Source organism: Sinohyriopsis cumingii, chromosome 2 (genome assembly GCF_028554795.1).
Source record: "Sinohyriopsis cumingii isolate HCF-2022 chromosome 2, ASM2855479v2, whole genome shotgun sequence".
NCBI lineage: Eukaryota > Metazoa > Mollusca > Bivalvia > Unionida > Unionidae > Sinohyriopsis > Sinohyriopsis cumingii.
In genome coordinates, this window is record NC_142962.1 from 144,344,995 (window position 1) to 144,405,942 (window position 60,948).

Sequence of the window (60,948 nt, forward strand, 5' to 3'; positions counted from 1 at the left end):
GTAAAAGAGACAATAGCATTTCAAATACAGTATCAAGCACACTGGAAAAGAATCTTCCTGGTCACTTCAGCCTTTGTGTGGATATACACAATGGGAACTCTTGTCACGCATCGTAATAACTTACTACCGTGTACATTCCAATACAGGTGAAATATGGGCATATTTGGGTCAAAAGTCTTATTTCATACATGTTCAATCGACCAAACGACAAGTTTTAATGACAAAATGAAAAGAAAATAGACATATAGCGCCTGTTTTCAGTCTTGAGGCGAAAGCGGTTTCTTGGTAAAATAAAACATTAAGTCACCCTGAGGATACGTTCCATACATTTCCGATATTAGTTGTTCTTTTTCTAATGTGGTTATGTCACCGGTGTCATAATTTATATAAGTTTTACTTCAAATCTACAAGGTTATTTATTACCCCAAAAAGTTATATCAGCTGCTGCAGGTATTTCAACAATATTACTAGAGTCAACTTAATCCTTCTTTTCTACTTAATTTTCAAATAATTGATTGTCTCTGTTTGTTCACTGCAACATTTCTTCTTGTGTTTACACATCGTGGTTATCAGCCATTTAAGCGAATCACCTAATTTCCGTAACTTTTTGCTGTGCGTAAGATAATATCCAATGTCATGCCATCACTATCTTTTTACTGTACTTCCGATATTACTCATTGTCATGCCATTCTTAACTTTTTGCTGTACTCAGGGATATTACTTATTGTCGTGCCATTCCTAACGTATTGCTGTACTTAGGATACTGCTCATTGTCATGCCATCACTATCCATTTGCTATATTCCGACACTACTCATTGTCATGCCATCATTAACTTTTTGCTGTACTCAGGGATACTACTCATTGTCATGCCATCCTTAACTTTTTGCTGTACTCAGGGATATTACTCATTGTCATGCCATTCTTAACTTTTTGCTGTACTCAGGGATATTACTTATTGTCGTGCCATTCCTAACGTATTGTTGTACTTAGGATACTGCTCATTGTCATGCCATCACTATCCATTTGCTATATTCCGACACTACTCATTGTCATGCCATCATTAACTTTTTGCTGTACTCAGGCATACTACTCATTGTCATGCCATCCTTAACTTTTTGCTGTACTCAGGGATATTACTCATTGTCATGCCATTCTTAACTTTTTGCTGTACTCAGGGATATTACTTATTGTCGTGCCATTCCTAACGTATTGTTGTACTTAGGATACTGCTCATTGTCATGCCATCACTATCCATTTGCTATATTCCGACACTACTCATTGTCATGCCATCATTAACTTTTTGCTGTACTCAGGGATACTACTCATTGTCATGCCATCCTTAACTTTTTGCTGTACTCAGGGATATTACTCATTGTCATGCCATTCTTAACTTTTTGCTGTACTCAGGGATATTACTTATTGTCGTGCCATTCCTAACGTATTGCTGTACTTAGGATACTGCTCATTGTCATGCCATCACTATCCATTTGCTATATTCCGACACTACTCATTGTCATGCCATCATTAACTTTTTGCTGTACTCAGGGATACTACTCATTGTCATGCCATCCTTAACTTTTTGCTGTACTCAGGGATATTACTCATTGTCATGCCATTCTTAACTTTTTGCTGTACTCAGGGATATTACTTATTGTCGTGCCATTCCTAACGTATTGTTGTACTTAGGATACTGCTCATTGTCATGCCATCACTATCCATTTGCTATATTCCGACACTACACATTGTCATGCCATCATTAACTTTTTGCTGTACTCAGGGATTCTACTCATTGTCATGCCATTCTTAACTTTTTGCTGTACTCAGGGATACTGCTCATTGTCATGCCATCCTTAAATTTTTGCTGTACTCAGGGATACTGCTCATTGTCATGCCATCCTTGAATTTTTGCTTTTTGCTGTACTCATGGATACTACTTAGTCATGCCATTCTCAGTTGGTAATAGAAAGATGCTCTCACGTCCTGCTGTGTAGTCTCTAGAGGTTATTTTTATTCCATTTGTTAATAACGGATATATTTCATCATGTGGAAAAACAACATATTTCAACGAGAGTCGAAAGTCACGTGTTAAAACATGTTGTTATTTGGTACCTCAAGATGAAATATATCTGGTAGTAACGTAGGAATGAAAATTTTCTATTTATTATATACTAAACTTGATTCTGAATCAAAGTTTAGAAGATGAAACTCACTGGCAAATCACGCACGCCACTTCCTTTTCTAGAATTCACCTTTCATAGGCTGATCATATACGTACGTGACTTCAGAAAGCGGTAGGATCTCTTTAACCTAATCTGTAGCAGTAAATTACAATTTTGTCATTTTGTATACTAAATGACCCTAAGTAGAAACAAAGCTAGTCCGATTCAGCAATGCATCACCTATGGTTTTTCGTTGTCAAAGAAGTAAAGGGAAATAGCTTTACAGAAACGTGAACGGCGTCTGGTCGTATTTCACGATCAAAGATTAATTTCCCTGTCTGAGATATAAGGCAGTTTCTTTTTATTTTTTCCAGCGCACAAAGTACTTGTTTTTGTTGTTCCAGGTAAGACTTTTTTAGACACACGAAATCAAGCGTTGCATGACATGATGGGAAATTTTATTTTATCACATAATGTAATTTGTTTTCAAATGTGAAAATATAGGGAATATATTTTTCAAGAGTGAAAATAGAGGAATGAACAAAATGTAAAATATATTTCGTCAGTAAGTCCCAATATCTGACATTTAAGTATATACTAAAATCTAATACTGTATGCTGATAGTTGGCCTTTGAGTTTTATTGTAATGTTTTCATATAATTCGTAGCCTTTCTCACCAAATATTATTCATTCCAGTACCTTAAGTTGTATTTCCAACATTGGAAGTATATTTTGTTTTGAACTTGCACATAAGATACAGGGTATATGTGATTTTATCGCCAAGGTCTGTGTCTTTCTTGTTTGCAAGTAAAGTATATTTATCTAACATATTTTCATAGTAAAGGTGTTTTATATTCCGACAAAAATTTACTTATTTTAAAGTAAACAAGACACTACCTACAATTAGATTTCACTAACACTTTAACACGTTTGTTTCCCAGATGCATACTAAAGATGAGGCAACCAGCTGTTTTCCTCATTTCTTCCCAGTTTTATATTTTTGCCGGAATCATATGTAAAAATGTGTTCTAAATCTGCTCATCGCTTCATTAGGTCAGATTGTTAATTGTAGTTAAACAAATATTTTAGGGCTTGCATGTTAAAAAGTGAGTTTGATTTTTAATTCTCAAATACTGTGTCAGTATGAGTATAGTCAGTAAAATGGAACGAAGTGGCTGGACATTAAGTGACTCAGCCGTATGTTATTAAATTTAAAATCCATTTCAGTAATTGGTTCCGATATATGAGACAGTAAATGAAAATCAAAGGGTTTAGTATTTCCTACTAAAATATTTTAGTTAAGCAACTGCCCCAAAACTATAAGAAAGGTTTTTACCATTTCAATATTTGCCATTAATATAAAAAGGAAATTAGTTTAGTGTCTTCTGAACTCTGTTATATACGTGATAGTCAATTTCTACTAACAAATTATTAAAGTACTTATTTATTTATTATAAAATGGTTGTGACTTTCCTTAGGTAAATAAGCTGAATACCTCTTAAATATCTTATTACATTTACATTCGTCTCTTTATAGATTTCTGTCTCTGATCTTTTTTTTTTCGATCATACTGTAATACCATATTAGTTTTCCATTTCCTTCATTAGTCTTTCTCTATTTCAATTTAAATACTTTGAAACCAGTTTTGCCCTCTATGAGTGGAGTTACTATAGTCTGACTCTGCATCCCTGTTTATTTGTACCCCCCTACCGATTTCAAAAATGAGAACGTTTAATGTGATAAAAATTGAATCATTGATTTATAATTTCTAATCTGACTGTGACCAGAATGGCACTAAAGCTGGCATACCCTGCCCATTTTATGTTTAACGGACTTTCCATACTAACACAGCGCAATATTGCGGACACTATAGGCTAGTTTATTTCCATCAGATAACATTATGACGTATTTCATCCTGTTCGGTAACTGCTGAACAATTGCGTAAATTACATAACGTTGATAATTTGGAATTATATCCCTCTGCATATATGAACATAGAAATTAAACCGCTTGTTAAATCCAGATGAAAAGCAAATTTGTAGTTGTCATTATTTTCTTTTGCTTGATTCGACACTGTAAATATCGGAAGCAGACGACTTATGTATATACATCTGTAGTCATGATACACCCCTTTGCTGAAAATGGACTTGTCCAGAAACTGGAAATGGATCCGAGCATGTCCGTCTATTACACTGAAAACTTCCGTTAAGCATGAAACGCGCAGAAGATGACGGTGTTAGGGCCACTCAGAGTCAGTTTAGAAATTATAAATCAGTGAATGAATTGTCTAAGTTCCTTGCACTTTTTATCACATTAAATGTTTCCATTATTTAAATCGGTAGGGGGGTACAAACAAACGGGTTTATATTATCAGACTATAATAGACATCCAATCGAAATGTCTGCGAACATTATCTTAAAACGTGCAATGGATTTTATTTCATCAATGTCCATGTTACAGCCACTTCAAAAATCCACTGATTTTGGTCATTTTGTGTGTATGCGATTAAATATTTCATAAAAAAATGTTTATCCAGGAACAATGCATTACATATCGTCTAGGTGCTAGATCGTTTATGGGTAAAAGTTGAGGAAACACTTTATTGTGATTGCATTGATGTAATTTTTATTATTTTTCATGTTTTTACTTTGCTCAAGATCTCTTAGACGATCTACAACCTTATGCGCTGTATCTGTTGTATTGCTTTCATGGCCCGTAGTTACGATCACCGTCATATATTTTACAATATTTGTTCATTTCTTCAGGGAAGTCATTACAAGGGTTATTGTATAAATTGTAGACACGTTATCACGATATCAGGATATCACGCCTTTACATGTATGGAGTACCTATTTTTCCTCTTCACCCTTTAGGTCTTCAAAAAAATGTTTCTTTTTGTATCTATCATTGTATGTGTCATACAGAGATAATTTTTGTTCGTACAGTATGACTTCTGTACCCCCTCGTTCATGTCGTCCAGTTTATAAATGAATGGTTGACGATGAAATTATTGCCTGCTTATAACATTTTCTCGGTAAAGGTACGGAAGGTTAACCTTTTCAAAGATTGTATTTTGATATTGTTACTGTTGCACCCTTTTTAAAACTGTGGAGCTCCAAATGTATCGAATGTTATTCAGTAACCTCAAAAGATGACCCACGATTTTGTTCTACGTACTTCTTTGTAGAATGTCAAACTATTTTCTGGTTACATTTTTGAAGGAAGTACCGTGGCATCCTAGTAACCAGAGTTGTGTTAAAATCTTCAGATTCTTTTTATATCTGAGTATGAGGAAGACAGTCCTTAACTTTCATGCAATAATGCCTCGGATGCGGGAGGTCGCAGGTTCGAACCCGCACCGAGTCATATCTAAAACTTTTAAAAATTGTACTAACAGCTGCCTCGCTAGGCGCTCAGCATTAAGAGGTTAGTGTTAGGACTGGTCAGCCTGATATCACGATAATGTGATTGGGTGGGACATCATGCTACATGTATGTGGCATGATGCCCCAGTGCTAGACATCACTATAAACTGCCACACTGCAGACATCGTAGCGATATGACTGAAAAATCGTTAAAGCTACGTGAAAAAAAAAACAAAATCACACAGATTCTCTCTCTCTCTCTCTCTCTCTCTCTCTCTCTCTCTCTCTCTCACACACACACACACACACACAAAATCTATAAAATGTATTGTGCATGCCGATCTCCTTTTTTGTGATAACGTTTTTCTCAGGTGTTATGTATATTTAATTTGTATTGTTTGTTTAACCTTGTCCATGATCAAGTTTATTGCGCACCTTGCTAAAAACACTGATCTTGTTTTTATTTTGGTAAGATTAATAATGCATACCAAATATTTTTATAAGAGTGTGGCTTAAATATTAGGATTTTTAACGTTATTTGAGTCAATAACATTATGTTTATCATGTTCTATATTATAATCTTAGTAACGGAATCTTCTAGAATATAAGCTATAATATCTCCAGACAATGCTAATTTTGACCTAGGTCAGGTAGAGGGCATTTTAATCTTGTTTATATAACATTATTCATTCATGCTGTAACATCTGAAGCATACATCAGTCTTATTGTTGTGTCCAGTATTTCATTTTGGTTGGAACTTATTGAATCAAATCATTATTTACTATAAACACAAAGTGCTCATAACTGAAATTCCTGGACCGGGACATTAACTGGGAATTATAGTAAATTCAAACAAGGCCATCTTGGGATATACTATTTTGATACACCGAAAGAGACAGTTGCACACCATCACACGTCATAAAACGTTTTCGACTATTGGTATTTAATTCGCATTACTGTAAGTTCTTTTAAAAATTTTACTTTGATTTCTAGGGAAATAAATTATTTGTTGAATTTTACAAAACTTGTAGGTCTTGGCTCTTGTCTATCGCTGGGTTTAAGACCATAAAGTTGTTATACAAGCCAATTTCCGTCAATTTTCAGGAATCATATACTGTATTTCATGTTGTTTGTTTCATTTACTTGTATGTCGTCAATGTTTGCTTGCCGCTAGTTAGGTAGAAAAGATCGGAATGTTGTACGTATGACTACTATCTCTAAATAAACATGCGGTATCTCACACCGAGGAGGAATGTTTTTGAGCTTGATTCTTTAGTACAAATGGGGACGATATGAGTAATTCTTGTTAGAACGCGACAGAAATATGGTAAGTGATAGGGGTATTTCTCGTAAGAACGCGACAGAAATCTGATAAGTGATAGGGGTATTTCTTGAAAATTTCTTTTTGGATCATAATGAAATAGTTATATCCACATATGTTCTGTTTTCATTGTTACTGTGGGCTTAACTCTGTTTGTTGGCGCACGATATGCTATAAATGTTGATACATGGCACCAGTATAACTGATGGAGCAAAAACCCGTGAAAACCGCAGCAAGAACCAAAGACCCATCATTACTGGCAATCTTTCTGACATACCCACAATAGCCGAGCCAGGGACTCGCACCCATGCGGACAGAGGTGAGATGACAGTGACACGCAATGGCGATCGCTTTAGGCCACTCGGATATCCGGGGCTCCACCATATATTCGTCAGGGAAGTTGATTATGAATGAGTATAAGAAAGACCGCACATCAGATAAGGTCATAATAATACAAAAATGGTGGTTCAGTTATGAATATCACTGTAATTACTTCATCTATTGTTTCTTCAATATCACTTGAAATACAAGGCTGACACAAAATGGGATATAAAAAAATCCTTCTGAAACAAATGCACGTGTACTTTATAGCTTTATGAGCGATTTGTTTACTCGGTCAAAAACAAAACAACATCTGTTTCATGTTAGGATTATAAGGTTGAGGGATATGCAAGAAAACACGGTAGAAGAGATACAAAGGCGCATATTTATTGCCAAATACTAATATTCAGATGGGATGACCATATGTTTTTAACAAGTCTTGATTATGGGTTATCGTTATCTTAATGCTGATATTATTGATATAAAACTATATACTTAGATGATGATTACATTAATCGACGCTATTATTAATCACAAGTCAATTAGAAAGGCTAATTATCTCAGAGTAAAATCATTTATTATCAACAATAAATCAAAACATTTTAGGAACTTGCTACAGGTAACTTACAGTGAGTTGTATTAGTGGTGTGTCTATAAAACCAATTGTACATACTTTCCAGAAGTCGATGAAACTAAAAAAATATACTTGCAATAAACACTAGGTACTTATTCATTATCGCTTACTTTTGTCAGTTACTTAACATTTGAAGATACATCAAACCAAAGTACATAACGAATCAGATCACATACCATGAAACCAAAAGTAGTTAGGCTCTGACACACCTACGCGTAAATCAATCACGTAACTCGTGGAGAAGGGATTATTGATAAACACAAAGGAAAATATTATACAGGAAACACTGAGAATCAATAATCAAAAATACCTGATATTCACATACGTTTGCGACACACCGTGGAAAGTATGATGTAATTTCCTGACAAACATGTGATCCTTGTCATACTCTCCTACTGAAAAATCTGATGTGGTGGTGGTGGTGGTGATGAGAAATAATTTCTTCTAATTGCGAACAAAGCGTTTGATATCATACATATTTACATATTTGTATCTATACATTGACTCAGGAATCTTGACCCCGAATCATTATTATACAAAAAAAAAAAAAATCGCCTTGCAGGTCATGTAATATATATATATATATATATATATATATATATATATATATATATATATATATATATATATATATATATATATATATATATATATATGTGTGTGTGTGTGTGTGTGTGTGTGCATCTCTATGTACATTTAAGGACGCGTACAGGCGTTCTTTCGTCAGTCTTTTTGTATATCGGTGTGTCTATCTGTATTTGTGTATGTGGTGGTAGTGGTGGTGATAAGAAATAATTTCCTCTAATTGCGAACAAAGCGTTTGATATCATACATATTTACATATTTGTATCTATACATTGACTCACGAATCCTGACCCCGAATCATTATTATACAAACAAAAAAAATTGCCTTGCAGGTCATGTAAAATATATATGTGCATCTCTATGTACATTTAAGGACGCGTACAGGCGTTCCTTCGTCAGTCTTTTTGTATATCGGCATGTCTGTCTGTATTTGTGTATGTATACAAAGTTTCAAAAACAGAGGATGAATGATCAAATATTTGAATTTTGATTTTCTAATATATATTTCAAGCATAGAGACCGAGGATAAACTTCTCATACATCCACCACACTGTGTACAATATATTCATTACCACCATCTAAAATCCGATTCTTGTAAGTCAAAATCAATACACAGTCTACAGCGTGTTGAGTACTGTCTCAATGTGTTGGCTATATCTGTATCTTTGAAGTTATGTTAAAATTAATTTGTCAGTGTTGTAACATGTAATATGCCAAAGTATCGTACGAAGTGTCCCTCCTCCGTTTCAAATGCAGAGGATATATTCTGCACAAAATCACACTGGCTAGAAATGTTATCGTTCAGAGTGCCAGGAAAATAATGAATTAGCAGTTGCGAATGGACAGTTCTCGACAGTGTCATTCTGACAAATAAATGTGCATCATTATTGTATAAAGATTTTCTAATATGATGCGGTAAAGCGGTTTTATCTTTGTTATTAAGTAGACGCTTTTTAAACTTAGATTGGTGTAATCGATAAATGTATTACAAATTGCAGGCCTTCAAATTAACATTTAAGCAATATCAATATCAATTTTAACAGCAGAAAAATGTATGATTGTTCGATGCTAATGTATGTTTTTATCTTCCTTGAACAATCTCTGTCTCAAGGGTAGCACGATCAAAAGAGATTGCTTGTTTTTCTTATGACTCAAGGGTTGTCACGCACAACCATTTGAGCGTCTTTAAAGATGACGTTTGCTTACAAATAATATTAATGTCTAATAACACCGATTTAACATGTCTAAAGGTGACTTTGCTGAAGGCAATAACACTGATGTCTATTAACACCGTTTTCGCATGTCTAAAGGTGACTTTGCTGAAGGCAATAACACTGATGTCTATTAACACCGATTTAACATGTCTAAAGATGACTTTGCTGAAGGCAATAACACTGATGTCTATTAACACCGTTTTCGCATGTTTAAAGGTGACTTTGTTGAAGGCAATAACACTAATGTCTTTTAACACCGTTTTGCCATTTTAAAGGTGACTTTGCTGAAGGCAATAACACTGATGTCTGTTAACGCCGTTTTAACATCTTTCGAGGTGACTTTGCTTAATAAAGTTAATACTAATGTGTATTAACATGGTTTGATGAAAAGGTGTACCTTCCTGATTGTGTGAGGAAAATAAAAAAATGGAAGTCATCGGACAGATGGGCATATCATGCTTTTCGGACCCTAAACTACGACGACCTGTACGGCAATGATCGGTGGTATGATAACCATAAAATATAAGTAAGATCAACAAAAATAATAGATCAACTCATACAATGAATGTCATACATGAACAAAATCTTTCACTACTCACTCTAAAATTTAACAAACGGATTCGTTCTAAAGAAATAACTTTTGCAGCTGGTAAAAATGCCTTGCTTTGTGTTTCGTTGCTGATGTACATCAGTGCTAAGGACGTGCTGGCTTCTTAGCTGGTAATGTTGGGTAGATAATATTTGTGTCTCTCATGGCATGTGATAGGCGCATTGACATCCTGATCTATAATAACAAAGGAAAACATGATGAAAATATTTCGTAACATACAATGAATTCTTTAATTATTTAATAATTAACATTTAAATATACTTATTAAATTTGAACTTTTAGACTTATTTCTGTGAGTTTGAAAATTGTAACAATTGTTCGTCATAGATACGTAACTGAAAAAAATATAATATTATGAGTTGAAAATAGCAGGTGATACATATCAGTTAACATCATCTATACATATTCCGTAAATTTATGAAAAGAATATGTACCAGAATCAATTCTTCCGAATTAAACATTTACATCGCGACTTTTTAAAAAAGAAAAACGTTTTAACGTGTCAGTAAACCAATATAGTACGTGTCACTAAACCTATTTAGTACGTGTCACTAAACCTGTTTAGTACGTGCCACTAAACCCATATATTATGTGTCACTAAACATATTTAGTACGTGTCACTAAACCTATGTAGTACGTGTCACTACACCCATATAGTACGTGTCACTAAACCTATTTAGTACGTGTCACTACACCCATATAGTACGTTAAGCTAAACCAACTTAGTACGTGTCACTAAACCCATATTGTACGTGTCTACCTATTTAGTACGTGTCACTAAACCCATATAGTACGTGTCACTAAGCCTATTTAGTACGTGTCACTAAACCCGTACAGAACGTGTCACTAAACCTTTTTAGTACGTGTCACTAAACCCATATAGTATGTTTCACTAAACCTATTTAGTATATGTCACTAAACTTATTTAGCACGTGTCACTAAACCCATATAGTACGTGTAACTAAACCTATTTAGTACGTGTCACTAAACTCAAATAACACGTGTCTCTAAACCCATATAGTACGTGTCACTACACCCATATAGTACGTGTCGCTAAACCTATTTAGTACGTGTCACTAAAACTATATAGTACGAGTCACTAAACCTATTTAGTACGTGTCACTAAACCTATTTAGTATGTGTCACTAAACCCGTACAGGACGTGTCACTAAACCTTTTTAGTACGTGTCACTAAACGCATATAGTACGTGTCACTAAACCTATTTAGTACGTGTCACTAAACCCATATAGTACGTGTCATTAAACCTATTTAGTATATGTCACTAAACTTATTTAGTACGTGTCGCTAAACCTATTTAGTACGTGTGACTAAACTCATATAGTACTTGTCTCTAAACCCATATAGTACGTGTCACTAGACCCATATAGTACGTGTAAATAAACCTACTTAGTACGTGTCACTAAACTCATATAGTACGTGTCTCTAAACCCATATAGTACGTGTCACTAGACCCATATAGTACGTGTCACTACACCCATATAGTACGTGTCACTACACCCATATAGTACGTGTCGCTAAACCCATATAGTACGTGTCACTACACCCATAAAGTACTATAAATAATATCGCAACTACTCATACTTCCATATAAATTTGAATCCATTCCAAGACTAGTTAAATACAATATTAAATTTATAAGGTGTATGGTCTTTTGGCAGATGCATCGAGTGTGCGTGTTATTCAATCATATTTTCTTCCTTTAAATCCAATGATTTTTTAGAGATTACAAATCTCTGTTCCTTAAGACACAAGGGTTCGACTTCTGTGTCTGCATGTACTCCATGTAGCTATATGTAAAGTTTTCAGATCTATTCATCAAGTTATCTAACTTAAGTATTCATATCCGTCGTTTTGAGAAATAATATATCGCCTGGATTTGTGCAACCATGAATCTGATTTGTGCCCGTAAGTGGTATTTGGAATAAATATTTCTTTGTTCCTTTTTGCTTTTTATGTGTTTATTTTAAGCGTAAATGTAAGCAGATACCCCCACCTTCAATATACTGTTTCAAGCAGAGACAATCGGACAAGGATTATGGACAATCTTCCTGTACGAAGTGATTCAATATTTTATTTTGTTATCTGACCAGTTGGTGAGAAAAATTCCTCATTTTTTTATTTTCGTCATACATTCCATAGTTACGTGCCTATGTCCTTAAAAAATAACAGAAAAGAGTGAAAGACAACAAGCTTTGTAAATTTTAACAAATGATTTTATTTCCCTCGAATACAAAGTGAAAATGAGAAAAAACAACTTACGGTATTGCAAATTAAATCCCCAAATAATCCAAGAATTACAGACAGAAGTCTTAGTAATTTAAAGTCCTGAATAAAACTCAGTACAAGTCACGAAAAAAATCTAAAAACGGAAGGCGATGACTTGTCTTTTATAGCTTATATAGTGTTGATATGTTAAACGTCTTTTGCTGGATCACAGTAATATAATTCAGATTTTAATTCAGTATAAATTCTAGTGAATGTCTTTATCCAAAAAATTTATCAGAGCACTTTTGTATTTCCAGAGAAAATAATCACTTGAATTCAGTAATTTGAAGAAGATAAAATTCCGCCCAACTGGTCACAACATAATACAACTTGAAAGTGGTAGATGTTAAAGCTCGAATGACCAAGTCCTCACAATCACAAGATTATATAGTTCTCTACTTGACCTCAGGTCACAATTAGCATTTTCTAAAAGCAAAAACATTACCTAATGGAAAATAGCCTTCTAGAATGATAATGATATTTACAAAACAATAACCTGGATTAAGTATAATTTACTTAGGAAACTCCGAAACTTTGACCCAAATAAACGTATTTACCTCTTATCTTCACAATGATTCTGATAATAAGTCCATACACGGTGAGAATAATTTAGCTATGTATTAGTTGTTTATAATGAATAAAATAAAACATCAATCAGGTCAAGCAGAAATAAACTCAGTTTTGGACAAGGTCAAGTCCAGCATACAATGTTACATTACAATAGCATGTAATGAAATAAATAATAAATAAAACTAACACACAAACAATTAAATTAGATAATAACACCATTAAAGGACACAAAAGATGGTTAAACACAGGATGTGGTTTTGACAATATAAGTGGCCAACGGAAACACACGATGTAATGTTGACAATACAAATGGCCAATGGAAACACGGGATGTGATTTTGAAAATATAAATGGCCAATGGAAACTCACAATGCAACTTGCCTAGATCACTTGCACGCATACAGATCTTTGCATGATCTTTTATGTCCAGTTGAGAAAAGTTCTATCTAATTGTTACGATTCTATGTTCGTACACTAAGTAACAGAAAGAAGCGGAAGAAAAACAAAAGTTACTAATATTTCACAAACAATTTATTTCCACAGAATACAAAGAGAAAATTTAAAAGACACTTACATTGCTGTGAATTAAATCCAAATTAATTCTAAATGTTACATTACAAGTCGAATCCAAAAGTAAAGAATCTTCCTAATGAATTCTTATAAATCTGTTTTAGTCGGGTTTAGTTCAAAACTCAATGATCACTTTGTAATTTCAATGAATAATTTAAACAAATGATTTCGATATATTCACTTGACCTTTGACACAATAAAATTTAATGGGAAAAATCCCAAGTCTTGAACGCAGATTCTAATAAGAATTGCATGAAACATGACAAAAGTCAGGTAAGCCGAAACTCTACGCTCAAAGGTGAAGCACACAACATAAATTAAATATATCTAATACCATTAATTCGAATAATTTTTTTCTCTACGTTGCCTTCTGATGGTGCTTAACGAGACCAGGGCACGAAATAAACCAATCAGATCTATTTTTCACAATCCTTTAATCAGATATCCGCAAAGGTATGGTAGTTTGGAGAATTAAAGAAACGCATTATGTTATCTCACTCAAACAGGGCTCCGAATGTTCTATTAACGATCACATTAATTAGCATTGACTAATTCTTTTTCAATGTAATTTTAAGAAATATTTTTGTAAATCAAGGATTTGTTCCCAGTGTAGCAATGGTCTGGCTAGGAAACATTTAGAAAAGCGGAACGAGTTGGTTTTGGGTATTTAATTCAGATTTTGAAGCAGAAGGTTCAATTGTTTGTTTTGCTTTCATTGAGAAAGCGAGGAGACAAAGTAACAAATATATTATTCTTTTGTCCGTCAGCAGTATCGCATAACTGATCTTACGAAAGAATACATCCGGGTCTCTAGCTATTCACATCCTGCTTTACTTCATGAATCAAGTTTAAAAGGTCAACCAAAGCAGGAATTTGCAATAATAATATGCCCATTTAACAGCTGCATTTGAAGAATAGTCTGCCTTATAACATGTAACCACCGCCCCGGTGGCCTAGTGGTTAGAGCGTCCGCCTCGGATGCGGGAGGTTGAGGGTTCGATCCCCGGCCGAGTCACACCAAAGACTTACAAAAATGGTGTTAACAGCTGCCTCGCGAAGCTTAGCATTAAGAAGTTAGTGTTAGGACTGGTCGGCTTGGTGTCAGGATAATGTGACTGGTTGAGACATCATGCTACATGTCTGCGGCATGATGCCCCAGTGCTAGACATCACTATAAACTGCCACATTGCAGACATCATAGCGATATTACTGAAAAATTGTTAAAGTTACGTTAAAAATCCAAATCACATCACATCACATCACAAAACATGTAATTAGCTATTGATATGTTAACTAGAAAAATATCGTGAATTCATTTTCGTGGTTACTATTTTCCTGGACTTTCACAAAGGACAATTTCGTACCTAATTAAGTTAGATGATTGAGACTGGTGTCCTGTTTTCTTAATTGTTTAATTGATGTTTATTAGGTACACATTACTGAGGCTTGTAGGAGAAAGGTAATCAAAGAAACAGATATTCTACGAAAATAGTTAATAACAGATTTCCGCTACTTGACAGAAAATCAAGAAAACCATTACCTTAGCCCAGAGATCGTTCAGAAGCATCAGTCAAAATAACTGTAAGCTAATGTTCAGTTCTGAGAGAAAATTACACGATATCATACCGAACTTGAGATAAACATGTGTGTTCTTGTGTTCATATAGTGTGCATGACTTACTCGCCCAGCCATCCAAACAGACTCGTTTTGAAAACATTAATTATATACTGACGCAAAACTAAATAATATATAATACTTAAATAGGTAAGGACCAAAATTCAGTTCCTGGTCTTTTGTGTAATATAAAAATGTATAAAAATTAAAGACAAATCTAGTTACATTTTGACTTCGAGCTTATCTTGGAATATTTATTGTTACAAACAAGATCGGCATCGAAACGTTTTACTTACATCATTATCCCGTATTTGAAATTCGTCCACAGGTGGTAAGAAACGCTCTGCAGCAGCGCATTTTCTATGCTTATCTTTTCTCCTCAACAGTTTGTAGAAAAATCCTTTTTTCTTCGTTTCAGGCTTGATCGTTTCCTACAACAGCAATCAATTTAAGATTCAAATTGATATTTTATTAAATATGGAAATATATAACTGACTCAAAAACTATTTATAGATTGTAATTTTCAACTGATAACGGCATCTATCAAAACTGTTTTTCTCGGGTACACATATGTCCCAATGAAAAGAACCAAATCAGCCAACAAAATGCAAACACGCTATAAAATGCATTACGTGAAAACCGAATATGGAAAATAACTGTTTGTGCTCTGAACTGTCTGTGGCACACTTTACAGGAGATGCCGCTTGGATTTTCTTGATCATCAGAGGATATGCACGCTTCTGCAATGTCTCTGCCATTCTCTTCCGTTCGAAATCTGCCAAGAAGGATGAGACTTCATCAGGTAGAGCGATCATGTGTGAGATCCTCCCAAGTATCATCGTCAATGTTGAATTGTTTCAATGATGACGAAAGGGAATCTTTGAAAGTTTCTTCGGACCACCTAGAGATCGGTTTTCCTCTTTCAGTGCGCCGTAAAACATCTTCTGCCCATCATAAATGAGATTTCATCGGCCGAAGTGCTAAAGCAAGTGTGGCATTTACCAGACTATACTCAGATGGGTAGGAATGTAAAAATGTATCAGCAATCAAATTAATCTTAAGGTCTACGAAGCCATTGTGTTGCTGTCCCTGCTGTTAGCGTGCTAGACCTGGACGGTGAACAATCGCCATGCCAAGAAGCTAAACAATTTCACATGGGCTGTTTGAGGAAATTGACGAGGATACGATGGCAGGACAAGGTCACAGACACTGAGGTTCTCAAACAAGCAGACATTACAAACATCCAGGTTATAAACAATATATATAAGTGTCACTTCTGTGAATGGATGTAGTAAACGTAAACATTATGGTATCTTATTTAAGGTAAAGAGGTGAAAGTTTTATGGATAACATTTCGTCTATTATTTTGAAATCTTTTATGAAAATTAACGAATGTAAACATCCGTCTTCATGCTCGTTGATCAGTCATTTCTCGTGTCGAATATGTATGTCCCTCGCCAGTATATAACTTAGCGTATAAATTACACCTGTAAGTTCAATTATTTCGTGATGATTCAGAATATGTTACCATTGCCTGAATTGTCACTCATTCAATTAAAACGTGATGTAAAATTACTATATGCTGTTATAGTTTTAAATTTATATTCTAAAGAAGTCGGAAAGTTTTATTTTGTTGCTATTAAACTAGTTTTCTATTCTTTTACGATTCTCCTTTGTCTACCGTATGCAATCGCTTTGAGTTATTGTTATGTTATTTGTGTTACTGATTACTCCTAACAAACTGCACACACCCAGCTCTGTCTACGAATTATGAACGGCAGATATGGATCTGTGCAGTTTGCAGTTGGACTCGACTTATGAGCGAGTTCCTACGGTATATCCGTGGTTCCCAGTCTTTTCTTGTATGACGACTCCTTCTTAACATCAACAAATTTCGTGTACCCAAACATGCTAATAATTGTGTTTTTATGCTCTATTAATTGAGAAAATACTTAAGGACAAAACATATTTGCGGACTCCTTGGAAAAATACCGCGGCACCCCGATGGTTAGCAGTCCACATGTTAGGAAACACTGGCCGATGTCACTGAAGTAATAATAATATATTCAAATTATTTCATTTGTACAGTTTCACATAAAAGGTATTAATATAACTGATAAAACAAATATCTTACCCCCATATTAATCCGTTGATGATGAGGCCTATTTTCGGCTGTTGCCTTCCTTTCCATCTTTAATGTTGGCTCATTAAACGCTGTGAAAATTAGGAAAAATATTTTCTTCGAAAATACATAAATACCTACCTACATACATACATACATACATACATACATACATACATACGTACATTTTATGCACATCATAACCATGTAAGTTTGTATGACGTTTTGGTACTCCTTTGTTATTCAAGTATTCTAGAACTCACACCATCAGATGAACATTTTGAACACAATTTTCTCGTATGATAAATTTAGAAGCTAAGGCGAACGAGTTAAAATAACTGCAATAGCAAGGTTCTCCCATCACTATACATTTCTTTATTTCAGTTACATATGACATGACGCATTTTATTTGTTAAAATGGGCAGGACATAGGGTATGGATGAAAAATAGGCGGCCTGTGCCTACATGCAACACAATAGATATCCTTTGTTACTCTAGGAAAATAAAAAAATAAAAAAAACTATTTTAATAAATCAGAGTTCTGTTATGAGATGAACCTATAAAGTAGATCATTCAATTTGAAATGTTTACTTTTTAGCGGGACAAGATAAAAATATTAGCAACATTGTGAAAATGAAAGTGTATACGTCAGGCATAACAACACAATGGAATCTCTACATTTTAAATGTTTCATCCTATAGAATAAAACGCATAATACTGTGAGATTTGAGTGAAAGTAAATTTTTATAAGATTTTAAGACAGTAAACTTTGATACATCAAAATCTCAATCGCTTAGATACTGGGCTTCTTTCGAATAAGGCGCCCAGCACCGGTGTAAACATTCAGTTGTCTGCCGTATCGGTAAATCTCGACATTCCATAAACTCCAATATAAACATTTGGTTTGCAGAGAATCAAATTTTCGAAGTTCTATTATATGAGACAATTAAACTCATTATCCAAAATTTTGCAAGTGACCTCTGTATATTGAATTCCTTTTTGCATATAATTTGACTTACCCACTGGATGGGCACTAAATACAAAATCTTCCGATGCAACAGAATCAGTCTGCAGTTCGATATGTGGCTCTGTATTTTCTTCAAGCCTACACATGATCTCTTCCGAATCGTCTACCTTATCTTTGACGTTTTCCTCAGTGTGTTCTCCTCTATTAGCCGCTTCAAATGAGAAGACGAATAAATTGAGACCCGATACTACATCCTGAGGCAGTCAAAAACTTTACAAAATATTTGTTATGGCATTTTTGAGTAGATGCTGTCATAAGATTTGTTTAAATCATCTTTTCATATCATTTATGACAGAGGTAGTGTCAATTCTAAATATCATGGACAAAGCATTCGGTCATCAAGGACAAAGTATTGGGTCAAATGTGTTTCAAGTCTTGAAAAAATATGATGCATGTTACCAAATTCACACTTAGTACGCTGATGATAGGAAATGCATAATACTGAATCAGAGCTACCTTTCAAATTTTAAAGCTGATTTATGGAGTCTTAATGATGGCTCTGATCGACCAGATGATCGTTCCACCAAGAATGAAAGTGAACCAATGATTTTAAAATATGCACATTCTACTTGTTTACCCTGGTCATCACATTTTGTAGGTAATATATGAGAGTTATAAAATGCAGTTACATTTTTAATGGTAATGACCCCTCTGGCGTGACCACAGTCAACTTCACGAACTGTTATGTGGAGAAAAACGAAACACCAGCCAACATCCCTTTCTACTCGCTACTAATGAATACCGCCACCCGCCAAAAGCAAAACCCGCCAAACAAACAAACATACAAACAAACGAAAAACGCTTCAAAGAACCCACCAGCCAACAAACTGTACCGGCTCCAGTAAGTGGTATATTTCTTGTTATTACTTGAAACTAACACATCACAAAACATGCAAAGAAGTAAACAAAACCATGGCCTACTTCTTTACTAATGTCTCAAAAGCAAACAACGAATTAGGCCGCTGCATAAAAGGCACAATGTCCAGTACGAGCGAATGGAAACATCCCAACCCAAAACGAAACTAGTATTTCATTTATTGGATGTAGTAAGATATCGGGAGTAATGATGTTTTATGTCGTTGTAAGTGAAGTCATTCATTTGTGTTGTTTGTTTTATTTGGTTTCTTGTTTTAAACCATAAGTAAGGGAAATGATTTCTATGGGTTTGTATGCAGTAATAAACGTATGCTTTTTGTCTTCTGGTTGTCTTTTTCTTTGATTTCATTTTGCGCAGCAGTAATGGAAATTTTTCAATGGTTTTTGTGTTGTTTATTTTAACACAGCAGGATGGATGAGAATTTTTCAACTTTAGTTTTGTTTTGATGCAGTAAGTAAGGAAGTCATCTATCGCCTTTTGTGTTTATAGTGGCTTGTGGTCTTTGTGTTTATAGTGGCTTGTGATTTTTGTGTTTATAGTGGGCTTGTGTTTTTTGTGTTTATAGTGGCTTGTGTCTTTTTTGTTTATAGTGGGCTTGGCTTGTGTTTTTGTATTTAAAGTGGGCTTGTGTTTTTTTTGTGTTCATAGTGGGCTAGTGTTTTTTGTGTTTAAAGTGGCTTGTGTTTTTTGTGTGTTTATAGTGGCTTGTGTTTTTTGTGTTTATAGTGGGCTTGTGTTTTTTATGTTTATAGTGGGCTTGTGTTTATAGTGGCTTGTGGGTTTTTTGTGTGTTTATAGTGACTTGTGGTTTTATGCAGGAGTAAAGAGTATCAAGGGAAGCCATATATTGCTTTTTTCTAGTCAAACAGTAGTTAGTTAAGATGACCGTGGCGGCGCAAAATGATGGGTTTTTTTCGATTTGTAAACTATGCTTTTCACAACTCGTATACATCACCTCTGTCAGTTACTTAACATTTGAAGATACATCAAACCAAACTACATAACGAATCATGTAAATGGAATAAATATAGAAAAACTTGCCAAATTCAATAAAGACCTAAATTATGATATTCTCTTTTTACAAGAAACCCATAATGGTTTTAAAAATGATGTGATATCTTTTTGTGAAAGTCACTTAAATGGAATTCTGTTGAAAAATGACTTTGAGGGGAATGATGTGAAAGGGGGTGTGGCAACAATACTTAAAAATAAACCAGGAATCCAATGGGAGAGAATAGAAGAGGGTAAAGATTTTAAAGGGAGAATACTACATGTTAAAATTGGGAAAATACATTTTGTTAACCTCTATATGCCTTCCAACAAATACCCAAGACAGGAATTTATCAGAAATCTATCAAAATATCTAGAAAGATATACAATGGAAGACGTAATATTAGGAGGGGACTATAACTGGGTAGGGGATAATATAGATAGGGAGGGGGAACTAACAACCAATGATATAAGATTTAAGATAGAAATGGAAAACTTCATAAATAGGCATACATTTAAAGATGTATACCGACAGTTAAATATACTTACGAAACAATATACATATGAATATAAAATAAACAAAGGGAGTAGAATAGATAAATTCTTGTGTACAAACTTTAACGAAGAAACATACAAAGAGGCAGGAATTATTGATTTTAAGATCTCTGATCACAAACTTATATACATAAGAGTAAATTTTAAAGCTAAAAATAACTGGGAAAAAGGGGGCTGGAAATTTAACAATAAGTTATTGGAGTATCCCACTTTTATAAACGAAATTAAAAATGAATTAAAAAGGTTTATTGAAAGAGAAAACATGAATATTATTAGAAAATGGGATAAATTTAAATTAAAAATAAAAAGTATAGCTATTGAAATTTCAAATATCAGAAGTAAAAAACTTAAAATGGAGAAAGAGGAAATTGAACGGCAGTTAAAGAGGGAAAACACAGCAGAAATGAAAAAAAAACTAAATGATAGACTAAAGAAAATAATAGAAGAAAACATCAGGGGTGAAGAAATGAGAGCGGGAAACTTCACACATATGTACAGAAAAGCGGAAGGGCTGCATAAGCGAGAAGACATGGGGGGGGGGGGAGAAAAAATTATGGAGACCTTGAAAATTAATGGGGAAAAAAGCTACTGATAAAAATAAAATATTCAAATACAATGAGGAATACTACACCCAAATATATACATCTCAAAAATTGAAGACTACAAAACTGATGACTATCTAACAAATATTCAGTGCGAGAGGATATCATCAGCCCATAAAGACTTATGTGATGAGTTCATCTCGCAAAAAGAAATAGTGGAAAGTATCCGAAGCCTCACCAAAAGAAAATCCCCAGGTGGAGATGGACTCACCACGGACTTCTATGCGAAATTCTGTGGTGAGTTGTCGCTCATCTTAGAATGGTTGTATAAAAATATTTTACTTAAAAATGATGTCATGACAGAGAGTATGAGGGAAGGGATAATAACGCTACCGTATAAAGGGAAGGGGGATAGGGAAGATCTTAAAAATTGGAGGCCATCTCCCTCCTAAATACGGACTATAAAATACTAAGCACAATTTTAGCGAATAGGATAAAAAAAGGTAATGGGGAAAATAATAAATATAAATCAAACATGTGGTCCCAAAGACAGAGACATACAAAATAATATATTAAGTATAAAAACAATTATTGAACATATAAATGATAGTGGACAAAATGCTGCTATGGTACTTTTGGACCAAGAAAAAGCCTTTGATAGATTAGAACACAACTATATACAAAACGTCTTAGAGAAATTTGGCTTTGGAAACATATTTCAAATATGGACCAAAATCCTGTACAAAAAAATAACTTCAAGAGTGTAGGTGAATGGAGCAAAGACGGGTAAATTTGATATTAAAAGATCGGTGAGGCAAGGCTGCCCACTATCTATGCTATTATGTGTAATAGCGATTGAAATGCTAAGCATGAGCATTAAACTAAATAAATATATTGAAGGTATTAAAATACCGAATATAAAAGAAGAAGTGAAAATGTTACAACACGCCGACGACTGTACAAACTTTATAAAGGATCATAACTCCTTTAAACATCTAATCTAAGAATTTGACAAATTTAGCAAAGCATCGGGATCACAGATTAATCACGACAAAACGGAAATACTCAAAATAGGAAACTGCAAAGGAAACCACCCAGGTTTACCCCACATTTAATCAATAAAAAGGTCAAAGTTTTGGGAGTCAATTTTGGAGAAAATGAAGAGAAGGAAAACTGCAGACAAATAAGAGAAGCAATCGAACAGAATGTGAAAATCTGGGAACTAACGCCACAATGCCTAATGGAGAGAATACAAGTAGCGAAAACATACATGTACGCCCATATTATATATATCTTAAAATCTATAGATATTAGTAACAAAGCATTAAGCACAATAGATAATAATATAATAGACTACATTTGGAATTTTAAACTTCATTATATTAATAAAGAAACACTATATAAAGCTAAAGAAAGGGGAGGGTAGGACTCCCCAGTCCAATACTACTTAAAGCCGGCAATATTTTAAATAGGTTTAAGAGGCTAAGAGTAGAACCAAAGAGTCCATGGGAAGGTATTTACATATACCGTTATGGATTCTCCATAAGAAATAGGGACGATATTTACAAAAATAATAAATTAATAAAACAATTAGAAATTCCAAGAAAATTCAAAAACATAAAAGATTTACTAATAAAATATAGAGATGAAAAAGAACTATGGAATAAAGAAGAAACCTTAATATATAACTGGATAAGGGAGGACGTAACAAAAAATATTAAAAGCACGGCGGAAAAAAATGTATAAGTTAACTGGGACAGAGCATGGGGGCACTGGATAAAACTAGGCTCCCTTAAAATTCAAAGCCTCTGCTTCAAATACATGCACAATGCATGGTTGACAGGAGAGGCTGCAGTGAGACGGCGCATGGTCAGAGTACTGCCAAAATGTCCACTGTGTAAAAGAGGAGCATTTTCTAAATTCCATGAGATAATACAATGTGAAAAAACAAAAATGAATAGGGAAAAGATAATAGCTGAAATAAACAAAACAGATAAATATAAACAACAAAGCATTTTAGATCTTGATAGGAATTTTACTAAAAATATGCTATATAAAATTACTGACTATATCGTTGCAACAATGAGGGCCTGTGGCCAAATAATAGGCATAGGAAAATAAACTAGAGTGAGAGGCATATGTAATGATAGCTACCAACGGTAGTTACCCCAATGGGACATTACTCCTGCCTACTCTTGATAAATAATAGTAGAACGTATACCTCTCCATTTATACTTAAGGTGGCGCTATACAGTTTCGCATTTTGCATAGGGTTAGGATTTTAAAGAAAAAGAATGTCCCCGGCTTTCCTCACTGGTTATACTGGCTATTTAAAAAAGACCTTGTATATCTTAGGTGTAATGCAAAGAACCTTTAATTCCCTTTATTTTGGTGTATGATTGATGGGTGTACTATGGGTTATAGAGTATACAGCTTGGCCTTACTTCAAATGTGCACCTTTCAAAAAAGTGCTAGCTCTACTTGGTCATTTTCACTTCCTGAACTTCAGAGGTCAATTGTACAAAAAAGAGCCGATAACTTTTTTTACATTTTATATATTTGGTAATTCATTCATTGCACTTTCAGAAGCTGGTATTGTCTAGTCTGGCAAAATTCATTTTCCCTATTTTAATAGCTGCTATGTATAGTGTACTTTAGACTAATTCAGACTGATTTTTTAACACAAGGGAGCAGTCATTTTAGTTAGCAGTTTGCTTAAATCATGTAAAATTTCCAAAAGTACAATATCCAAAAGAAATATCATCCACATTACATTAATGTAGCATAGAGGTATGCAAACATTCTCTCCACTGTGCATGTTTTAAATGCGAACTACTTCACCTTACATACGTCACTCTCTCAAAAGTACATATTATCTGGTGAGCGCCACCATAAAGAAGATGTAGGTATTATTTTTTTATGATTTAATTATGTTTATATGGCTGAAACATTTAAGTCGCAAGCATCAAAACAATCCTTATGAATAATTCTCCTGCCTTTTTCCCCACAGAACAGTATTTATGAGTGTCAGAGTCTCTAACAAGTCCAGCCTACCCCCCCCCCCCCATGATAAAAGTGAGCTATTTTAAGAATGCACATTACATTTTGTAAACATAGCAACCAATGTTATGCTGAATGATAGGAACATGAAACTAGCCAGAATTATTTCTGAGATATCAACAATGAATTTTACAATTAGAAAAGGGAGGTAACTCATCAGCTTCATAAAGGTCAAAGGTCAAAGTGTAAACTATTTGCCTATTGTTTAATATGGAAGAAACGAATTCACTTTCTCATCATTTATTTTTTTATTTCATTGCAAATAAATGAAAAGAAACATTTTCACCATATGTTTCTGTCACTTATTGCAACAGTTTTAAATTTAAGTTGACTCTATTCCTATATTCTAAGTCTTCTAATTTCCCCATAATTAAGGTCACTACTCACACAAACATACCTCATGGCAAATTATGTAAGCAAGAGAAAAATGATCATAATTAGCTTATTTTCATGCTTAAATGCAATATGAATGTACCATTTTATTCAGAACATCATACATAATTATATGAAAATAAAAAAAATAATTGCAAACATTGTTTTATTTTCTTTAAGGTGGCGCTATACAGTTTCGCATTTTGCATAGGGTTAGGAATTTAAAGAAAAAGAATGTCCCCGGCTTTCCTCACTGGTTATACTGGCTATTTAAAAAAGACCTTGTATATCTTAGGTATAATGCAAAGAACCTTTAATTCCCTTTATTTTGGTGTATGATTGATGGGTGTACTATGGGTTATAGAGTATACAGCTTGGCCTTACTTCAAATGTGCACCTTTCAAAAAAGTGCTAGCTCTACTTGGTCATTTTCACTTCCTGAACTTCAGAGGTCAATTGTACAAAAAAGAGCCGATAACTTTTTTTACATTTTATATATTTGGTAATTCATTCATTGCACTTTCAGAAGCTGGTATTGTCTAGTCTGGCAAAATTCATTTTCCCTATTTTAATAGCTGCTATGTATAGTGTACTTTAGACTAATTCAGACTGATTTTTTAACACAAGGGAGCAGTCATTTTAGTTAGCAGTGTGCTTAAATCATGTAAAATTTCCAAAAGTACAATATCCAAAAGAAATATCATCCACATTACATTAATGTAGCATAAAGGTATGCAAACATTCTCTCCACTGTGCATGTTTTAAATGCGAACTACTTCACCTTACATACGTCACTCTCTCAAAAGTACATATTATCTGGTGAGCGCCACCTAAGCACATGTTTATTGAATACTAATACCTTTCTTTTATCTTTGAGAATGATAGGAACGAAACACGGACAGAGACCTACACTCACATGGAGCTAGGAAGGAAGGAACAGACATGCGACATGGTCCGGAAAAGTAGACATACAACACAAAAGAAACCAATCTATACTAACACCTATACTGTCACTCAACTGTATAGGAAATAAAAATTTTGGCAACCCTTTTCGGAAACATAATAAATAAATAAAGGTAGCCAAGTTCGAGAAAGTGAAGCAAAAAAATAAAGTAAATATGGAGCTCTCTTGAACACAGCCGACCTCAGCAGAATATAGATTTGCGAAGAACGAAACACACATAGCACACACTAAAACAATACTTGTTTTTTTTTTCCATCAAAATATTATTACACCGTTACTTCGCCCAAAATTCAAAATTCTTATTCTAAAAACTTGGAAATATAAATATGTAAAAAATCAAGAAGATCCATGTTATAAGGATCGCAGGACAACTGGGGAAGAATTCGATATAGACGGCTGTCCCAACACGAACACAACTATAGCACGAACAAACATATAGCACATTCACACATAGCAAACACGGGACGTAGGCGACCTTTAGCCAAGGTCAAATCTAGCATGCAAGGCAGAACAAATAAATGTAGTTAATATTTGGGCGGGTGTTGGAACAAACGTTCACAACACTGTTGATATGCTCTAATGAAAAGACGTGTAGATAAGAAACAACATAGCGTCTTGGAAATACTCTTGATTGGTTTGCAATGTAAATTTATATTTTATATTTTACGTATTAAAATTACGTTTTTATAAATATAAAAAGCATATATCTTTGTTAAACAAAGATACTAGAAGAGGGACTTCAAGTCATGTGATCGAAACCGACTCGGAAGAACAACCCTATAGAATACACTAGGAAATAAATACCCCGTTAAAAATTCGTTTAAAATTTTTGATCGAAATTCTGTTTAAATTAAAAAACAAAGCAACATATCTGGGAGACTCAGTGAAACATAAAAACACTTTTATTCTTTGGCTGGTGGGGGGCATCTGTCTGGTGCCCCACCCCCACCCCCAAAAAAGTATACATCACCTACTAATATTTAAATAAAGGTTTTTGAGGTTGACTTAAAAAATAGAATTTAACTTAATTTATTTATGCTGTAAGTTATAGAACCAACCAAAAACATATTCGTACTCAACCCCAACCCCGAAAAGAATGCACGGTTGATACTTTAGTAAATGCTCATTAAGTTGAGTCAAAATCATCCCTGGACTACCTGACGTTAGGCACGTGTTAATTCGTAAACAAACTTCTATTTGTTTTCCAGAAGTATGAACTCTTGACCCACATCCGGGAATCTGTTTTGTATTTTAGTTAGTCCTATAACTGATGTATGATAATTATTCTATCAGTTGTGCCTTAACACTTGAAAATTCAGGATCTTTTTTGTTGTGTTCAGATTGGGGCTGAATTTTTATTTTCTTCAAATTATTGATTTTCAAGTGATTGTTTTCCCTGGAAATACTAGTGCTCTAAATTAATTCCTGGACTAGGACATTCACCGTAATTTATATAGAATTAAAAAACTGGAATAATATTCTGTGATTCAGCAAGAGACTGTTGACACATCAGTACAATGCTGACTATTGCCTACGTCATCGCCTTCCATCTTGGATTTTCATTGGGATTTAAAACTGTGTTTCAATTAGAATTTTGCATTGATAGTACGTGTGATTTTGAATTCTTGGATTACAGTTTGTATTTAATTCGCAATACTGTAGGTTCTTTTTTCTTATTAGTTTTACTTTGTAGTCTAGGGACATAAATTATTTATTAAATTTTGCAAAACCTGTTGTCTTCACTCTTTTCTGTTACCTATTTTAAGAGCATAGTCTCGTAACAATTTTGAAATTAAAAAATAAGATAATAAAAATAGGTGAAAAACAATACAGGCAGTGAATTAAATATCAAATATGTGTACGAATAAGTAAGGTTTTCGTCTTGACCATGTGGACCTTTTTTGTTGTAGAAACTTCCATCCTAACTATTACAGAGACAATGATCTATTAGTATATGAGAAAGATATGATGGAAATACTAAATAGTTGTTAATTGTTGTTACATATGTATTAGTAAATTGATCCGTTCAATAGCATATTTTCTTTTCAAACACTGCATTATTCAAATGTAAATACAGCTTTTATAGCAAAAAAAGAAAATCTTACCAATATTATCAGCACACCTATCTAGCCCAGCAGTACTAGATTCCAAGCTTTGCACCTGCACCACTTGAACGGGTCCTTAAAATAAGAAAATAAACCTGTTAATGCACACTGTAATCTTAATTAAAAAATTTAAACCTCGTATAATGAAATATACTCAGTATTGTGTCGTATAATTTGCTGTCAGGCCATAATACAGGGATGCGTTGAAACATTTTCAGACTTACTTGGTTTTGGAGGCCTGACGTATCCTACATGTGGCGCTGGTGGAGGAGGACACATTTGTGAACTGTCGAATGATTCTCTTTTTTCAATGTGTGACTTGATTTGAGAGAGTCGCACCTTGTCCCCAAAACCGCTGTCATTAGAGCATCTATGTATATCTACAGAAATAAAGAAATACACATCCTGTTAATGAACATACAATCGCAAATTGTTAGTAAATGTAATCGAAACATTGACTTGAACCTAACTACACCAAACTAAAATTCAGAAACTAGAATTATGCAAAGAAGTTCAATAGTTATGTGAACAACTCCCAGTGTCCCAATGAAAAGTATTAAAGTCAACATCTGTCAATTGATTTGATCTCTTGGTCCTTGACAGATACGATAATGATGTGATCTAACTCTTGCATAACATCATTAAACATTCTCAGACGACAAAATGGTTAACCGATTTGTTACAGTGATATGATTTTAAGAAGATATTGAATCTATTCGAGCACATTGGGAATGGCCATTATTTGGAAACAATGATATTCGTAAGTTACTTTTTAAAATGGTATATACATTAACAATCCCGAGATTTTCTCGAAATCAACTAGTGATGCAGAACAAGTAACTTATGTTCGTGTAGTTTATATAAGCACGTGATAGTTAGCACTGTGCAGAAAAATACCTAAAACGTTGAAGATAATTATGAATGTTTATTCAGTTGTTAATCGACCGAAATTGGATCCGAAAAGTATTTTGTAATGGAATGACGTACTACGCATCACATACACTGGACAACAAATTTTTACAAAAGTCATGTTACTGAAATAAAATTAGTCAATTCTTATCAATTTTTATGTGCTGAACACGAATATGACAGTCAAATTGCAAAATTGGCTCTAGTTTTTTTGTAATCTACAAGAAATTAATGTTTACATAACGAAATGCATTCCAATAGTAAAAGGTCAACTGTAATAGCCTACCTATAAAAAATCAAGTCATTGACTACATCTTAGATTTCTTCGCCTGTCTCTTGTACAGCTGTTCGGGAGCATCTCTGAGGAGTGTCCAGCAGTAGTCAGCCAGCATTGTAGTGGACCATTTTCCCTGGTATCTTTGTTCCATTGTTGCGATATCTTGATGAAAACGTTCGCCGTGTTCATCACTAACAATACCACAGTTGCTAGGAAAGAAATCCAAATGGGAATGAAGGAAAGTGAATCTTTAGAGACATATTGCAGCCAAGTTTCTTATACTTCATCAACATGTCTTCTACTAGTTCCTTATAGTTTTCTGCCCTAACATTTCCGAGGAAGTTTGTAGAAACTAGGCGAAAAGCATTCCATGCTTGTTTCGCGTCACCTTCCAGCAAGTTGTTGAACCGGTCATCTTTGAAAAGCTCTCGAATCTGAGGACCCACAAAAACTCCCTCTTTAATCTTTGCTTCGCTGAGTCGAGGGAATTTTTCTTGCAGGTATCGGAATGCTGGCAAAGTCCGGTCAATGGCTTTTACGAAGTTCTTCATCAAACCTAGTTTGATGTGAAGGGGTGGTAGCAAGATTTTCTGAGCCTCAACCAGAGCTGGGTGTTGGATATTCTTCTCTCCAATGGCTACATTCTGCCTGTGAGTCCATTCCTTCCTCATGTAGTGCATTTCCCTTGCTCGGCTATCCCACTCGCATAAGAAACACATGTATTTTGTATATCCTTGCTGCAGTCCCATTAAAAGGGCAACTACCTTCAAATCACCACAGAGGTGCCAGCTGTACTTGTTATACTCAATGGAATAGAGTAGCTGCGTTAAGTTATCGTATGTCTCTTTCATGTGGACAGCATACGCTACTGGAATAGATGGAAGAATGTTTCCATTGTGCAAAAGCACAGCCTTGAGACTCAGTTTCGAAGAGTCCACAAATAGTCTCCATTCTTGTGGGTCATGAGTGATTTTTAAAGCATTCATGAGGCCCTCAATATCGGAACAGAATATCAGATTACTTTCCTTTCTGAAGAAAGGCTCCAATTGCTGGTGGCGCTTTCGATATGCAGTAATTGTGACATCTTCTTCTAGAAGATTCCATTGTTGGAGTCTTGATCCTAGCAATTCTGCCTTGTTCTTTGATAAGTCCAAATCACGAATCAGGTCATTTAGTTCTTCCTGTGTTATTCTGTGTGGGGTTGATGATGCACCACAGTGAAAATCTGGATCACTGCATGCTGATGGACCAGGAGAAGAACAGGTCGACTCACCTTTGTCTTCGTCAGATGAATCAAGAGAATATTCTGCTGGAGGTTCTGGAATAGGAAGTCCCTCACCATGTGGAACTGGTCTCAATGCAGACGGAATGTTTGGGTAGACTATTCTCGACTTCTTTCGCTTCGTTATTCCGCTGGAAAGAGGAGGAACCAAGCAGAAGTAACAGTCATTTAGGTGGTTGCTTGGCTCTCTCCACACCATTGGGACTGCAAACGGCATTGATGACCTTTTGCAATTCAACCACTGTGAAAGCTGTGTTGTACATGTAGCACAGCATATATGCGGAGCCCAAGGCTTGTCTTGGTCACCAACCTTGCATCCGAAGTAAAGATGATATGCCTTCTTCACTTGAGAATTGATACTTTTCTTCTGGTTGGCAAATGTCACTTCCCCACAAATATAGCAAAAATTGTCCGCGGTATTAACACACTTTCGAGGCATTACTGTTCTTTATTATACGTAAATGGATAAAATAATAAGTTTTATGTAACAGTAGCTTGAACTGTCTCGCACAACGTCTAAAATATTTTAAATGCTGAACCTATCTGATTGGGCTTTATATAGTACACTGCTTACGTCAGCTTCAGCAGCCGCCTGGCATTAGTATAATAGGCCTACACATGTATAGTACACTGCTGACGTCAACTTACTTCAGCAGCCGCATGGCATTAGTATTGCATTGCATCAGAAAATGATGCAATCAACTGTGGATGATGTGAGCATGATGGTATTATGCAATGTTACATCATTATTCCGGATGTTGCTGCAGTCCTACTGGAGAAATTTACACAGTGAAACATAGAAAATGAGGTATATGAATATCTTCAAAACGAGAGCCAATACAAATTTTTCACGGTTATATTCGTGTTCGGCACACCAAAATACTACAGATTAGGGCCTTTTCAAGTCAGTAATGATTTCACTGTTGACCATTGATATTGGTCTTCGGTCACAGAGATATGCCATAAACTGCAGGATGTGAGCCAAATGGAGTTGCTTTTAAATATTGTAGGTTCTTTGAGACAACTAGTATTTTAGATAAATAAAAATAATGGTTTACGTCAAAATGTCTGTTCGTGTGATCAGCCATCCGTATTTATATATTACACTTAAATAAGTCCACAAGGCAACTGATTCAAAATTGCAAGAAACACCGTTCATCAAGATTAAAAATAAAATAATAATGTAGACAATAATGTTACTGTACGTAAAACGTCGTGTACACAAACTCTTCGTTATTTTATTACAATGTCCACAGTTAATGGATTGGTTGACAAAAACGCTACGATTTTGTGTTTCCCTTGTTCATAAAGTTATCTTTTTAACCAATTTTGATCTTTAAATTTGTCCATTCTTGAAATTTATAATGTTGTTTTGCGTGAATAGCTAGCTGTACATTCTATTTTACCCATTAAGGAGAGCCCTTAAATCTTAATGCTATTTTTTGTGAAATGACCCGTTTAGAAACGTTCAATAAAAGATATATTCGTAATACACATACTTAGTATAAAATGTGAGAACATTCTCAACATTTCAGATAATTCCAGATGACCTGAGTGGAGTGCAAGTTCATCTGGTGTGCGTCCATCACGGTTCTTTATCTGACAGGCTACTTGAAGAGCTGGGTGAAGGAGTAGAGCTTCAGCAAAATTCACAAGGTTATAGTCTGCGGCAAAATGAAGGAGAGTTGGCCACATCTGATCACCCTGGACTTAAAATGTAAGAAACAGTCAGTTGTCAACTTCTGACAAACTGAAGTAAATTGAAATCAAACAGTTATCAATCAATGCTAAGTTCTCAAGTCGAAGTGTGTTGTTGATCCTAACAAAAACTAATTTAATAAAATATATACACATAATAAATGCATGCATTATGGTGTGAATTTCTCGTTAGATGACGATTTCTCTGTTAATACAAAATAAATTACAATTCAAGATTTATGGGCTTTTAATATTTATACTTTTATGCTATTTGGTAAATGACACTGTGACATTTGGAGTCATTAATGGTTTAATTTCTTTTCTCAAGGCGCAATACTGAGTGGAGAACATTAATGTTTATTTCAGTGATATGACAACTCCACCGTGCAACACTGTGAGAAACAGTCTCGCAAAGGACTGACTTTGGTACATATTGAAAAGTCTTGTTGGAGATGATTAGAAAAACTGAGCAGAATATTACTAACTTATTGCGAAACATATTTATAGCTTACTGTATTTGTATGGGAAAATATGAACGCGCTTTTCATAGAATACTGCACGACCTTGTGGACAGCAGTATTTTTCAGGAAAAAAAAACCCCGAGTTCATATTTTCCCATATAATGCAGTAACCGTTTTATTATATGCTTATTTTGTTGAACTACATTAGGCCTAATAATAAAAAAACAGTAGAGGAAACAACGTAATTGAATTTATGCTTTATTCCAAAATAAATTCGCAACCGAAGATTTCTCAACACACAGTAATAGTATTCATGCGCACATAGCTCCACGATGCGACAATTTTTCTTAGTCGGGAGCTCTACGTCAATTTAAAACAAGAATCGTCGTTTTGATCTACTTAAAATTGAATTTAGAATCATATTATGAATGAATGCGCATGCATTTGTTTTTGTAGATAAATATGTGCATAATTGTCCGCATATTTATTACCATTCTTATTACCAGCTAATGAAAACATGCTTATGGACCGTCACTTGCAACTCGCTATCGAAGGGACCCCAGCTATGACTTGTATCATACTTCTTTGTGTCCTATCGCTAGCCTAACATTGTATAAAAATATTTGCAAGGAGAAAATTGAAAATCATACGTTGTGTGACACACGTGTCGTGCACGTGCATGCAATATTAAGGTGTTTAGTACAGTAAAATAGTGTAAAATTATGACAATGTAAAGTTAACCGAGACAAAAATGAGCATGTAATAAAACATAACATATTTCTATTTTGTAGTTGTATTCTGGCAGACCGTTTATACTCGCGTGTAATATGTTAAAGAAGGTTGAATTTGATGTACATAAGTCACCTGATAATGATAATAAACAGATATGCATATGATCCGTGAAATACCAAGAAAACATAATGGGATTTTTACTTTGAGGCGAATCCTCGTGGCTGCTGATGAAAGAAAGATGTTCAGGGAAATCCAATGCAGAAATTTTGTTTGCTAGCTTTCTGTCAAGTTGTTCCGTCTCTGAAACACACAGGTCCATACACTGACATAACAGATTGATGGGTTCAATCTCTTCCTCAAGAAGGTTCCGAAGTTGCTGGAGCTTTGTTTGTTTCCCGCAAATCGTACCAGACACGTGTCCTGTTGTAAGACTGACCTCGGTAGGGTTCACTTGTTGATGGGAAGGCACAAGATCCCTGAGCTGCCCTTCACCTATTATGTTTTTCTTACATATAACATTGAATGTGGAAAACATCTGTGCCTCCTCATCTGCAAAAGTAAAAAATAACATAAATGAAGGGATTATAGACTTAATGTCGGATTCTAAGAACATTTTGTAGTTCGGCCATGAATACTATGTGAAACATAAGCAGAGTCTTTTGTACCACAGCAAAAATTAGTTTTAAAATTTAATATTAATGGAGCAGATTAAACTGACTATTCTGAGAAGATATAACTTCACAACGAACGCGTACTGCGTAATATTTTCAAACGCGAGACAGGAGCTGAAGTGGTGATTATTGAATTTAGTGTTCGTGAATATGGTAATTTTAGATGTTGGTGCTAGAGCAACAAGTGGGCAGCAGTAGAGTTGAAACATTTAGCATTAACATGTGAAATCCATAAGGTGATAAAAACATGCCCAGATTTTCAGAAGAGAAGTTTTTCTCATGTGTCTCGAGGTACTCTGCGTGAATTAGACACATGATAATGATTTTTTGGATGATAGTATCTACAATCCACTGATTTCTCTCAAAGGAAACACCAAGAATGTGAAACTGAATCAGTTAATTGAACTATGTAACACTTTCTATGGTGTTCCTGGAAAAAACAAACTGTATTCGTAACTCAATGCTAGAGTACCATAGTTTAAAGTAAATAACGTATTTTGACCGAAAACCGATGCTAAAAATTGAAGTGTTGTGAACAAGTCTACGAACATGAAATAACTCAACAAAATTTAGATTTCTACTGATACCACCAGAAAACTTTGGCCCACAAGGTAAGTAAACGAAGAGCTTACACTGTTCGGGCATATTCACTTTATCAGGATGCCAATCGGAATAGCAAACAGTGCGGCTAAATGTCGTTAGAGTTGTGGACAAGGTCCTGGTAAAATGTTCAGATTACACGGACTTGTGGATTGATTAATTTTTTCAGCCCCAATGTGATCACCTGGTTCATGTAGAAACAGTTTTGCGCATCAAACGGCTACGCCAAGTATCTGTCTGAGGCATGGAAAATGGGATCTAGCTAACATCATCGGTTGAGGATGTGTGAAATCAATTGATTCAGCACTGAACTCTCACGGCGAGTGATCATTGAAAATGAATTTCTTTCGATAGTTTGGGTAGTTGAAACTTTACGCGACTAAATGCCCGGTACTGAGTTCTTAATTGAAATAGATCATTACAATCTAAAATGCTTGCACTCCATGATGGTACAGAATCAATATTTACTTCGCTGCAGTTTACGGTTACAAGAGTTTACATTATGCGTGCGGTATATCCCAAGTAACAAAAACAACATGCACTATGCTTTGTCGACATTGTCTAATTCGTTAGACATTAAATTGATTGCTTATATTTTTTTAGAGGGAGGGTATATTCAATGCTCAGTATAAGCTCATCCAGTCTTTTGTCATTACCTATTTACTTTGGTTTTCTTTTGGGTGTAAATGTATTTGCGTGGGCGACTAACCTGAGGGCCGAAAAGTTTTCATGCTTTTGACAAGCAGGCTCAATATGTGATCTATGTGAAAATAGGATTATTAATGCCTTAATTTCAAGTGCAAGCAGCCGTTAAATATTTAGAAATGCAGTCTGTACAATTCTTGTTCATATTGAAGGTTTTAACTATTCTCAGCGTGCTTCAAAAGACCTGTACGTGCTGTGATATACCCTAGGAATGGGCAGCGAAATGAACAATGCTTAACCGGTCTCTCAGGATTGTTGACATCTTTCTCCAATCTTTTGAGACTCGTAGATTCTTCTTCTTCGTCTTGCTCAACTACCCTATGCTAGAGCTTGAAAGACCATATTTAGGACGATTTTTAAGACTTTCTCCTTAATTAACTTATAGCAAAACTGCTTTAATCACAATTTAACGGTTTGGAATTTAGTTTTTATGATTTTTTCTCTCAGTCTCAAACGTATTACAAAAGACTCAAATTTCAGATTTTGGGGATACTGCAGATAATATCTAAGTATACAAAAAAAAAAAAAAAACATAAACGGTATGCCTATAGATATGTCTTGATACGTAATCAACTTGCCTTTGATTAAGAAAAATATTTTCCATGCCTTTTCAAATTAGAAATTCTGGTATTTTCGTAGGTAGTCTCCTTTGCGAAAAGGACACCATTTTGTTTTGTCCGAATTAAAAATTTTAATGCCCATTCATCATTATAAAATTAATGTCGATTTAGTAAATGCTACGACTCAATATGTATTTCATCAAATATAATTAAACTAAATCATCGACTTACAGTAAAAGAATTGATAATAATCTAAAAATAATAAAACAAGTTCAATTAATAATATATTAAATGAATATATAGAGAACTCAATACCTAAATGTTAAATGTGTATGTAATATTGTGTAACATAGTCCTGAATACTGGGGATCGTACCAGACAGTTGGACTAAGAGTGTTATTTTGCCAATTCGTTGAAAAAGGTGATATAACTAGACCTATTGCTATAAATAGCTGTTTTGGTAACGTTTCTACCGCAATATCAAATTGTTTGATTATGGTTAATTACTGAGAATCAAGATGGATTTAGGAATGACTAATTCACAATAGACAATATCTTTCTTTTGAACAGAATAAGCGAATACAATGCAAAAGTAAACTTGTCTATACTTTTGTTTATTGTGTTGTTGTTGTGATGTTAGAGTCATTTTGCAACAGATGATAAACTATACATAGTGGCCAGTTTAACTGGTGATGAAAGAACCCAAGAAAATTTAGAGAAGAATCACCGACCCACAGAAAGCTAATGGCAAGATTTCTCACATACATATAGTGGCCGAGCTTGAGACTCGAACCCACGCGGACATAGGTGAAATGTCAGTGATTGGTCAAGGCGAGCGCTTGGATAGTCCAGCTGACTATTTCTTTAATTACTTGTTATAAAATGCATCTGCATGGATCAAACAGGTGTGCGTGGTTACATCAAGGAAGCACGGAAAAAAGCAACAAGGCATGCCTGAGAGAGTATTGCACGCAGCATAATGCTTTTATAACAAGCAATTAAAGAAATATTCAGCTGGACAATCCACAACACATTTTACGACAACGCGATAAAATCAAGCGGCCGTTGGCAGAGCTGTCCACTTTACTGTCGCCACCCGGACAAACCGAAAAAGCGTACGGAGGCACCGAAGAGGGATTTATATACGATCACCAGCACGTGCTTCAATATGGAGTTGATAAAGAACTCCTGAAACGTATACTAAAATCTGCCTGGGTTGCCAGGAAGGTGTTAGAGGTCAGCTCCTGTGGTGTCAGCGCTGGGGTGGTCGAAACATAAGAGCGATAAAATATTACTATGTAATATTGAGAACCACCAGCCAAATAAAAAATTCAGCGGTGTTGGACGAGTTTCTGGCAAGAATTACGCATGTCACAAGTGTGTGAGGAAACAACGTGGAGAGTTCACACGAATGAATATGTACTTAGCGTGCGCATTCAAAGGAAGGTACAAGGTAAGATTCAGCACCACTGGATACTCCATCGTTCCTTTGTTTGTAGTTGGGATCAAAGCCACCATGTACCCTCATTGTTTTATGTTTGAAGCTCATCGTGGAGTAGTTCCCATCGAGTACAGCGTAGTTCATCTCAACGGAGATAAATCCGATGATCGATTAGACAATTTAGAGATAAGAGGTGATGGGTAGCAAAGACATTTTGTGCAACGTCTTGCTAATAAAAAAGCTTTTACAGCTATCTACACATCATTTAATCTGTACATTAACTTCTCGATGTATGTAAAGAGATGCGGTGCTTGAACATAATGTCTTTATCGTGACTATGATGAGCGCGTCATTGTCGTAGAGTTCTTTTTGTTTGAGCCACACGAGAGCGTTTCGTATCCCGACCACTTTGGTAAGCTCGAGAGCCACGCTAATGTCTATATGGAGATGGAACGCTTTTACGATGGTATCCTCAATTTCCACGATGGCATAAGTGAAATATCTGTGTGATCGGCAACCTGGATAACTACGTCAGCCATGTTTGTTTCTGTGTTTATGACTAAGATAATTTTAAGATCTTCTTAAGAGTTTTTTCACTCATACATCACATGCAGTGCTACTGGATTAGATCCTCATCGTAAAGGATCTTCTTGATTATGCATGATCACGTGGGTGGCCATGACCTTGTCGTCGACCTCATATATGCAGACGGACATTTCTCACAGATATTTGAACAGATGAAATATTTTAGCCCTCATATGTTTGGTCGTAGAATTTTCCGAATCAGCTCAACGACGTCAGCTGGTTGTCCGCCATGTCCAAGATGAGATTTTCGACGGTTCTCATCTCGCTGATAAGCAGTTTCATGTCAGCCATGTTTTTTCCTGTGTTTATGACTAAGATAATTTTAAGATCTACTTAAGAGTTTTTTCACTCATAAATCGCATGCAGTGCTGATGAATTAGATCCTCATCGTAAAAGATATTCTGGATTATGTAGATACGATCGGATCGTATGTAGCATTCTCTGATAGATCAGCATGGCCTGCTTGGCGTTATTCTTTTTGGGGACTCCAGTTTAGGTTCGATGCGTTTCATAATCGCTTGGAAGGCCACTCCTGTTCCGGACAGAATCAGCATCGTCGGACTGGCTGGCGCTCCCATGAAGATCACATCGGTGGCAGTCACTTCGAGTGGTACCCCGAGATCATTCTTATAATCCTCTTCTATTGTCGGTACGCGTGTTTGTACACGTAGACTCTTCAGTGGTAATAGCCGTAATACGATTTAGCGCTAAATGTGTTTCTTGCCACGACTTTGGCTATGCAGTTGTGATCTTTTTGTGCGCGTAGTCGTCTTTCTTTCGACCAAACCGCCGTCGTTTTACGTGTCCAGTTTTCACGATCGGTTCCACGAGGCTTGGATGCAACTCGTTAATGATTTCGTGCACAATGCCCTCAATGGTTTTGAGCAACCTCTCCTATTCTCGATCATTTCAAAATTCGAACACGGCAAAATACCTATCGATGGCTTCTCTGATCTGCTGCCGAAGCATGCTCTCCACTGAAATGCGAGACAGTTTCACCTCGACGTGCTTCGATCGTTCGTGAGCAGTTTCCATCGATGATTTGCTCGCATTCCTCATCTGCTTGATATCAGCAAGAACACTCGTGGTATGCTTGAGCACGTGATTGGCTTTTTCAGCATACGACGCATCCTGATATAAGCATCATGGAACAGCAACTGGTTAAGTTCGATTGTCACTCGGACCATTTCTACCAAGGTGACTATATGAAGTCGCTGATATGAATTACATTAATTCATCCATCGTAAGAATCTGAAAAATAACTCAAGCCTGGATTGGGTGGTTCTGCTTTGAGCGCTGTAAACTTAAACGTGATATACTTTGTGTAAGTCTTGGCGATGTAAAATTCAGGTGTGGTTGCTCTGATCGCTGCTGTACCGTTCCAAAGCATACCCGCGATGCTGTTAGGTTTAATGCCATCGAGTCTCCACGAAAGAATTCTCTCTGCACTAAAGATTCGTCCATGCATTTGAAATTTCTCGATAGCAACTGCTTCTGGTAAATGTATTTGTTGCCAAAACTTGGATGTGATTCTGGCAGTCGCCCACTTGCTTCCAGTGGTCGTGGGTGCGATGTTTTGAGCAAACGCGTTATAAACTTTAAACGACGTAGAAACTTCTGTTGAGGCCGACACGAATATGCCACATCGATGTCCAGTATTTCCTGTTGGAATGTATTCTTACGTTGTTTCTGACGTGTCGAGTGTCCACGTTCATTTTTGTCGACACTTCGGTTTTTAGTCGTGCGTGGACAATCCGATGCTGAGACTTTAACTCCAGTCACCACGGTGAGATTTCCTGTGAGTGTTCCTCCCGTCGTTGATAATTTTGTTCCACCAAACGAGTTCAGCTGCGAGTATTATATCGCCTGGGTGTTATCGGTGATCGGCCATGTCGCTGGAAGTCCGCTTAAAGTATTTCTACCCATGTTTAAGTTGCCAGTGAGAGTTCCATCCGTTATATCATACGTGTTCGCCAGTACCACCTCGAGATCCGCCATCGACACGGTCAGCGACGACTCCAGATATTGTCCGGTCGGTGCTTGAAGTCCATATAAAATCCTTCCACCCATGTTTAAGCTGCCTCCGAGAGCTCCGCTTCTCATTGACAATTTAGTCTGCACGAGTGTGCTCACGTGAGACCATCGTACGGCATTAGCGTACGGGGGTAGATAATTCACGTCGTCGAGATCGAAGATGCTGTGACCACTCATGTTGAGATTATCCTTTTTATCCAGTTCATCCTAACTCGCAGAAGAGCTTCCTGATCCCACAAGAAAACCAAAGGACGTGTACGAGATAATGGTGAATTAAATAGAAAATGAATTTCGATACGAAGATATCTGCGAAAGCATACCAGCATCATGGTTTGATGCCAGATTGAAATTACACGGTCTTGAGCCCGATGGGTCGTGGTAAAATGATTCTGCTCCTGATGATGCTCCTGAACAACATGTTGATGTACGATTGCGTGATTATTTATACGCACAATCATCACCAGGACAAATACAGGACGCTGCCACCAGTTTAGCGATTCCATGAGAGACGTGGAAAACTATGTTTTCATAGCAGATCCGGATCAGAAACAACCCGAAGATGAAGGTGATTCGGACATACATAAGATTATTGTTTTCTACGATATTAAAATCGACCGCGAAAACATAAAACGCATCTGCGAACATTTTTCGTTGTCTCAGAACAAGCGCTGTAACAGCATTTATCTCAGTCATACTACGATGTGCCTAAATACACCCGACTTAACATGAGATGCTTTGTGTTGTTTTCAAGACTCGACAGGAAAATCGACGCAATCGCCAGAGACAATTCTAATGTCATCACCACAAAAGATTTGTTTCAAAGAGTGCTAAGCCCCGATGACCTTATCTTCCAAAACGACTTTATGACGTTCCATCGTGATGCGGAAACGATCCCGGAACGCTACCGAAAAGGCTTTGACAAATTTCACTTGCCAGCGTAGTCTGTCTTTTTTATATTTCCGTCTTTATAGCAATATGTCGTTCGAAAAGATCACCAGCAGTCCTCCAAAAATGTACCGAGCGCCAAGCTGCGTCACGCGAACGCGTCCTCGAAGACAAGATAGAATTGCAGTCCATGCAGCTTAGATATCGCCCGGTAATGGTTCGAACCACTCCTAACTAAACTCGACGAAACGACGTGCGATGTCAAGCAGGATTAGTTGTTGGACACGCTGGTATCAACACAGTGATCACAACAACGATTGTTGGATAAGTTAGCACTGGAAGAAGCCGCACAAGCTATTGCAGGAAAACCTAAAGATAAAACAACTAGAGGAAAAAAAACAGAGAGTGAAAAATCTAAAGCCATAGTTGAGGAGATGAAGAAAGTGGAAGTAGAGAAAACCAGACTGGAGCAGATAAAGAAACAGGATAAAATTATGGAATTAAAGTTAACTGAGATGCGTGAGAAGGACGAAGAGACTAAGGAAAGATTACAAAAGCTATATGAGGAAAAATAAGCAATTTCTAAACGTGTTGAGTATAAAGCAGCCAGGTGTGATGAGTCTCTGAGGCAACTAATCATACATATTAATTATTCAGAGCCAGATTCGACATTAGAATGGTTAGTTAATTTTTGTGATGAAAAATTCTCAGCTATGGGAACATTTTTAAATAAGATAGCAACGTTAGAGGAAGCTTATTTCAACATTAAGGCAGCCCTCAGCATATTAACTATGGTAAACAATAGTTATGGAAGAAATGAAGAGCCATTAAAAGTCTCTCAGATAAGGATGAGGAGGTAACGATTCAAATTAGTGAAATAATTGATAAGTTGAAAAAAATTAAACAAGGATCTTCGTGCTGCGCTGATCAAAGAGATTAAAAATGAAGATCGCATTTGGTAGAACAGCAAAAAAATTGGCAGCCTGTACAAAAATCATAATAACAACAACAACAGCCACGTATAACTAGTAGACGTAAATTATAGCTCAAAGAACCAAGGGAAGGGGATGAACCTGAAACAGAAGGACGTCGAATCGGGGGCGGCATCCGCTACTTCAAAAATCCAGCCGAGATCGTCTAGTGGCTAAAGTTACTGATCTCTCTCAAACAAGCGGGAAAGATCAGTAACGAGATGGTGGATATCCTTAGTCATCTGCTGGATACCAAACTGGTTTATAAAAATAAAAACGAGAGAATCACCTATTATTTTCACGTACGTCTCAATACATAAACATAAGTCATAGTGTGGCCAGAGCCTCACAGCAGAGGAAGTTACAGGCATTACTGACTATAAGATGACAAAAAGTATTCACAGATAAAATAGTAGCTTTTAAAATGAGACAATCACGCGTACAACGACGCAGGATACACAACGTCTGCATCTACGCATTTCAAAAAGGCTATTAAGTAAACTGCGGTAATACTCAGCGAGCGGTCAAGAAAGAATTTAAAAGATATTGAAAGAAAGATTAGTGCACCAGCTGTACTAAATAGAACGCCCTCTCTTGGCACCATCATATCATTTTATGGATTTAAAAGATTATGGTAAAAATGTCATACATTTTCAAAAACATTCTCAAAAAATAGAATGACTTTTAATAAAAGTGCAGTTTTGTCATGGTGATGTTTTGTAATGGTGTTATTTTGTAACACTATTATAACATAGCGACGTCATGTATTCAAGGTTTACCCCGATTTCCTTAGGCTGAAAGATGGCACCCCCATCGACGAATCGACGACCGAATACGAGTACGTCGAATACCAGGACACCCACATCACCGATCTAAAAGCGAGCACGCATCGAAAACTAGAGACGCGTGACGAAGATGTGTACTTGCTTTCCTATTGTTGCGTGTTTAGGCTCGAATAAACAGTAACACAAGAAAGAGTGAAAACATCAAGCTTTGAAAAATATAATAAATAATTTGTTTCCCTGGAAAAATCTTGTAAAAATGAAGAAAAATAAAATAAAAATAAGAACCTACAGTTTCAAGAATCCAATCCAAAAATAATTCAAGAAAAATCCACGAATAATATTTTAGAAGTCCTAATAATAAAATGTCCTAATGAATTCAAGTTCGAGTCCGACGAAGAATCCATGATGGAAGGCGATGACGTATGCTGTAGCTTATACTGTATTGAAGTCGACAGTTCCTTGTAGAAACACAATAATTAATCAGCCGGTTTTGGAAATCCCAAATAAAATTTTCAAGAAATGTCTCTGTTCAAGAATTCTGTATGAGCACAAAATATCTCCAGAGAAACGAATTAATCTTTTAGAATTCGAACAATTAAAAACAATTAAAAAATTACAAACTAGTCACAACAGAAGAAAACAACTTCACATCAAGGGTTTAAAAGCCCCCAAAACTTCAAGATCTCTTTCTCTCTCTCTCTCTAAACATCATTCTTAATACTATGTATTTCGCAATTTCGGAAATGCCTAATTGCGAAATAGAGGATCATATGATCATGTTTACATATAATAATCACTTAGCCCCTGTACGTCCTTGATAAGAACGAATCATTTTCCTCCGAGAAGAAAACAAGACCAGCAACTAAGTCAAAAATAGAAAAAATTGTTTCTCTTCTTAGGTGTTTATGGAAAGATTCAGGTCAAACTGAATTTTCTGGAAAATATCAAATTCCTTGTAAACAATATTATATTACATTGACGTGTAAAGGAAATGAAAAGATTAAAAAACATCAAACACAAATTAAATCAATTATAAATTAAATCAAATATACGTAACACTATAAAGTGTTTCTTGAAAACCATGGTAAAATACAACCTGCGAAGAGCGGAGCAGACTATTCAGCAGGAGCGCAAGTCATGCTCCAAAACAACGGATCATCGTTGTTCAATTATACCAACTGAACAATCAGACCTTGGAAGAAAACAATTGCTACGTACCCCAAGCGAGCATGATCGTGAATCTGATCATGTACATCGACGACTATGTGCGAACGTTTGCCACAAACATGTGGTTGTTCAGAGACACAGCCGCCGTAGGTGTATGAGTACCAAATTCACTGCCAGCGTGGACATATTTACGGTGGCATCTGTAGGTAATGCTGATACGCTGAACGAAAGAAATTTCAGAGCTAATTTTAAGCTTGCATGTAATGCAGTCTACAACGTAGGATTCGCAGTTCGATGCAGTTTTACCGATTCCGCCCACGAGATCTGCATGATGCTTCCGTTTATCAGCATCTTTGGAGAGTGCAGGGATATCCGAGCGGTATTCAGAGGCATCAAGCACATGCTGGTGATGGAAAGAGATTCCGCCAAACAATACATACAGAGATAAGCAGTTCCAGCCTGTGGACAATTCATCAGGACGTGTTGTCGCTGTGGATACCCAAAATCACTCCATCGAAGGTTCACATGCTCGAACTGGGATCGAAGCTGGCCAGATTCACTAAAAAACTTTACTTTGAGCAGCACTTCATTTACATGCAACAATTTGCCGCTGAGCAGCGAACCATGTCGTGGAGGGTCGCCACCAATCCAGGCAGCGAGCTTCCCAGACACGTGATTGTGGTGTTTCAGACGGCAACACGACGTGTTTGGCAATCTGGGGCTGTCTCGCAATTTCGTCTGAATCAATTCCAGACAATATCCACAGCGAGAACTCGAGTGCAAGTTCGCCGTCGAAACCAGAGGCTATTCTCGCGAGTACATGATGTTAATAGAAGCTATGCAAAAGTACCAAGACGTGGACACGGGCACGCAGGTATCGATAGAAGATTTCGCCAACTTGTATCCCATTTTCCATTTCGATGGCTCAAAGACTCCCCTTCCGACATCGAGATCTGGTGAACCATTGGCTATCCTGTGGACGTTTACGTGTGTTATGCGCTAGTAAACTCGGACCGATTAATGACGCTAAACATGCTAAATGGGAAAATGAATATCCTTGTATAGATAATGCCTAAAACACAGGAAACAGTGGCAAGAAAAAGACGTCCATACGTCGGGAATCCACACACGAAGGCGGCTCTATTGGTAACGCTATCATTCCATTCATGATACAATGGCACCAAAACTGTCTGCATAGGTTCTTGTTCCGTTGGGACTCTCCGCAGCGACTGGAGCTACACAAAAAGCTATAATGGGTCGTGGAATTTCCCGTCAAAACGTATCATCGTGATCTCGTCAGGTGGTTATGCCAACCATGTGTATCGAAATAAACCAGTCAAAAGAAAACCAGAAAAATGATAGCATTTAATATTACACCATGTCGTACGTCACATTAGATTTAACGTTTTCACAATAGCAGAAAAAGAGTATCGCCGTGAGAGCCACGCACAAAGGACCTGTATCGATCAGGCTTAAGGCGACTGTGCTCACAGGACCTGATATAGTCATGCTGACACACCTCGGCCGCCAAACATGCTCCTGCACAAGAAGGTATCGTTCTTATATTGTCGGCATCACATTTATCCAAACAAGCAGGATTCATTGGACCACTGTTAGCAGGAATCGCTGGATCGATAATTCCAGGATTGCTCTGCATCGGAAAAGGGCTCCGACATCCTGTAACCATTCGGGGTAAAAGACTTCGCAGCAAAGACATGAGGAAAAAAGGTTTTAACGTAGTTTCAGGAGTCTATGACTCCAACGACATCGTTGATTTAAACAAAGTTTCCTCCGCTGTCCAACATCGACATAAAAAAGACTTTATACCCAGCGTTCAAAATTACAGATGTGTCTTTTCTAAGTATCAGCTTCCTGAACACATCACGCCCGACGAGAGCTGCGTAATTAACCTGCAAATTGATTACGATGGACATGGCACTGATTAGGTAGCCGTGGGCAACGATCCAGGTCTCAGCAATGTCGAGTATTTCGATTCGTTTGTTTTATCTCCACTAGATGAGGTTGTGCTTTATAGCCAACATGAAGGAACAATGTACAACTCATTACAGCTTCAGGGACGTCAACGATAGCACGTGTGGATGGTACTGCGTTGATTACTTCCAACACAGGTATGAAGGAAAATCACCTGTCGAAGTGATTTTACAACTTTCGAATCAGCGCAGTTGCCCAAATGGTGTAAACTATAACATATAACAGTAACATGAACTCGTGGTGCCTTAAGTGCAAACCAAGAACGGAGAGTATCGATCCCACCGAGGTAGTCACGAAGAATAATCGCCTCATGATCATATCGAGGTGTATAGTATGTGGTTTCAAAAATAATACATAGTCACAGGTAAGGTAACGAAGTCAGCATCGCTGTCACCAGCGGTGTAGGCAGCTTAAATGTAGGCAGTAGAGTTGTGTGCGATGGCGACTTAGTGTCATTGTTCTGTGTAACAAATGCACGATTGCAGGCACTGTGACATCGGCCTTCGCGTGGAAAGAAATTTGTGCGTAGTGAAACTGTAAATGCTGTGGCGAGATCGGAAAACTTCCAAGACCCTCTGGCGGATGGACATTGTCAGCACATTAATATACAGGACCGTAGAATCCCTTAGAATAGCACGTGGATGTAAACGATCAGCTGCTGCCCGGTCAAGAGCCCTGCAACGGCATAGATGCCATCGCGATGTAAATAGATCTATGTATCAGAAATCATCCAGATGACAACGCTGGATGCGATCGAGCCATGACGAGGGACCTTAAAGAACTCAAACCCCCCAAAAAATGAGACAGCGTGTAGACCGAGCTCTTATACGAGGCATCATAAGAGCCAAGCATAAGTTATGGTCGTCAGATCTTGTCGACATGAGAGAATACAGCGCGTACAATGATCATTTCACAACTCCCATGCCGTTCATTGACGTGTTCAGCAAGTACACATGGGTGGTTCCTCTGAAAAACAAAAAAAGGAAATTCTATCCCTGAAGCGTCTCGATAGCAATGTAGGTGTACTAAAGTCCAATAAGCTATGGGAAGATCACGGTAGCTAATTTTATAACAAAACCGTCTTAGACTGACTTAAACAAGACAACATTGACTTGTACAACACACACAATACAATCAAAGCGTCCGTCGTTGAGCAGTTTAAAAAGAACTCTCAAAAATCGCATGTGATAGAGATTTACTAGCGGTAAGACCAACAGATACTTGGATGCACTGCCCGAAATCGTTGACCAATACAATCACACACGGCATCGAAGCATAAAAATGACTCCCACGGAAGCATCCTCGATGGGCAAAAACAACAGGTCACAGACGCCTTATTTTTAGATCCAAATTCAAAATAGGTGACCACGTCAGAATTAGCAGACAAAAAATACTACTTTCGAAAAGGGATACACCTCTAACTGGACCGAAAAAGTCTTCGTCATCAGTACCATTCACAGACCATCCCAGTTACGTACCCGCTCAAACATTTCTCATGAGAGCCCATCCAAGAATCCTTTCACTAGCAGGAATTACAACAAACAAAACCTGTTCAGAGTAGAAAAAGTTATCTCCACCAACGGTAAAAAAATCTCTCGTCCAGTGGTTTGGTTATCCTGAAAAATTCAACTCGTGGATGCCCGCGACATCTTTTACGCTAATGTATCGTGTGCCCGCTGCTCTTGAGACAACAACTTCTCCGAAATAATCTTACCATACTCCTCGCATATTCTCTTTCCAGATACATTCTTACATTTCGCCGCATGTTAACGAATACCCATCCTCTCAAATATGCGCTTGAACAAATACTCAAATTTTATAAATTTCACACGAGCCACCAGCTGAACTCGGGTCACCCTATTCAGCCAAAAATAAAACTGATCTCGCTGAGATGTTGTCAGATGAAAATGGTTCTGTTCAGTTGCGTCACTCGAGTTGGTGTTACCCAGTGCGGTAGCTCTTGGTGTCACCCCCATGGTCCTCCTTCCGTAACAGACCATACAGAATCCTTAGTAATGTCATTTTGGTGTCACCCCCTCTGATGGTGTCACCCGGTGCAGTCCGTACCCCCCGCATTCCCCTAGCGACGCCACTGCTGTGCCTGCTAGCCATGTATTTAACTATGATCGGTTATCCGCTTATGAAATCCGACTAGACCGAGCAGTGTGTGCTCTGCAAAATTTGCAATTTTTCATTTTGGTGTCACCCCTTTGAGATGGTGTCACCCGGTGCGGTCCGCACCCCCCGCACCCCCCCCCCCCAGCGACGCCACTGGTTCTGTTTATTTTTTATGTAATACAGCTGATTGTACCGCTGTACCGGATGCTGATGACTATAACTCTCACCCATTCCTCGTTCTCGTACTCGTCGTCGCTCTCCTCACAATGCATCATCTCAGGCACATAATTCAAATAATTATTCGCATACGATATAGCCTCATTCGCACGCATCAACCACTCTTTGGACTCCTCTTAATTCCAGTATGGGACAGTGAATCTCCTCGATCTACACTCCAAGGATAACACGGGAGAGACATCTTCGCTTAACCACAAGCACATCTCCTCTAATACATCGCATCACGAGGCAACCCCAAGTGGTCCAGAACCCCCAGCAAAAGTGAGCTTAAAAAAGTGGTCCAGAATCCCCATTTTCTCTAACGTGGTCCACAACCCCCACAACATAGTAGTATAGATTAAAATGAGGGACCTAAAGCACTTTTTATCACGTAGCCATAAGGTAGTCTAGAACTCTTATTTTCCTATACAGAAAAAAATTGGTCCAGAACATACCTCATCACATTAGTATAGATCAATGGCGGATATCTCTAACTTCTTGTCTAATGTTGATAAACATTTCATACTGACCTCAGTGGGTAAGATGTTGGAGCTGTTCTATCAAAACAGGTTATTATCTTAACAAACTGATGCGACTTGAGACAAAAGACGATCAGTAGTAATGGTTTAACGTTCCAGTGAACATCTAAATCGACTACCCGCTCAAAGGCAATTACTGATCGTTAGTCTGTCAAATTCGTTTATGACTTCGTTTTATTTGTTTGATCTTGCAACATTTTAAAATGCCTGAAACGTCCCCTTTATCTTATCTTATCAAAGAGAATTTAAAATACGTTTAATTCCTAGCATAAATTCAAAACGAACATCAGATGAGACAATATATAAAATCATACCTGTTAATGAAAATGTGTAGAAATATCGGTCTGTGTATGTAGCCTTTAGTTCTTCATCCTTGCCATCAAAGTGTATGGATACATCAGATTCGGCTTTCTTCTCAAGCCCTATGTATACATTCATTCCCTGCGTGGAAATAGTCATTTTGGGTTCTTACATGTACAGTCGCGACAAAACGAAGTTATACGTTCTTGTACCTTGAGAGTACACTGAATGAGTACTACTATATTTACTTCATGCAGTTAAGTTTAAAGCAAATGTAATGAACAATATAGAGCATGCAGTTTACTATGGTGAACAGTGAACAAGCCAGTGCACAATTATGCCTAATGAATACACTCACCGTTTTACAGTAACAAGCGTTATGGAGTGTTTTTTAGATAATACGGTGAATCAATACTGAGCAGCATCACTCCTCTTACAGTAGCTACTAGATGTATATTAGAAACATGACGATGCTGGTAATACTGACGATAATAATGCTTTTGATTAGTGCACATCTAACTTTAGCTCCCCGACGTATTCATACTTAATGCATAAAGTGGAGGAAATGTTACTTCCATGTAGATCTTGTAGAGGTTGTTGTTGTTGTTGTTGATGATGATTATGACGATGATGATGATGACGATGAGTGGTTGATATTGTTATTATTATTACTATTCTTAAAATTAAGAATGTTAATAATACTTTTTCAATTTGCAAATGTCTTGTTCGTGTATAGCTATAATATATTCCAAATAACAGTCATTGTATTAAACAGATCGATGGATATTATCTGTCTGCAGAATAACTCAGGATAGACAGAACTCATCGCAAGAGATTGGAAAGGTATTTGGATCTAGATTGTTACCTAAAAATTAAGGTTGAAATAATAAAATAAAGTAAAATAAATTCACTTGTGTTAAATAAACTATTTACATTCAATCAAACTAAATGAACATTTGTAATGAAATCATTGAGAATTCAAGTCAATTTCAGCCTTATTTTACACAATGAATGTAAAACAATTAAAGCAAATTAGTCTGGTAGCACTAATTCTCTTAGCTAAATATTAAGCAACACCTCTCTCAGAATATATAATGTTTATATCTGCATCAATAATTTATTTGAACAAATTTAGAAAAATTTAATATGTTGTTTTTATTTATCTTATATTTCAAGGTTTAGCAATGTCATACTACTTGATGTGGCTTTTAATAGCAATGTCATACTACTTGATGTGGCTTTTAATAGCAATATCATACTACTAGATTTGGCTTTAATAGCAATATCATACTATTTGATTTGGCTTTTAATAGCAATATCATACTATTTGATTTGGCTTTTAATAGCAATATCATACTATTTGATTTGGCTTTTAATAGCAATGTCATACTAATTGATGTGGCTTTTAATAGCAGTGTCATACTACTTGATGTGACTTTTAATAGCAATGTCATACTACTAGATTTGGCTTTAATAGCAATATCATACTATTTGATTTGGCTTTTAATAGCAATGTCATACTAATTGATGTGGCTTTTAATAGCAGTGTCATACTACTTGATGTGGCTTTTAATAGCAACGTCATACTACTAGATTTGGCTTTAATAGCAATGTCATACTACTTGATGTGGCTTTTAAACGCCAGCTGTGTTGCTGCTCATCATATACAACGATAAGCAATTACGCGAGTAAATGATGATATTTTAGAGCACCTGTATACCAGTGAGGAAAAAGCTTGGTTGATAGGGTACTAAATGATTCCTTGGGGAAAATGATAAGGATTGACGTAGTGGAAAACAAAGCCAGAGCAATTAAAATAAAATAAACACTGATCGTTCAATTTACTACTCAGTGCATAGCTTGCGGTGAGTTAAATGAGGTGGGGGAGGAGTCCATTTGTTCATGTTAAACAGGATGTTTGGATTTAGAGAGCTAATTTTCAATGTCCACCGTAGCTGATTGAAGAGTATAATAGTTTCCCTAGAGAAAAAGATGGGGTTTCTTTGTATATATATATATATATATATATATATATATATATATATATATATATATATATATATATATATATATATATATATATATATATATATATATATATCGAGAGAGAGAGATATGCAAAAAAAGTAAATTCATGATGCTGAAAGTACATTAGATTGCGTATGACACTTCCCGAAAAAGAAGGAAGATAGTGGCAGGAATTAACATAGTTTACACAATTCACATTATCCTAACGAAACATCGATGGTAACACAACACTATTCTAGAGCATTATTTAAAGAACAATATCCACGTGATCTGCTTCTTCTTCTTCTGAGATCTCTTCAGAGGAAGAATAAGCAGCTCCAACACACACCAGACCCAACCTTGAAGTGCAGTAAGGACTGCCACTCCCATGTTGGGCTACATAGCCATAGCAGGCGCTGCACAACCACCAACCGGGACATCTCTCAAGGGCGCACTTCCATCGTCTCTCGAGACTAACGGATGCCAACACACGCACACACACACACACACCCACCTAATGTGGATCAAATCGTGGCCAGTGATAAACTTCAGACAGGAGTGGCTGAGGAAGATAATACAGTCGTCATATGCATGGCTATGTTTAACCGCAATTTTCTATGTTGGACATGATTAAATAATTTACGGCAGTAAATGTTGAATTGTCTAGCATAGGCCAGTAGTCAAATCAGATTCATTTATGCTCTTCTACATGTTTTAGCGGATGGATTTAAATGCTGAGCTGGCTACAGGAATGAAACTATTCCCTTGTACAAGAATCAGCACCGCTGTTATTCAGTCACCCTGTTGTATCTATTTCTGAATTAGCAATGATTATATTCTTGCCTCGTGGATTTCGACTTGGAACAACATGCATCAGTATTACGATATCGGGGGTATTCACCATAAGTGTAACTGCCACCAAGAAATGTTTAATGGTCACAATTTATTTAAACAACTTTGATCGATACAAATGGTGTTTGTTTTGGCGTTGTCAAATATTGCCTGATTCACAACATCATAGGGAAATTTGAAGACACACACCAACAGCCAGTGATCAAGCAGTCATTACAGCTATTACATACATTATTTATCTTTCTGTTTTAACAGGGCATATTAAAGTTTAGTCAAAGAGATAGGTACATGTCATTAAAACCATCTCTTAGGGGACCTTAGCGGAGGTATTAAACAGCAATACCCTTTCGCATATTTTTTTAACGTGTTGATAGAAAAGAACATCACTAGTTTTGCAAATCGTCTCTGCAGGGTTATAGAGTTTACATAAACATAAACAGACGGAAGGATGGCGGGAATTATTGTGTTTCAAGCGTATATTATTATTATTATTATTATTATTATAATTATTATTATTATTATTATTATTGTTATTATTGTTAAAACTTGTCCTGCAATTATTACATAGGAATGATTATCATCATCATCGACGTCATCACGATTATCATGATCATCATCAGTTTTACTGTTATCATAATAACAACGACAATCGCGAATGATACTATAGTAAATCGATGTAGGCATTCAAGAAAGCGATGAAAAGGAGAAATTATGAGATAATAACTATTTAGATGAATGATCTGAATTAAATATTCTTTCCTTAATAAATATGTATTTGATTCTCATATGAATTTTGACTACGGTTGAATTAATTATATCTGTACTTAGGCCAATTAGTATAATCAGCCACTGTCTGTTCATTGATTCATTCATTCATTCATTCATTCATGCATTCATTCATTCATTCGTTTGTTTGTTGGTTTGTTCGTTCGTTCGTTTGTTCGTTCGTTCGTTCATTAATTCATTCATTAATTCATTCATTCATTCATTCGATATCAACAATTTATTAAATCATGAGATATCGTAGCACACAGCTACCAAACCAAACCAAGCTTAGCCTGGTTTGTATTGGTTTCAATTGTTCACATCTCTGTTCACATCTCTGTTCACATCTTTGTTCACATCTCTGTTCACATCTTTGTTCACTTTAGTGCACTACGTGTTCACAGTAGAGTATAGTACCAGGTCCGTAAAGTGGAGTGCACATCTAATTTAAATGTATTGTATCATAATGCACTCAGCTTTATATTGGTATGCATGAAGAATGCTTGCATATTATCATAAAATGTCTGTATTGTCATTATCTTCAAGTGTTTAATATTACCACTCATCGAGAAAAGATCCACTGATGTACCTGGCCCACAAAGGTATTTCTTCATAATACCATTTTGTTTTTAGAGTATAATTTATATTGGAAGGAAAGAAACGTGGACGTTGATAAGTTCCAATCGAATAGACCAGAATATGTTTAATGTTGAAGAGATGATTAATTATACAATTATTACCATCATCATGAAATTATCAACCAATGGCATTTACTATTATAAACCAGAATATGTTTGCAGTGTTACTGTTATTCTCTGCATATCATGAATCAATGATTTATCTATCCTCACATGTGTTAGGGCTTACAATATTGTGAATTAATTCCTAAATAGTCCTAAAAGTTCTATTACATGTCCAAATGTAATGAGTTCCAAGCGAATTCTAGCGATGTTTATAATAAATTACAATAGTCAATATGTTGATGTGCATGCATGTAATCTCGACTGTGCTACCGTGCCAATGGTCTCGAATGTGGCAATGTGTTAACAGTCTTTTGATGTACCACAATAATATAACCCAAACTATCCTTGCCAAAATTAACTATAATTAAAAAAAATTTATTTATTTAGTCCACAAATGAATACATCAAGTATTACAAATGCTGATAAACGGAAAAGCGTTCTTGGCAATGTTCTCATTGACGAAGCCATTATCATGCATTTGTTTCCATTGTTTTACCTTTCAACTATTTTCTTTTCTGCATACATATTTTAGACCATGCATGCTTCAACATACAAGCGAGTTCAGTTATAAATGCATTTGTTGTACATAGAAAGTGAGATAAATAATGTTGGCCGTTTTCAAAGATTGCAAAAATGAATGTCGAGGTTATTACTTAAAATAACTTACATCACCAATAACTTCCTTGAAAATCAGCCGAATTCTGGGTGTAGGATAATCATATTCGTACATGGTTACAATAGTCATTAGCAAATGCCTTACAGACTCCTCTGATGCATCTACATTTAACGTTGTCCAGTATTTCACGTCGTCATGGACACCATGTTGTTTTGTAATCAACGTAAAGTTCTCTGCTTCAACTCCCATCAGTACGGCGAGTGAACATTTATGATCAAAACTCTTCATAATGTCTAGTTCTATTAACTCAAGGAAGTCAGGGGTAATTAGGAAAACATTTATTTTGCTCTTTCCTTGGGATGTACCATCGGATGTGACGTCATTAAGTGAAATGTCAATTTGATATTCCCGTTCACCAAGCTTGGATTGGAGGTACTTCGCCCACTCGGTGCCATCTTGGGGATGGTAATGGATGGAAATCTCCTTGTGTGTAGCCATCATCGGTAAGGCAGATGAGGGATCGACCGCTGCAATAAAGAAAGAAACGTTTGATGAGAGAGAGAGGGGGTGGGGTCTATGCAATCAATTTATGTAACATTATTCAACACTATTTCTATTTTATACATAACTATCCGAATTTATGGAATGACTTAGATCCTTGACTGATGTGAACTAAGATTCGCCAATTTTGGGTCTGTACTAGATTAAATAAATTATACTTTGTAGAAATAATGAACAATTCAGAGTGATGCAAAAACATGACCTCTATCAAGCATACAGTATATAAAATAACTTGCATTTGTTAAAACATCGCAAATAAATTTAGATGAAAGTAATAGATGAAGCTCATTTAAGATGCACATCATTGTCCTGCTAATTTTTTTCTCCGTGACATAAGGAATAATATATTCATATCGACTTATGATGGATAATATCCCACGTTCACCAATGATTCTTTGGAATGGACATATCAGAACTTGAAGACATTATCTAAGGGGCGTAACAATCAATCGTATAATACTCGATACTAACAGAACTAACACGAACACCAAGAAATTTCATCTAGGTTTTTCTACTGGATTTATAAAGTTAAAGTTAAATTCTTATAAAACATTTTTCTCTTTTTTGTCCTGCTGTATTTCCGACATGAAGCATGAAATTCGACGTAAATAATAGAACAAATTCTTTAAATGATTTAAATACCCGTCTTGTACCTACGTAAGGTTTTATGTTGTAATAAAGACCCCAATAATTCATTGACTTTGTTTCAAAATCCTAAAGTCATATCTTTGGGAGCAAAGTGTTTGTGTGAATATATATATATATATATATATATATATATATATATATATATATATATATATATATATATATATATATATATATATACACATACAAATCTAGCTGCCTATCTAAAGTTGAGCGTACCACCTAAGGCGTAGAGAAGTGTATTTCCGAAGTGAAGTCATGGATGACATACAACAAACTGCAGATGGATGATGATAAAACCTAAGTGTTCCTTATCACCACGCAAACGCTTTCTCATTCACATCCTTTACCTCAAACAATAAGTATCAGCAATACTCGAAAATCGAGTATTTTAGCAAAAATCGAAAAACTAAATGAAAACAAAATTGCAAGAAACACCAGGCAAATGCAACAAGAAACCAGCGATGTAAAGCAAGTGGGGCCGTTCCCGAGCTCTCCTTCCCACTAATGACAGCCAACCATTCAAATGTAGGGACCTTTATGGGCCCACAGATTGAGGCCAAACTATCAGGGTTCCTTGAATCCATAAAAGCCTGGGGGAGGTGGCACCATCCCCTTCCCCAGGAACAACTAGCAGGCTGCGGTGCAGTCAGAAAAAAGTGGCACATGCACAATTGTGCGCACGCCACTATAATTAAACTCAACAACAAAACAAAATCAGCAACACCAAAATGAAAAAGTACAGCCACCACGAAACCTAGGTATCACTCTCGAACGTACGCTCGCATTACTCAGTGATGTAATGAAGAGATTCATGGTTGCATATCTGGATCAGAGACGCATCAGCTCCATTCGAAATTTTTGTTTGGTAGATGTCACTAAAACAAGTGTCTCTTATTACTTTAAAGATTGGACTATTGTTATTCACTTTAGCTTGGTTCGTCTCAGTATCTAATACAAAAAGTTTAAAAAGTTCCCGTTTTGTATCTTTCGTTCTATTTTGTTGACAGGCTCCTGTCCAATGCACATATCATACCTCAACCATTTGTACACCCAATCTAGAAACGTGCGCTCTTCTTTCGACACTCGCATTCCCATTGTTCCCATTGTAAAAACGAAGTCATACGGACACCGTTCTTTTGCCAAACGTGTTTCACCTTCGTGAAGCGAATGGCCCATACATCTTAGACATAAAGACGCAACGATCTGACTGAAAATTGCTCTTAAAACGCCTTTTTCGACTACAAGAACAGACTTAACGACTTCATGATATTTACTTCCTTAATTATTGTCAGCGTGTTCTTGATTTGTAATTTCATTGTGTTTTTCTTTATAATCATTTCGCTGCATACGTTTTTATAAGCTATCAAGTATTACATACATGAATCAACATGCTGACGGAGAACTCATCAACAGCAAACTTGAATCTAAACTTTTTGATTATCTCATATATGATTATTGGTATATTTTCTTCATGAAACTGTAACTACGGGTTTCCTATTGTTAACACTGAAATAATAAAATATATAAATAAGTAAATAAAGTAATGCCCATTACATACTTAGAGGACCACGATCAGGGCACACCTCCCCGCTGCTCTGTACCCTACACTGGCTATCCATTCGACCCAGAATCAAACACAAAATTTGTTCTCTGTGCTACGTTTCACTGTCGGACTCTAGTCCAACATACCTATCCGACCTCACCCATGTGTACAAACCAGCAAGATAATTACGCTCCTCTTCTGACAATCGTATACTCATTATTCCCACTATGAAAACAAAGTCATATGGACAGCGTTCTTTTGCATACCAGGGCCCAGCAACGTGGAATGAATTGCCCACTGAACTTAGACACAAAGACACAGTGATCCCATTCAAAAGTGCTCTAAAAACTCACTTATTTCGAATGCAAAAACAAACTTAAAGACCTAATAATGTTTCCTACCTTAAATATTCTCAGCATGTTTTTATGATTTCTAATTTCATGGTTTTTGTTTCTGTAATCATATCATTATATGTTTTTTATCTTATAGGTGTTGTCTAATGTTGTAAAGTGCTTAGAGCTTCTAAAGATTAGGCGCTATACAAAGTCCTCGTTATTATTATTATTATTATTATGATATTCAATGTTCATTTCTGTATAGGCTAATTTGAACGGTAAGTTAGTGAACTAAATGGGGACTACTCGAGCTACTAAATTATTGTTTAAATTACATTCATGTGGTGTTGTCTTCTGAAACAAAACAGAAAGTGCGTTTTCTTTCACAAGAAGTAATGACCAAAACGCTAATTAATGCAAAACGCTAATTAATACCAAGACGCTAATTAATACAAAAACCATGTATATCTCCTAAAAGTTATACAGTACAGTAATATCAGTGGCGTACTAACGGTAAATATCGCCTGGGGAGATGAAGATGGGCTTAAGGAGTTTTGGTGCTCCAAAAGCTCTGGCGGACATGGTATAAGCGCTTCAAGACCTCTGGCGCGCTGGGCAACCACCCTGTCCGACCCCGACCCCTCCCCGTTAGTGAGACTAGTTCAATCCTTTCGAACATAGGAAGTTTTACTGTTTGTCATCAGCATAGGAATTACACAAATTAATAAAATGTCCGGTTGTTTCATTTAGAAGCATGCTTGTATATTGAGAGTGGCGAAACTGCATCGACATTACTATTGTAGTTTATGTTCTCACGGTCAGTCACTATTGTCTTTCTAATACCATTTTCCTCTTTTTCTTTCTTACACGACGAACCCTATGCTGACAAAACTTATTTGTATAGAAATATAGATAGGTGAAAAAAATAGGTTTAGAAACGATTAAAAAAGTTATATATTCCGTTGAATAAATAATTGACTCCCCTGTTGCAGCGTTAAACAGTCCTAATATTGTTACTTTGGATAGATCTGCTCTGACATCATGTTACTCAGCAGCAACATTATTAAGTCACGTGTGTGCTTGACAGCATCCAAAGAGTTCCCATTAAGTGAAACATTGACTTTTTCATCGGATACAATGCATTTGTATAGGAAGTCACGAGGTCAGTAAATAATAATATAAAGTTGTTTCGTAAATCTAAAGGGAACACATCAAAGTTTGGTTTGTTACCTTTCACATGAATACTTCATCACCTAATTAAATCAAACCGCAGAAACAAACAAGGTTTTCGTATGCTTGTACATTTAACGATCACATCTGAGCGTTTGCGACCAGTTGTACAAAGATCTATCTCATCTGACGGCTTGCGACTATACTGTATCATTTCATGAATAGTTCTGGATACCTGTTGATAAAGTACGCGAAGTTGAAATACATGTAGTTCCATTCTTTATTTTTAAGATTTAGCAATACCGTATAAATAGTCGATTTAAAGTTGTGCGTCATCTTAGGAAGTTATTGAGTGATTCCCGAATTAAAATAAATTTTTGAACCTCGTGTTATATGGGGAAACAGCATTTTAATATAGAGCAACAGTAATATAATATAGGACAACAATAACGTGATAAAAGATAGATACGTTTTCAGTTGGTATTCTGCACTAAAAAATGCACTCATGCGCATCTATAAATATGAGTAAAACGCTTTCATTTTCTCCATTTCTTCGAAACGGACAGGAAATGGGATTACTACTTAATAAAATCTAAAATTATGTTTGCATCAATTAGGATAGCTATATATAAGGTCGGAAGGTACTTACAATTCTTCTAGGACAGGTTGACTCGTTTTAAGTATTAGACAAGGATCACGTGCCACCCGCTGGATTTTCATCAGCGTGTAATTCATAACCGCTTGCCGAAATCCTCAAAAGAAAAGATCAATCCCTATTTTCGCTTAAATTTCAACTATAAACCTGTTTAAAAATATGTGTAAACAGATATGAAATGATTCAGTGAACTGAATTTAAATAAAAATGGATTAATTTCCTTGTTACGAATTCCGGTGTAGACACGTATAGCGGAGGTGAAATAAAACACCACTTAAAATGTTACAGCATGGAAACAAATAGGAAGTAGGAATAGTACTGACAAGGAAAATAATATTTCAGGATGATTCTATATTCATTATTTATCTCATGATGAGATAAATAATCCGTTATGATCAATCAATCCTAATCTGCGACAAGATTGTTTACACTCAAGTATACAATTATTTATTAATGAAAAAATGCTCTTAAGAATGCATGAAAATGAACCCTAAGCAAAAAAAAAAAAAAAAAAAGAAAAAAGATAAATACAATAAATTACCACCAAACAAAATATAAAAAAAAATTAACATAACTACCTGCTATTCGATATTATGTGTCCCCCATCCGCTATCCTTATTCCTGTTTATACTCGATGACAAATGGTACACATTTTAAAGGAAAGATCTTTACTATAAAATTGTTCGAGTAGCTATTTTAACTTTCAAGACAGTCATAATCATGTATGAAAACGATGGAGAAATCAAGCAATGATTAATGTCGATTGCAAACCGAAATTAAGTGACAATCAAAATTTGGCGTCTGCTACCGAAACAGACTGCAATCCCGGCAACACGGAATGTAGAAATAAAGAAACACAGCAGCCTCAAAAACTTGCAAGTAAACTCATAATCATTCAAATGTGCTATTTAATGATAGTACGCAAGTTTGATGGATTATGTCTTGTTAATAAAGCAATTGGTGCAATGTCTGAAACCGAAATAGAAAGCAAGATTGACAGCAATCAAAAGGTCACATCTAAAAGAAATTATATTTTTAATAAGAATATTCATACAAGTAAATTCACGATAATTAAAATATGCTCTTTATTCATGTCATGCCTTAAAATCTATTGACCACTCTGTCATGTTTCTCCACCACAGCAGTACTGATTATATCAATCCGCAAAAAAAAACTCTGTTAACAAAACTAAAAAAATTCTCTTCATTTTCCTATGAGAACATTCATTAATTTGACACAATACTCAGTTTAAATTATCAAATCAAATTTGTAAAACACCGTTCCCCTAATTATAGCTAATAGTATTGTAAAATTGTAGAACTTCATTTTATTGATGCAATAATGCAGCCGTTAATCGCAATGACACAGAATGGAGAAACAAATATATGCCAATCAAATCTGCTTCCCTTACAAATATAACGAAAATCTACGATTTTTGAGTGGATATAGGGAAATAATTCACACCTGAAGTGGAAACATTTTATAATGTCGTGAAATATTTCGGTCTAAAGCATTCGCCTTTACCGATCACTGTCATCTTACCACATTCCGCGTGGGTTCGAATCTCGGGCTCGGACAAGCGTGAGAAAATTTGCCAGTAGCTTCCCGTGAGTTGGTGGTTCTTAGAGGGTTTTCTTGGGTTCTTCCTCCATCACTGGTACTGGCCCTCCATGTGTAGTGAAAAATGTCGTTAAATCCATAACAACACTATAACATCGTGAAATAATTCGTTGCATCCTCTTAAATACATAAACACGTAGATATCCTCTATATACTCTCGACAACTCATATATACAAAATTCTTTTTAACTTGTTCCCTAGATGAAGAATATTTCTCTTGATTGCGCACAAGATGAGACGGCACACACACACATACACACACACACACACACACACACACACACATATATATATATATATATATATATATATATATATATATATATATATATATATATATATATATATATATATATATATATATATATATAGTATAAACAGCTCTTGGGAGCAAGCCATATGATGAAATAACTTATGGATCTTACCACGGTCAACTTTTGTTGAAAATACTATTTCTTTGTATCATTTGTGACTTTTGTTGAAAAAAGTGTTTCTTTCTGTCATTTCACAATTCATTGATTTGCTCGAATGTGTTTGTACAACAGTGTAATAGTGAAGACAAGTGAGCTAGAAAAAGTCTTTACGTAGGATATATACTAACTGACAATTATGAAAATAAGAAATAACCACGGCTAGGGC

General features: G+C 35.9%; 1 protein-coding gene across 2 annotated transcripts; it reads right to left on the reverse strand.

The window, feature by feature from the left end:
• Nucleotides 1-7,537: 7,537 nt before the first annotated feature.
• Nucleotides 7,538-58,959, reverse strand: LOC149806007 (uncharacterized). 2 transcript variants are annotated; one of them, XM_089950839.1, is made up of 11 exons: nt 58,684-58,959; nt 53,826-54,301; nt 48,806-48,932; nt 33,424-33,771; nt 31,831-32,040; nt 28,088-28,243; nt 27,864-27,938; nt 18,391-18,549; nt 17,384-17,463; nt 15,546-15,680; nt 7,538-10,383 (listed from the first exon to the last, which is right to left on the reverse strand). In XM_089950839.1, the coding sequence occupies exons 2-11, from the start codon at nt 54,273-54,275 to the stop codon at nt 10,294-10,296; spliced, it is 1,830 nt and encodes a 609-aa protein (XP_089806965.1). In that variant the 5' UTR covers nt 54,276-54,301; nt 58,684-58,959; the 3' UTR covers nt 7,538-10,293. The 2 variants fall into 2 exon arrangements, with proteins under 2 accessions (XP_089806965.1, XP_089806966.1); XM_089950840.1 differs by lacking the exon at nt 58,684-58,959 and adding an exon at nt 56,020-56,145.
• Between the last annotated feature and the right edge of the window lie 1,989 nt (nt 58,960-60,948).

Excerpts from the sequence above, each read along its gene's own strand:
- LOC149806007 (XM_089950839.1), bottom strand. The coding sequence starts at position 54,275 with ATGATGGCTACACACAAGGAGATTTCCATCCATTACCATCCCCAAGAT. Across the intron at positions 33,772-48,805 it reads CTACACATTTTCATTAACAG|ATGAGGAGGCACAGATGTTT; the intron begins GTATGATTTTAT and ends TTACTTTTGCAG. Across the intron at positions 15,681-17,383 it reads ATCAACGGATTAATATGGGG|GAAACGATCAAGCCTGAAAC; the intron begins GTAAGATATTTG and ends TTGCTGTTGTAG.